The sequence below is a fragment of the Nipponia nippon genome, unplaced genomic scaffold (genome assembly GCF_047370975.1).
Source record: "Nipponia nippon isolate SJK-2023a ecotype South Korea unplaced genomic scaffold, ASM4737097v1 scaffold_20, whole genome shotgun sequence".
Lineage (NCBI taxonomy): Eukaryota > Metazoa > Chordata > Aves > Pelecaniformes > Threskiornithidae > Nipponia > Nipponia nippon.
In genome coordinates, this window is record NW_028262337.1 from 615,573 (window position 1) to 687,236 (window position 71,664).

General features: G+C 40.6%; 2 protein-coding genes across 4 annotated transcripts; both read right to left on the bottom strand.

The window, feature by feature from the left end:
• Positions 1–913: 913 nt before the first annotated feature.
• On the bottom strand, positions 914–23,751 carry C9 (complement C9). 2 transcript variants are annotated; one of them, XM_087759798.1, is made up of 12 exons: positions 21,739–23,751; positions 16,383–16,500; positions 15,557–15,704; positions 14,035–14,182; positions 12,192–12,330; positions 10,776–10,994; positions 8,099–8,339; positions 6,597–6,725; positions 4,404–4,582; positions 3,969–4,197; positions 2,951–3,130; positions 914–1,038 (listed from the first exon to the last, which is right to left on the bottom strand). In XM_087759798.1, exons 1-11 carry the CDS (start codon positions 21,822–21,824, stop codon positions 2,970–2,972), a joined length of 1,797 nt encoding a protein of 598 aa, XP_087615924.1. In that variant the 5' UTR covers positions 21,825–23,751; the 3' UTR covers positions 914–1,038; positions 2,951–2,969. The 2 variants fall into 2 exon arrangements, with proteins under 2 accessions (XP_087615924.1, XP_087615925.1); XM_087759799.1 differs by lacking the exon at positions 914–1,038 and having other exon boundaries at positions 3,056–3,178.
• A 139-nt stretch (positions 23,752–23,890) lies between these two features.
• DAB2 (DAB adaptor protein 2) lies at positions 23,891–51,429 on the bottom strand. Of its 2 annotated transcripts, XM_087759797.1 has the most exons (16): positions 51,221–51,429; positions 44,621–44,780; positions 38,229–38,348; positions 36,379–36,518; positions 35,568–35,666; positions 35,122–35,253; positions 33,036–33,119; positions 32,765–32,788; positions 32,450–32,497; positions 32,205–32,267; positions 29,701–30,336; positions 28,697–28,850; positions 27,576–28,103; positions 26,963–27,054; positions 26,078–26,145; positions 23,891–25,356 (listed from the first exon to the last, which is right to left on the bottom strand). In XM_087759797.1, exons 3-15 carry the CDS (start codon positions 38,320–38,322, stop codon positions 26,083–26,085), a joined length of 2,157 nt encoding a protein of 718 aa, XP_087615923.1. In that variant the 5' UTR covers positions 38,323–38,348; positions 44,621–44,780; positions 51,221–51,429; the 3' UTR covers positions 23,891–25,356; positions 26,078–26,082. The 2 variants fall into 2 exon arrangements, with proteins under 2 accessions (XP_087615923.1, XP_087615922.1); XM_087759796.1 differs by lacking the exon at positions 44,621–44,780 and having other exon boundaries at positions 51,221–51,428.
• Positions 51,430–71,664: the final 20,235 nt, after the last annotated feature.

Genomic DNA, 71,664 nt, shown 5'->3' on the forward strand with positions numbered 1-71,664 from the left:
TGGACTGCAAGTATGCAAGCGACTGATGTCATTGATCTGATGGCTTTTACCATTCCTGTGTTTCCAAACCACTCAGCCCTCATATACCTTTGTTCTTAACTTTTTAAAAGAAATCTGTTTACTTGCATCTTACTTCCATGTAGATCTTCTGATGTTTAGTAGAATAGCTAAATTAACATTAATACCTTTTCCTCAACAGGAACATTAATTTCTTTTTGTCTTCTCAAAGTTTTTAATGAAACTTCTTTGAGAACTATCCTTCCTTCCCACCCAAACAAATTTTCTGGTAATCATCCACTAGCTTAAAAAGTCACTGAGGAAGACTGACAGGTAGGTGCAATGACAGGACAACTGAGTCAGCCTTGTTTCCTTTGGAAGTTTTGCTAAAAATGTGGATGGTGGTATAACAACTCTTATATCCCTTTGTAATGTGCCTCTAATTTCATATAAAAATCTTTAACACATTGACATAGACAAGATACAATGTCAGGCTATTCAGCAAATGTTTGGAGGCACAAGAGTGATAACTCTAGTAAAGCTGCACGTCTTCATAAACATATTGGTGATTCAGGGCATGAATTAGATGTAAGATGTGGGGTTGGAAATAAATCCACAAGGGCATTTTGCTGAAGATAATGACTCTCCCAGGTTCTTTACTAACAATATACCATCAATCAGCTGATGTTATATACATTATTCCGATACTCATGCTGGATTTGAATTCTTGAAAATCAGTTTGAAAACATACCACAAAGAATTATGAAAAAAACCACTGACAAGGGAACACCATTATGCCATTGACTAACAAAGACAGATAATTCATGCCCTAATGACAGCCACAGACAAATAAAAGATGGACCATACCCACTGCATCAGCTTATCTCTGTTAAGATGTTTATTAGTGTATTACTTTGTTTTGATTAGCAATCATTTAAGCTGCAGGTGCTTTTAAATCAAGGCATTCCATTGCTCTTGGGTAGCTGGCTGGCCAGCAGAAACTGTGATTTGTAGAATTGGTTTGGAATCCATTATTGTTTTCTAAAAAAGAAGAAAAAATAATAAAGAAGTGATAGAAGATAGTAGCTACAATGTATATATTGGTCAAAATTTAAGTGAAACAGTACTTTCATGGCTCACCAAGAACATGATTTCACTATGCCTCAAATATGACTAATGTAAAATAATCCTAATGAAGAATGAATCAAAACACATACTGTGATTTTCAGAAGACTTAAGTATCTGAATTCTGCTGGAAGAGTGAGTATGCAGCATGTCTGATATATCAGGAGCCAAAGTTTGGTTAATTTTTTTAAAAGAGCTGCCATACCGGAGGAAACATATCTGAATATGTATATATCATGAATAATCACCATGATATTTGCTGTCATGGTTGAATAGAAACATGTCAATGGTATAGTGAAGGAATAAAATTAAGCTGCTGATGAGATTTTTTAAAATAAGACCAAATTCACTGGATCAAGCAAAGGCTAACTTGATACCCTGTTTTGAACAAGAAGGTAATAGCACTGACCTAGGCAATGTCCAGGAGTAGGGAAACACATAGAAATACTTCCACAGAATGCTTTCCCATCCTGTCAGAATTTATGCTTCAGAGATTTCTTGAGCAAGCATGATTGTCTACGTGTTTGAGAACCTTCAATTAGTTTGTGTTGAGGTTTTGAGGTTTTTAAAATGCATATTTACTTTTGATATGCCCACTGTGTGATGGACCAGTCATCAGTCTGTTTTGAATCTGCCACTTGCTGGCTTTATTTAATTTCCCCTACTTCTTATACTTGTCTTCCTCATATTACTCTCAATTTTCCAGCTCTGTATCATATTGTTCTCTCAATTTCTCTCTTCCATCTGTGGAAGAACTTATGGAATAAGCAGCTTTCATAGCCTGGAGATGCGGTGCTGTGGGAAGCAGTTTGTAATTCTCTGATGTAGGGCTAGATGGCCCAGGAGTGCTGTTATATATTGCTGGCCATGCTTTCTTCAGGTGCTTCACAAGTAGAATATTAGATGTAGCTGAACTCTACTGAAGCCAAGAGAGGGCAGGCATAGAAGAAATCTTCTGATACATATTTTTGGTGCAGGTAGAGGTCATTGCGACACTTACCATCATGGTGTTTCAGTGGGGAAACATTCTAAATCTTTTCCCTATCTTGCCACCTCTTTTCTTGTGGCCTCCCAGAAGAGGAGGAATTTATGGTAACATGTTAAGCATAAAACCCAAACACTTCCTCCTTGGCCTGAAAACTCTTACTGTCACATCCAAGTTGCATGCAAGCTTCTTGTTCTCAGCAGGTGAAGAAAGTTGAGAACACCTTGCCATTTTATGGACCAGAGCATCCGTCCTCAAAATCCAGTGGTTTGTTTTTTTTTGTTTTGTTTTGGTTTGGTTTTTTTTTGCTTTGCAGTATTATATTAAAAATAATTAAAAACCATGTAGCTAAACATTTTCTTAATCTGTTTTTTTCCAAGCTAAAAGTTTCAGAACTGCTGTAACAGTAGCTTTGTTGGATTTAAGAATTCTGCTTACCAAATGATAGAATTCGGACTCCCAAACTGTCTTTATATTTTGTTTCTGGAAAATACGTCTCTTTCCCTCTCCCTAAGACATAAGTTTTTTGATGGAGAGTCTGACTGGAGATGAAATCTGGATTTAAAAGCTGGATTTTTAGTCTGTTCTTATCCAGAACTCCATTTTACTCTTAAAGTTCTGTGATATAACATTACTTGTCAGGACCCTAAAATACAAATCTAAACATTCACAAATTTGAGCTACAAGGTCGCTGTTTTTAAAAGCTATATGAAGTCACAGATTTAAATGAAACATGTAAATGGACTTGCCTAGACTTCTTCAACTGTGTCTCTGAAATGCCCCAAATATCGGCTGACCATTTATTCTAAGCAGCAGTAACACATTAGTAGAGAGGCTGCTTACCTGTTTTTGAGCAGCATAACTATTTTGCTCCTCCACAAGACCGTTTTTCAATGCTTTCTCCCTGGCATGGTCTACCACCAGGTTCTGGTGTAGGATTATTACACTGGCGCATTCGAGTACTTTCTCCATTGATGCAGGTGGACCAGGCACTCCAACAGCTCCAGCCTCCATCAGTGACAACTAGTATTAAGGCATCATACTAGTATTAGTCCAACATCTCTCTGTCTTCTGTGCAGTGACAGAAGGATTAATCAGAGCTTTTTACTTGGTACTTTTGAGGGTGGAAAAGGTAGACCATGATTCAATTCTTACATTCTCAGTTATGGTGACTCTGCAGATCATCGCACCCTCCAGCATACATCTTGTTGCACAGATTTGGCTTTTGAAAATGCCCTTGTCAGTGGCACTGCTTAAGAGCCCAGAGATTTCAACATTTTTGTCACCCTAGGAAGCTGCCTGAATATCAAGTTCTAAGGCCCATTTTGGGCACCTGTGCTTTAAAAATCTGGCCACAGGGAATGAATTTACTGCATTATAAATTTTTACATCATCAGTTGTGGAACTACGTTCATCTCCCTCTTCCCCTTTGTGGACCAATCTAATATTAAGGTAGCACAGTAATTATGAAATGCGATCATGTGTTAGCAAACATGGTACTTTTGCAAGAAACTAAAGACAAAATAGCTTATGGTGTGGTGAGATTGCTTTTGCCTGAAATTAGCTTACCATTACTGCACGATTCTTCAGTAATGCTCCTGTTTACTTAAATGAACTTGGGGTATCATGCCAAGACACAATAATATCTGTGGGACAATGAACTCTAATTTAGAGTGCCCTCTTTATGGAAAGAATCCAGTAACTTGCACTAACTTCCACACCATATGCCCATGAGATTTGACAGCAGTAGGTATAAAGGAGTATTGTGACATCCTTCTATCCTTATGAAGGCTCATTTTGTCAGGATATTGTTCACAATAACAAATATGCTCATTTTAGTCTGTCTGGAGTATTTACTAACCTTTAATTAATGTAGATTTGGGAATCTGACAAGCAATTCCCTTAAAGTAGCTTGAGCACATGCATGTACAGACTCCATCTACCAGCACAAGTGTGCCTCCATTTTTGCAGGGTTCACATTTGCACACACTGTATTCGGTAATGTAGTCTTCAATTGCTCTTTCCAAATTTTGTTTCTTTAAATATGCATTTCTCATCTTAACTGGAACAAGTGTATGTATTGGAGAAGGCTGTAGAAGAAAAAAGCCCATGCATAACAGACTTTCCTGAAGTTCTGAATCTTTTTGATATACCCATCACTAGAGTAAGCATCTGAAGAAACTATCAAGATGAAGAAACTAGCTGAAAGTTCATGATAAACTTGGAGTCTCACCTCCATCTTAGAAAAAAAGATTTCAAACTCTAAGAGCCACAGCTTTAGAGAAGTTGTACTTACCCGTTGCTGTATCACTACTGGAGCATCAACCAAAGACTTAGCCCACTGTATGTAATCCTGTACATCAACCATTTTGGATCCTCGCAGTAACATTTCTTTTATTTTAACTGAAAAGTCAATCTTCCCTCCATCAACCAAGGAAATGACATCATCAATGATAGCGTCATCCTGAAGTTCTGCTGCAGAAAGAAAGAAAGAAGAGAGGATGAAGAAGAAAGTGTAACACCCATGCATCTTGAATAACTGTTGTCCTTTTAGGGCAACCAGTCCATCTGTATAAAATGACCGTAGAGAGAAGAACCCTTCATTCACTGGTTGTGGTGGAATACAGTCTTTCTTTGCTCATACCTCTTACGTGGGAGGAAATCTTCTATTTTGCAATTAAATTAGAAAACCTTATACCTGAAAGGAAAAGAAAGGGTAGGGCAAAATGAGAGACATTATGGAGATCATAGCCATTTGATAACAGGCCAAAGATAATATGAGTAATGCTACAGTATCACCTGAGCGGAACCCGAAAAGGGCAGAAATTGGAATAGTAGGAGCTTCTGCTTCCTAAATGAAACACAAGAACAGAGCACTGAAAATAATTCCCTCTTCTGTGCTCAGTAGTAAATCTCCTTGCCTTTTGCAATTTTTAGGTCATGTGATAAAAGACTCATCTCCAGACACACAAAGGAGCAGAGAGGAACAATGACAGGCAGGGTAACACAAGTAGCCTCATCAGAGAAGGGAGCCCCTGCCTTGACTCCTCCCAGGCCTGTCCAGGCAGAGTCATTAGCCCTACAGGATGGGTCTGAGGATGAGTCAACAGCAAGATGAGTCAATGGAAAGGCTCTCTGGATGCAAAAAAAAGGCATTTTGGGGTTGCACAAACTTAAATACTTAGAGCATATTTAGGGGAGTGCCATTGAAGAGGTAAGGCAGTATCACAGTGGCTTTGGGAGGAACAAGCGTGGGAAAATAGAGGGATAAAGGCAAAAAAGAGGGCTGATTACATAAAGGTGGCTGATCAGTGACCTTGTCTGCAATATACTGTCCTTGATCTTTGCAGTCTGTCCTGGCTTACTGTTAGATTCCATTTCTAACTATTTTCCTGGGTGAGAGGACTCTTTTTTGCATGCATGTGTATGGAGATCTGTGTGCCAGCAACTAGAGTTGGATAGTGGCTGATAGGGACCTGGTGTTTGTGCTGCCTGTAACTGGAGTGAGTGAGAATACCTATGTCAGTGTGTGATCACTAGCAAATATCAAGCCAGACTAGCAGGTGAATAGGGTAAGTATTAAAGTGGCTGTTAGTCGGGCCTAGATGTGTATGTGTCTCTAGAGTGAGACAACTGGAGGGGGTGGCTACTGGAGTGACCAGGGGTTCTATGCTAAGTACTGGAGAGACCCTAAAGTCCTGGGGTTGACTGAGACCTGTTTGCATGTGAGTGTGTTTCTGTGTGAGACAACTGGAGACAACAGGATCCAAGGGCAATTGCTGGGTAAACTGAGCACCTAAGGCCAGTTACTGGAAGCATCCATAGTGTGTGTGGGGATGTGTGTGTTGATATGCATCAGGGGGTCTGTACCAGCAATGGGAATGGAGCTGTGGCCCTTAGGGTGTTGTATATCCAGGTGTCAGCAACAGGGGAGACTAAGGACCCAGTTGCTGCTTCAATTGAATGTCTAAGGTCAGCTAAATATGTATACTGAGGAGTGACTGAAATACCTGAGAGTTGTGCTGCCTGCGGAGAACATCTGTTCTAGATGACCCTGCTTGAGCAGGGGGGCTGGACAAGATGGCCTCCAGAGGACCCTTCCAACCTCAGCTGTTCTGTGATTCTGTGATATTTCCCACTGACAGCCTTTCACACTGATCAAATGGAGAGGAGAACAGGATGAAGCCATTGGTGCTGTTTATGTTTGCCTGAGTGCTGTGCTTCTGTCTGTATTGATTTGTGTGGCCAGCCATGTGTGTATGTATGTATGTGTTATCTAAGTGCGTTTGTATGTGTGCCTACTGGGAACACATGTTCAGCCTGGCTTGCAGGAACCTGGGAGCATGGCAGTACGGTAGCCTCACTGCTACTGGTTTACCAGGTTTGCCCTTTCCCTAAGAGCAGTGACTGTATTGATTATAAAAGGAGAAGCAATTGGTATCATCTTTCCTTAAGCAAAAGATATAATTTAAAATAAGGATATACTTACAGTTCTCCTTCACTTTAATCTTTTCACATTTACCACCATCAATATTAACATTGGCATTTAAGTCTTTATATGCAATATTGGCATCTAAGTGATAGCCGAGGCATCTTTTCACATCTTCTACAGTGATACCTGGAAGTGGAAATAATTAGGCTATTAGACGGATTGAATGACCATAAATAATGGGATATGATTATTCTTGGAGAATAAATTTCAGGGCTATTAGAAATATTTATGGCTTTCTTCTTCCGATTTCTCTTCTGCTTTTTCCTCTTCCATGAAATGAATGTGAAGATGATTGTATTTGAAGTGTCTGCACAGAGGCAGGTGAGATCTACAGTGTTTAGGAAAATACCAAAGCCCTCAAAAAACTGATTTCTGTTTCTCTTGATCTATCTGAAAGCAGATGTCCCCCAAGGGACCACTCTTTCCATATATTCTGTTGGAATTTTGTCTTTCTCAGCTGCTTATCATTTACTCTTTCTATGTGCTAAATTAGTCAATCCTCTCAATCTCTCCCAACCTCAAACACGTTTCTCCACTCCTTTTCCTCATGAAGTTAATTAATGACACTAATCTCTTACCAGTACTCTGTTCCCATAAGTTCCAATCCTCCTCTGTCCTCTGCTGCCTCCAACACCTTCTTTCTGTTTATTAAACTCAAACATATCATCTGGAACTTCACTTTTGTGTTCAGAAAGAATTTGCTTAAGATTGGCACTTAAAAAAAAAAATCCAGCACTACAATCTCCAGGTTCTGAGCAGAGTACTACTGGTATATGTAAGTGACATCTTCGCCCCATGTCCCTTTGCATAGTCTGAACATCTGATAGTAATATTGTTGTTGGTGCTGCATGCAGCAGGTACTTATTTCTGAACTCCAAAATCAGCCTGAGAATTGTCTTTTCTAACTTTATTCCAGAATGATCACTTTAATCCTTCACAAACCCACATATATCTGAACTGCATATGAGGGAGGAATAAATTGCTACTTTCCTGTCTTATCCAGGGCAAAGAAAATTCCAGTGTGAATATCAAAGTGTATAAAAACAGTTTCAACACACTCAAGTGCACCATGTGATTTCTAGGAAGTTCTTCAATTTATTCCTTATTTTTTTGCCACCACCATACTTTTGGAGTGATTGTGCCACAAGAGGGTACCAATGAGCAAACTGGATTTAAGGTTTAGGCAGATTTTCTAGGCATTGGGGATCTCTTGTGAATCAGGTCACACCAATTAGTATTGCTAATATTTTGAAGAGATTTGTTTAAGATTTTTTTTTCTCAGCGACAGACATAAAATACAGACTTCAAATAATTCTGGAAGTTACAAAGACTGACTCTCATCTTTGTTGAACTCATGTAATTGTGTAATGTCACCAGTGTGCCACAAGCAGCACACACTGAACTGTGCTGTTCTCAGTAGTGGTTCATATGCACCTCTTTTCATGACTGGAGACTTGGTGATAATCTGCATACCATATCAAGGTTGACAGAATGCATACCTATTTGAGACATAGCGTAATTATCCAGCACGTACACAAGTTCATATTTTCCTCCTACAGTTCCAGAAACTGCATAGTGAGTTCCATAATCTTCTAGGAATTTAAAATATTCTCCCTTATCATATTCAGCAGGCAGGAAGTTTAGATCATCAAGGAAACTATCTGTGAGACGGACATCACGACTTCGCATTTGGAATCTTCCCAGCTGAATCTTTCCTTTTACATGCAGAAAGGTTTGGTTCTGAATGCAGGGAGAAGAAAACAGATGAGAGTGCCATTCTGGTATGCAGCACAGCAGGAAAATCTGTTCTATTTTACTTATAAAGAAACTGCAGCGCTTTTAAACATGGTATTCAATCTAGCATTTTGGAACAGGGACAAGCGTGCTTAATTCAAATTAAAAGTTCTCAAATTTAAACTGAGGAAGCAGCAAGAAATTTAGATAATTTCAGTTCTTCCAGTTTTGCAGAACTCTTCCCTTACTAATTACAGCAAGTCCTTTGTGATCTATTTGACAGCAAGGTCTTCTCTTTAAGTACTATATCTACTGAAAGTGCCTTTCTGACTTCCATAACATTGAAAAGTAATTGCATATAGCTCACCAGACAACAGAAGCTGCCCACTGAGGTCAGCTGGAGTTTTGTCTTTGTTTATAAGCAGAGCAGAACTAAGTTCTCTCTTTTTTTGGATCACTTCTCTGTTATTCTCAGACTGTCAGAAGGAAGGGCACAGCTCCAATTAAAAACAAAAAACCCCAAATAACATCATAAAATGAAAATTAATCAGGAAAAATCCCTTTGAGGCATTTGACCCATACATACATTCTAACTCTAGGCTTAATGATTAATATTTTCATAAATTACACTGTGGATGGTTTTATATCATAATCTGAACTAGGACCTAGCTGATGCCTGTAACACATAACGTCTTGTGAAATAGTTGCACTTAAGACTCTAAGGAAACACATGCCTTCCAAACCCCATTACTATCTACAGTTAAGAAAGTCCCCTAAGTACTGTAATGCCTAACAGGAGGTATGTAAAAGGGATTTAGCAACTGACCACCACATTAGCTGGCACCATTTAAAGGATCTTAAACGGCCAACTCAGATGCTGTTTAGGACTGGCAGAAATCTTCAGGCATCTAAATATCTGTGAGGAAATTTTTGTAGGTGCAAATATTCCTGCCATCCAGCATGTACAAAATCCCTTACTCTCCTGGTGTCTCTGGGCTGCTCCTGGCTTTTACTTGCAGGTGAGCCCTGGAGGGTTCTCGACCAGGGACTGCCACTCCACTAATCTGCAGCAACGCGAGTTTAGGGTCATAGACCTCTGCTGGTGACAAGTCACAACTCATTTTCTGAACTGATCTCCAAGCAAGAATTTGAGGCCAAAATTCCTATCACAAGCCTATGAGCAGTCTGTAATATACCCTGAGTTACAGAACTTGTTCTGTAACTTGTTCTACTTGGTCTGTAGAGATGAATGCTTTGAGATTTAAACGGTCCATTTCCATCCCAAGAAAACTCATACCAATACAAAGTCAGTGCTGTATGTCAATTTCTCTTTATAGTACAGACCTTTCTCTACAGCATTATTTTAATTAATCAGTTATAAAAGTTATCTTAGTTTTCCCTTTTATCCATTTGATCTCCAGAGCTCTGAAGGGGTCCTAGACAACAAGGCGGACAAGAAATTTGAAAGATTGAATTAGTAGAGGCAGATATATTCTTCTTTGCATGTGGTGCATTTCAGCACTATGGAGTTGATGTACCTTGTACATGATGGCATGTTGCGACCACAGACTTTGGCGTATATGGTGGGAAAGGGTATATGAACTGGTCAGTTAATTCCGCTGGTTGGAACTAGCACCCAGCTGCTGGATTAGGCCATAGTGTCTAGCATGTCTAGTATCACTTTTTGTGGTTTCTGTCTCTCTTTGACCTCAGTAGATGCTAAGGCTACTTCTTTACTAGTAAATAAAATGGGGTAGGGCCTTTGTCTGAAAGGGCAAGTAGAGTGGTATGGCTTGTATGCAACCCCAAAATAGGTTTGCTTTCTCCAGACTGCCTACTGGGAACATTCCTTTCAAACATGCTGCAGAGGACCACAGGATGGGCATTGCTTATGAGAGCACAAGAGTTGGTACAGACCAAAATCATGGCACTGTGCTAGTAAAACTATGGATTATTGTGTGACAGTGCCTTTTAGCCCAGGCTAGTTTATTAATACAGACATACCTGAATGGCTGAGATCTGACCTTTCAGTTATTCTACATGTCTATTTTGTGTTTACCTATATAGGCCTACTCAGTGGCAATATTTTTATCTCAGGACTTGACCTAATTTGCCCACACTACACTAGATCAGAGCTGCTCTCTAACTGAGATGAAATCGGAGATCTTCGGCTCTTTCTAACATCAAGCCCCTGTTGAAGATGAGGGTGGTTGCTAGTCAAGGGTAAAGAGTGGGAAAATGAGGCTACATTTGGTTACCATTTGGCCACATCTGAAATCTTAACCCTAGTATTGCCAGTATTTCATTTTTGTGAATAAATGACAGAAAAGCAGCAGGCAACTAGAATACTTGGAAAGATTAATATTGCGTTATTGTAACACTGTATAAATTTTACTGTTTGTAAAATAGTTACTTCAAACCCTTTAGCTTGATTAAACTTACCCTTTCTGTGGAGCTTTTCAGGATAGAACTTAAACTTGAATTCTTGCTATAGTGATATGTGAAATTTCCTTCTGAAGCATGTTTGTTACTTCCCTCAGTAGGTGTGTATTTCACAGACAGGTCAGCATTAAAGTGTTTTTGTTTTTCTATGTAAACCTCTCGTAACATTTTTACGCGATCATGGTACAACACAGATGTGAAGGTTTTGTCTGCTTTTGTCTTAGAAAAGATAATGAAAAGGTTATATGAAAAAAACAAAACAAGCAGTAATAGAAAAATCTAGCACTTTAAAGTTGTATGTTTTACATAGCTTAGCAATATATTTTCTTACAGCTCTTTTTTCTTTTAAAAGAAAACAAATGGAAATACAACCCCCTCCACAAACCACCTCATCTGGATCAGCTCAGTGGTTCAAAACTAAACAGAAAACTGCAGTGACAATATTTCAGTGAGTGTTAAATCTCAGCATGTAACACTATCAAAGTAATTTATGTGTGTCAACAGTTCCTTTACATGTAAGGAGTAGTAGTCTCCAGCTCCTTCCTAGAACGCAGGCAAGATTTGCTAATAGGTCTTGACATCTGAAATGAATCAGAATTATGATTTTGCTTTCTTTTCTTATAGCGGACAATAGCTAATTCAGATTACCTAGTTCAGTGTAGTTTATTTTTGTATACTTTAGCAGAACATAGAGTTTTAGTAACTGAGAATGGTTATGCATTAAAATCAAATATGAGCAATGATGTCTGGGTCAGATTTACTCATTTTGGGCAGGATCTGGTTCAAATTGTCATTGTTCTATGAAGTTCCTAATTACAGTGATAGGTAAAGCATTTGGTAAGCAAAATAGTGCTTTCATTTCTGAAATGCATCTGACATTGATGTTTCTAAGATCATCAACATTTTTGGAGTTCAAACCTCACTGGAAGTCATAGTCTGAATCTCAAAAGCCTATTAGGTATTTTTTCAGTGGTACAGAGAAAGTAATCACTGATTAGAAAACCCAAGCAGGAACAGAGTATCATAATATTATTCCTGCCTTTCTATCAGTGTCTTTTGTGTCTCCTTGAAAAAGTAGCTTGATTGCTGCTCTACCCAGTAAAAGATAGGGATCATATTCGTTTCTGTACATCTCCTGTTCATCTCATCCGCTCATATTGTAAACATTCCAGAAAGATAGTTTCATTTACTAGGCACAGGTGCAGCAACGAACGTGGGAATTTATCTGGCGCAACTGAGCTTAACTGCTAAAGCAAATGATAACATAACCTGCTTCCCTTTGGACTTTATCAAAAGCTTGATGCTAAAAAGCTGCTGCTGCCTGACTCAAGAGATATGCTGAGTCTTCCAAGAGGATGTCAAGATTCTTTATTCAATTAAACACATCCTAGTTTGCACAGAAGGACTTAGACTTACATCATAAGTGAGAACACCCACGTTCCATGGCTTGCGGTAGTATGTCCGTGTGTTTCCATCGCGCACCCTTTCACAAAGACCATTGAAAAAATCATTGTCAAATGGGCTGGCCATTGGTTGCATCCCTAAAACATTGATTCTACAAGAGAAATACAGAAGAGGTTACACTTCAAAAAAGGAGGTGTTAGCACCCATAGCCTCTAGACAATGGTATTGTGACTGGAAAAATCCGATTCTGTAAGAGATGGAAACTGCAGCTGTGGAACTGAATCTTGCTTCATCCACAGCAGCTTGTCTCATCTCTTGTGGTCCTCTCATCTGTGTAATAGAGATAACAGTACATCTTTTGTAAAGCACTTTAAGGGCAATGCATGAGAAATAAACAAATAGAAGATAGATGTTAAACATCAAACACAGTGAGAATCTTAAGAATAAAAGGAGGTAAAAACCATTTCTTCTTGACCAATGTATTTGTGAGGAAGCATCCTTATAGATTTAAAAGTGACATCTCAACAGCTACTTTTAATTTGTTTTTTTGTTTTGTTTTTTTTTTCATAACTTATAGTAGTTTGTTTGCTGGTAGGAACTTTGGTATCAAGTGTATACAAGATCCATCAAATCTGCAGAAAGGATATACAGCTACTCCTAGATTTGTCTTTTCTCCCAGAGTGTGACCTAGTAGAGTAATAGAATTCCCTGGAGCAGAGGAGAGGAAATCTGAACCTCTACAAATCCAGGGAAGTGGGCATATCAGCTGTACAGCTCTATGCATCTATGTACCAATGTACAAGAGATATACTTCCAAAAATAACTGCTCCTTGGAGAGTCTATATCGGGGTTTTTTTGCCTTTCTACATCTGTTTCATAGATTTGGATCTTTTCAGTATTTCCAATATTTATGTCTGATACATGTCCATATACTTATCTGAGTGTAGAAAGTGGTTATCAATTCATCGAAGTTGCCAGCATCACTACTGCACATCTCTACAACATGTTCTCATGGAAGATTTTTGGTAATGCATTATAACAGAAATAATAAAGGAGCTGCTTCTAAAAATTCCTAACTACTTGACTCATTTCCCCATGCTACAAGGGCAGCATTTTTGCTCTTGTGCAGTAACACTACTATCAAAATTAAATGAAAAGGATGCATCCTTTTCATTTAAACACAAGGTGGCGCTGTAGTATACTTTTATTTTAATTTCTTCCCGTTTGGGTAGTTACCTTCTAACTCGATTTGTAGATAAACAGTATGTCACACTTTTTTTTTTTTATTTATTTGAAAAGAAAGAAATCCAGCAGGGTCTGAGAATAGAAAGATTAATTTTTGACTTAGATTAATGGGGAAAACTCCTGTAAACAACAAAGATGTGGGAAGTGAAGAATGCAATACAGGAAAAAAGCTGCAGGCTGAGTGTTCTTGCAGTAAGGCACCCCATTGTATAAGTAAATAAGATACATTTTCTCCCTTTTAGACATGCATGTTAGTAAAGTAATTAGGAATGACTGATTTGTAACGAAACATATCTATATATCTGTAAGCTTTACATTTAAATAGTAAGTATTGTAAGTATATTCATATAACTTCTATATATGATTCTGTGTATTAACATAATGATTGATTTACACTGTCTATATAAATATTTCATCCTTCCCAAGTATATAAAATAAAACAGTAGTTAGCTGTTCTTCCGAAAGCTACATAGCATTTCTGAATACAAATATGAACACAATTCAGGTTCCACTTCTGGGAATGTCAGTGTGCCCCAGTGTTTTCAGCTGGCTTTGGAGACAGTCTTAGACTCTTCACAGCCCCAACAGTACTTTTTCCTTCATTACATACCCTTGCCCTGCAGTCCTGCCAACTTCAGACACATCAATATCATGGTTACGGCATGGTGATCGTGGGTCGGATTCACAGTTATCTTCATCAGAAAAGTCTCCACAGTCATTATCTACATTACACACAAGTCGTCGTTTTATACATCGACCTAATCAAAGAATAAAACATTGAACAAATGCATTTTTATTCCAAGATGGACTTTAAATGACACCCCCAGCTACTCTTCATTGAGATCTTCCTCTTTGTGTATTTCTATTATTGTCACAAGGAATTTGAGTCCTACACCCTGCCTCCTTCAAATGAAAAAAAACAACATACTACTATATTTACTTATGAGTTTACTAGGATGGCCAAGAAAAGTAAGTGACAGGAGAACTGCTGTCATTTGCAGAAAGTCGTTACTTTCTGTGATTGTTTCTGTATTAATCTTTGAATATTAATGGTTGGTTTTTTCCCAAATATGTATTAAGAGAATACAGGAAAATATTAATTCAATATTAACAAAGAATTATTTCTAAAGTGTTTAAATTGTTGTTATTTGAACTATATTATTTGGACACTGTAGTGTTCAAAACTATAATGATTTGCGTTCTAAAGCAACAGTGAATTAGTAATTCTCCTGAGGTTGCATATCACGTGTTTTACAATGACTGATTTTTTTTCTACAGGGTTTAAAGATGCAGGGTAAATTCAGCCCTAGCATAATGAAACAACATGTGTTGAAATTAACTGCCTTACCTCTAAGTGCCACACAGTGCCTGTGAAGTAGTAGTTGAACACATACTTTCTAATTTTGCTTTCTCTACTTACATTTCACAGTATTTTAGATAAAGAGAACACTGAGAACGTCTTGGGATCAAAAATTCTTTCCTTTTCTATTTTGACTATTTTTATTACCATTAACATTTCCTGTTTTATTTTGATTTATGTTGAATCTTAAACATTACATTCATTCATATGCCATGCATGTATCACTTTACAAATTTACATCTTACTTTGGATCTAGAGGCATTCTGGTCTTCAGCTGGCATCTATCATACCACCTTAGTCAGTAAACCTCCCTATCCATTTTGTTAAAATTCCTTCAGTCCTAGTTTTTCCCAGTGATTTTTCATAAAACATAGTGATTCTCTAGCAGATGGAGCAGTTATGCTAGAAGAAAGGACACTCAGTGTGTTCAGCTTTTAACCATGGAGTAGGAATTACAGGAGAAGAATTTAAACTAGACACAAATTATAATGGGAGATGAGGAATGCACCCCTTCTGAAGCATTGTTCATGCTGTGGTTTTGGCGTTGTGGCTTTGCAACCCACTTGTCTACACACTGGGGACTTGGTTTAACCCTAGCAATAAGGCACTGCTTCAGGAAATCATCCCCAACTAGAAAAGCACTGAAGCATATCTCTTTTTGTGTATGTATTTTCTCTTCAATGGAAACTGATTTAACTTCTTTACAGAAGTAAGAAAAACATGGTTTCCTGAGTTATTGCGTAACTCGCTATGGCACAAAACCAAAACCTACCAGAATTGCACTGAAAGTCAGTACCACAGTCTGCTTCTGGTTCTTCAGGACAAACTTGGCTGGTTTTACAGCTTTGTGTATCTCCTAAGGTCTCCAGGCATGGTGTTCCACCAAACTGTCCAAATCTTTCAATACGTCTAGAGCGAAACTTGAAGCATAAATATCACTATTAACATTGCTTAGAGAGAAAAGAAAGAGAACTACCAGAACTGAAAGATTTCCAGCTGAACTTAAAAATTCTCAAAATGAAGCATCTTTGGTAAAATTTGTGGTTGAAAATCCATAGGCACAGCTCATGGTGTATAAAACGTGTAGAGGAACATTGAATTAATAATAATGTCTTAGCAAGTACATAGAAATGCTTATTTTTTGCTATTTAGTTTATTTCACTGTTCTCATTATTTTCAATCCAGGGAGGAAATGCATCATATATATTTTGTATGCTTTCAAATATTTTATTTTTTTGAAATCTCATAAGAACTCCCCTAAGAAAACAAATATCTGCTTTTGCCAAAAAATTGCTTTTTATTTAAAAAGGGAAAATGTGTTGAAAAGTAATGTTCTTAATAAAAACATCCACATGGCCAAAACATATAATTTGTATCAACAAAACATTTTGAATGAGAACGCTTGACCACTTTTGTACATCTGGATGTAGTCTTCTCTTACTCTTATGGCTTCAGATCTGAAATGATGATGGGTTTCATCAAACCATAAACATACAATATTAAGAGTTGCAATCTGATATTTTCCTATAACCAAAAGGCAGAGAGATAATATCCCTTTTGTTGTGGCTTTGGAACAAAGACTTCCGACTATAGCTTACCCTTTGGTAGGTGCATGGGTCGCAGGGCCCCCACACACTCCAGCTGCTCAGTTTACAATCTATCGGAGATGGAGCATTCAGTTCCCTTGTTCCCCTGTGGAAAGCTTTTTCTGAAGAGCTGTCAAACAAAACATTCCAGTACAGTCCTGGGCAGTACACTAAAATGACATGTGAGTTTCCATAGACCAATATTTTGGAAGTATCTTCAAGCTTTTTTTAGCTTCACTTTCATAGCAGTACTTGGTACTTAGATGTATAAACAGCTGCCTAACCTTAAACTCTTCGGTCATTTAAAATTACATTAAGAAAAACTTAGTAAGCCAGCTCTTTTTCACTTTTTTAGATCTTTGTGCATACTCATGCTCTTCTGGTTGGTCACGTTATTGAAGAGAATCAAACAATAATAAACAGAGAACATTTGCAGTTCCCCTATTCAGACAATGCCTGTGTTCCCCATACTTGAAGCTGAAGACAAAGGCACAGCAGCACATCTCAAATAGACATAGCACTTCAATACATGTCTCTGTGATTTTTTAGCTTATTAACTTTAATGGGGTTGCCCTTAAGCCTAGATGAAAGTTTAAATGCTTTCCTGAGTTGAAAGAAGGCTCATAAATAAAGGTATTATTTGCCAATAGGCTAACTTATATAGTTGGAAAAAACAGACAAGTGTTTAGCTATCTAAGTATTGTTCAGCTTGCCAAGTTGAATACTTTGCCAGTTAGGCCTATATTTTCTAGAGTGACTCTTCATTTGGGTGCCCAGTTTAAAATACCATGAAACTTCTGGCTCTCAGTAAGTGAAAGGCTATCACTTTGTAGAAAGCAAATTTCTTTAAAGCACCCACAGTTAGACATTAAAAACTGATGCGCTATAGGAGGACTTGTTAATTTAAAAAACCAAGGCCAATAGTTTACCGATGACCTTACCTTTGCAGGTAACAATGCTGGAAAGCAGAGGAATGGAGGAGCATTGACGTCTAACTTGCCTAGTTTGCTCTCTGTAATTTATTCCTATTTGGCCTTACATGCTGAGTATTCATCCACCGTGAAGCAATTCTTCCTCTGCACCTCTTTGGGTTAATGCTATTGCTTCTGCTCTGCAACATGACCATCTTTGTTCAGCCCAGCTCGTTGGCAGATCTGCAGCTCCCGCAATGTGGGGTGTATGGGCTTTCATTGCAGGAGGGCCCTGCCCTCCACTCTTTGCCCCCCTTCCCTCATACAAATATGTCAGGAGTACCTGACGTATGCAACCTGATTCCACAAGACTGAGAAATCTGCAATTTGGACAAGGAAGATATACCAGTTGGTTCAGCTTTCTGGTGTCATTTATTGTTTGCTTAGATTACATACGTTGTAAGTTGTTATTGAAACACTAAATCAACCTATGTCTCTTTCCAGCTATTGAATCTTAAACTGCTCAGGGATCACAGGGTTGTTGTGAAACCTTTTATACATTCAGCTGACCCCAGCTGGCTCTGATGCCTCAGACTTTCCACTGTCACACACACCAGCAGCAAACATGCACCACAGCTGCTGCTGAAAGTATCTGTATCATGCACTCCCACTGTCTTGCCTGCTGCCCCTAAACTCTTTTTGCAGAAGTCTCCTGACCTCATGTTAGGGCCTGCAGTAAATGGATCCTTGGCTGAGGATGTTGCTTTTAACAGGTGGGATTCTAAAAAAAGGAAACAGCAAAAAGCACAAATATGCCTGATATCTACAGACAGTAGAAATGAGATAAAGAATTAAGAATTCTCTCCATACAATAGGGACCTCCCGAACTCTTAGCTGGTAGGGAACTGTCAAGCTTTGCTGTGTGCCTGGTACCATGAATTGGGGTACCTAGTACAGGATGCAGATCCAACCTTGTGAAAATTCCATTTTACACAGAAGTCTCTTTCACAAATTCTCTGGTGGACTCTGAACACCTAAATTAATAACCCACTGGTTGGCAGCTGAAAGTACTGGGAGCCTGGGAGATGGCATTGAATACCTGCCTTGTTCTTGCACATCTCCCTGAGCGTCCTTTACTGATCCCTATCAGGAACAGAGTAACGAATCGGCTGTCTCTCTGCTCTGACCCAGAAAGGCTGTGATTAGATTAATCATTGTACTTTTAATCTGAGCCTTTTCTTCTACTTTCATACACCAACTTAGGGACCAGCTGGCTTTCTTCGGTGCTCTTCAAGTTTACAGATCCCAAACCAGTCTGCAAGGTGGGTGTATTTCAAATATAGAGTAAGCAGGCATGCTTACATACATCAGAATGATACTTCAGCCTGGGAACAGATACAGATTTTTGAAATTATAATTCCATCTGAAGTTGCACTGCAGTCACGCTTACCCTATGTTATATTAAGGCTCATAACCCAAAAATAAGAAAGAAAAAGAAAGAAGCATACTGCACCTCTGCAAAACTTCTACAGAAAAGGCTAAGTCCTAGAAGGTAGTTAAATAGAAGATGAAGGCACCATGCAGAAGTTGCTTCAGGGGAAATGCCATCTGAATATAAAAAAATAAATTTTTACCATGAAAACAATTAAACATTGGAGTGGGTTACCCAGGGAAATGGTAGAATGTCCCTCACGAAATACTCGAGACTGATTGACAGGACCCCTAGAAAACCTAATCTAAGGCTCTGCTTTGAACAGAACATTGTACAAGATCTCCAGAGGTCCCTTCCAACCTAGACTTTTCAATGTATTCTACAGTTCTATGAAATTCTGGAATGTTGTCATGTATTTGAAGTTTGATGCAGCCTTCCAGCCTCTTTAAAAACAATTCCTTTATCTGTAATTAGCTCATCTTGCAAATACTTCAGCAATACTACAATTCACTGGAACTTCCTAATAAGCAGGCAATGCTTTGAAAAGTTGCTGTAAAGTATTCTATTAAATATTTTTCCACCACTCAGCATGACAGTAACATCAACAGAAGGAAGAAATGAAAATCTACTGGTCTGGCAAATGGATAAGAATCAGCTTGTTCTTTCCTGTATCTGCAAAGATGGCTGCATATATGACCTTTCTATCTCTTTACTAATGTAGGACTGTAAACCTCTGAGCAACAACATCTATTCTGACATCTTGGGTTGAAGACTGACAGGTTGTCCTTGAAGATAGTAGGAGTGGGAACCCTTAGACCCTAAACGTTAAGGATATATTGAGGCACCTAATAGGATTTCTAAAGGCAGATGGATATCTTATTCCTAGCAATTATCAGGTATTTAGGTACTGTACAAGTTTACATTGAAATGTATTCCTGAACTTGTAAATTATTACCTTAAAAATACAGCCAAAAGCCCTTGCAGGCAGTAACAACGAACCATGAAGAGCAGTGTCTAGAAGTGCCTAAAGAAGCGATCAGACTCAAGCTAGTCCAAATCCCAAAGAGTCTCCCAAAGGTTCCTATAAATAATTATTTTGAGTCTAAAATAAAAACCCCAGGCAGGAAAGGCTGAGTTGAACTTTTAAATGCAAATGGAAGTCTTGCCATCAACTGTCTGCAGACCTGAGCTGACGGTAGTCTTTGAGCTGACTTTCAGGTGGCACAGGTTTTCAGCAATCCCAACTGAGCAACTGCTGCAAGAACATTGAGTGATGTACATGCACCCCAGGCCTCCTCTAGGTTAGCGTACAAGGTTCATATAATTTGCTGCAGATCCAGCTTTAAGATTTTGGATTTACTTGAGGTTAGAGAATTAAAAAAAGATATCAGAAAAAGCTCATTGCAAATGAGTTTCCTGAACTCTGAAACACCAACAATGCATCCGCTATCCAGATTGATCTGGAAATGCAAAGGGACACATATGGAAAGATCATTTTATTCAACAACATTGTTTAGAAAAAACAAAGATATTTGGAAAATTGGCAGGCTTGTCACCTCCACATTAAACCTGGGGAGAAAGGGTTACTGAAAAACTGTGCTGAAACAGGGAATATTGTCACACAATTTAAATGTGAGAGGATGTAAAAACAGTTCAGCTACTGAAGAATGTCACTGAAGGCGACAGTTGGGAGCAAGAACTTCAGAGACAAACATGGAAATTGAAATAACTTCTCTGCTATCCATTATTGGGGAGGTCTGAGGGACCGAAGAGTGCTCTTCAGAAAGGAAAGTAATTTCACAATCAGTACACAAAATTGCTTGCACATTGTCTTGGATTGCACAATACACTCTGCACGCCCTCAGGCCATGCAGCTTTGGTGATTTGTTGTTGATCCATACTTCAAAATACAGACCTGTTCAGTTCATCAGTTACAAAACTGATGACTCAAGAAAAAAGTCTTGGTTTGACAATTAGCACTGACCAAGAGAGAAGACGTGGCTTTCTTCAATTTGGAGACATGATAGCATCACATGAGGGCACAATTTTGCCAGCTGTAGTTGCTAGCACCATCCTGAAGCTGCACACTCTTTGGTATGATGTCAAGTCAAGCTGCTGGCCCACATTGCCTGCTATAAACTACCTGTAATAATCATATCTTCTAGCTGGACTGTTTCTAACTGAATATATCAAACCTATGCTGTAATTGGATCTGAATGACAAAATAATAGCCACCATCAAAACATAAAAAGAGAGGGGAAGCAGCAATCCTTATAGTTTTGAAGGCTGCTCTTCAAAGTCTGTTCAGGTATTTCAAGCGATAATAGCAGCAGCCACCCTCAGGCCTAGACACGTTCACAAGAGGCAATACTTGGTTGTTCAGCTCGTATTCGCATGTCACCACAAAATGCTTCACATACTGCAATTTAAGTCTTAAAGCAGATGGATCCCAATTTATTCTTTACGTACATGTATCTGTTATGAGACTCACATTCTTTCACCGTTTAGTACTGACCATTCTCATAAATTACATATATACTAGGCAGCTCTATTTCTGTTTGTTTTCACATGATAGTTTTGTAGGGACTAAGCCTTTAGTTCTCCTTCCAGTGATACTTACAGTGAAAAAACAAAGGCTATATTTCCAAAGAATTAGAAATAGGTGGTCTAGGAGACTTTAAATAGAAGTACTGTCAGCATAAAATTGTGCATCTTCAGAAAGAAACAGATTGAGATTAATTATAATTCCATACATAGCATGCAATAGAAAACAGTTGCCTGAGCTTCTCCCTCCCTGCAAGAACATGGCTTCAACAGCTATCAGTCACCTTTGTTGTTTCACATACATCCAAAATAAATGGATAAACCATTTCTATTTGACTCCTTGAAATACAGCAGGAAGTAGTTTCCTTTTTTATTGGCTACCTGCTCAAGCTACCAGTAGAAATGTCTGCATTGGAGGTTTATGCTCTGTGTTAAAGAAACAAAAGAGTATAGACATCTGCAAAAGATCAAGGACACTTACCTTCTGCTTTCCCCCAAAAGTGAGGCAGCCACCTCTAAATTGCATAGTATGGATATAAGCTGCAGCATAACATGCATGCTTCTCATTTTGTAGCTGAATAGACAAGAACTGCCATGACTGAATTTGTAATTTCTTTATTTGTCCCTTTTGTTATTTATTACCAAGAGAACAAACAAAAAGCAGTGCTTACTGAAGAATGTCAGTTACTGGCCAAAACTGACTTACGGTAAGTGCTCTAAAGTCCACTTTTCAGAAAATTCCACTTTTTCCTGCGTGGAGACTGGGAAATAGTGTAAAGTAGTTTCAAAATTAAAAACAAACCATTTTTATTTACTAGTACCTTTTAAAGATGGGAAAGACATTTTCTATTTAATTAGAGAACAGTTAACTGCCTAGTAAAAAGCTATCATAGCAGTGACTCATGTAAGGAACAAATAGTTTCTAAAGCAGAGCTGTTTACAAGAACAAGTTCAGCATCTAACATCTTTGGAATCCTCATTTGGAGTATTGAAGGAATAAAGTCCCAAGATTCCTTTTTCTTCCTCCCCCAGCCAATATAAAAGAACAACACACAATTTTTTGTTGTTTGGAAGGCGCCTAAAACTCTTCCGGCTTTTACTCTGTCACCAAAACCCAAACCACAAGCTAGCTCTTAGAAGGGCATTCCTATTCAGTAGTTTGCTGTAATCCAGATTTAAGGTATTATGTGTTAGACACAGTCACAGGACAGAAGTTACTCGTAAATAACCTGCTGTTTAGCAGTGAAGAATTAAGTATCTGGATGCAAGCTTAAAATAATCTAATATAAGGATATTCCAAACTACCATGGATAAGTAAAAAAAAAACAAAACTTACTTTTAATATTTTTCTCCTCCTCCCTTTTTGTGGCAGGGAGGGGGGAAGGGTGTGGAATAGGACCAGCAATTTTTTTCCCTATTCAACCCTTAATCTCTAGGAATCCTCTAGTTCGTTTAGAGGAACTTAAATCTGATGCATCCTCAGTCTAGCTTGGTACACCCAGTTGCATTAAACTCATTTCTTAAGCAAGAATGCAAGACACAAACACTTGTGATATTGTATTGTTTCATCATACCTGCTTCAAATGATGCTATATACAACACTACAGTTCATGATTCTTTAAGACAGAGACTAAATCAGAGTAAACAGCTATTTAAACTAAGCTAGCAGATCAGCAAGCATCTTTGGCAAACTTGTAACTTGTCCTGCTAATTAGCTCTTCGTGATCATCCCCATAGCTATTTCAAAACTCCAGCATAGTAGGCCTGTTAATTTTAGCTTGACCAGCATATGGTCATTTAGATGCTTAACTCAAATGCTGGTAAACATATTCTATTCCTTCATTCAAGCACCAAGACAGTAAATTTTTTTTTTTTTTTTTTAGTTCCAATGGTATCTCTGGGTACTAAATTACATGTTGCTGCACAGCCAAAAAAAAGTCCAAAAAATCCCCAGTGATTCTCTATGAAGCACCATAAGACCTATATTTCAAGCTGGATACCAACTACCTTTCAATGAGTTGTTTTCAATCCCTTAACCATACCAATCAAATGATATTAAAAGTAAGCAAGAACCCACTCTATTTATTCAGTGATATATCAGGCTGACAGTTACAGGTCTGTCTCCAGTACTAAAGGCTAGTCTGAAGCAGTAACTTTCTAATGGATTTATTTTTTTTAGCCATTTGCATTACAGGAGTTGTAAGATTTGTTCTGAACATGAGCTAAGTGTTCTAATTTAGTTTTCCCAGCATCAGTTTAGACCTCCTGCAAAGCAGGAATAGACAATTTGAATGAATCAAACTTCTGAATGCAATTTAAGCACCCAGCTTCCATGGTCCTGCAGAAGGGAGCAAGAAAGCATCTTTAGTAGTAGCAAACTCAGGCTGAGCAGCTAATGGGACAAGCTTCTAGCAGCAGTTTTACTGAGTCAGCTGGGGATTTCATTTTTTACTGTGGGACAGCATTTGTTGAACAGGCCTGATGCAAGAAGCTACAGAAAGACTTATGACCTTGCTATTAGACAGTTATAATAAGAGCCTGTGTGAAACAATTCTTAGCAGACTCTGAACTCCTAGTGTCAAGTAGACCACAAGATTGATTTATGGAGGACAGAATCAACAGCCACACTGATGTTCATTTGGTATGAAGAGTTGCTTCTTTTTAATGCCATTAGGTAACATTACTTGGGATACTACAGTTTTATATAACAGTGTAACATCCATAAGTTTCTACATTTCCAGTTTGAGACAAATACTTAAATTCATAGCTTTTTTTGCATTACAGAAAGTGCAAGAGAGGTTTATATACAAGAGTAATTGCATGACTGGCTGAATTGGGTACTAAGGCTGTATTCAAGATGACTTTCTTAGCTCTCCAGTTCAGCAATTGCTTAGGCATTTGATTTAACAACACGATTTCAAGTTTATACTTCGCATTAACAGAAAAACCTCTGACACATCAGCCATCACCACTGGCCAAGAATGTAGCTGTTATAGTCAGTTATAACCAACTCATTTAGATATCTGTTAGTAAAGAGGTTCTTTAGAAAAGGCACAGTTTTCAAGAGACTGAGAACTACCTCACATTAATGGCACAGAGGTGGTGCATCTGTTCACAAGGAATCTAGGCATGGAGTGAAGCCATGATTGTCTTTTTGCTTTTTAAGATACTGGAAACACGCCACACTACACCACGTGACAACTCAAACTGAGCAACATCAGGGACATTCACTGAGATATATGAAAGAAGCCTATCTGCTTGTTCCATTTGTCTGCCAAGCCACCTTAATAAAAAAGTAATCCTAGTAGATTTCCCTCCCTGAAAAGTCATATTAGCACCAAGACAACAGTTAGTGTCCATGACTACCTCAATGTTCTGCAAGAAGTGTTTCAGCTGACCCTACAGGGTAGACCTCTAGTACTCAGGACTCCAGCAGTTCTGTTACAGGCCCCACAGTTAGTCCCTTTATTACACATTTATGGCAGAATGATACTTTTACCATTAGTTACATAGACAAGTATTGGAATTTTTTTCCCCTACCATACAGCTTACATCTTTGTGGCTCAGAGACCAAGTCATATGTCCAGTCACCAATTAGAACTGAGTAATGTCCACTTAACTTTACAACTGACTGCTGCTGTGATAACAGGCAACTGACCTAGTTGTTTAAGATGTGGAGTTTTAGCTACTAATTAAATTCCCTTATGTGAAGGCAACACTTCTTCCCCAGGTACATTCAGTTCCTATATTTTAGGATAGTAAGTGCTACAGAAAGGAATTGTGGTGACCATGTTCACAAGACGCATGACTTAGTGTGCTAAGCTCTTCTGTGGAAGACTGCAAAGAACTAAAGTAAAGTTAACATCCACCAACTTAAATTTGTGTCTCCAGCATAAGTCCAACTCTCCATTTGCTTTCCCCTGAATTATCATCTTCACAGTATGTTCTTTGAGGGTTCGCGTTTCAATCCACCTGGACATGTTTTAGATTACAGACATCATGGAACGGCAGCAAAAGTGGCAGACAGCAAAGTGAAACAAGTAGAAAAATCATGTTGAGAAGATGTCCAGTTATTCCATTTGTATTTTTCTGGTTATGCCTAGTATGATGAAAAGGACTTAGGGTTAGGATAGCTATAAGTTATAGTTTTATTGCTTAAACTAGCTTAGAGCCACTGAGAAAAAAACTAAAGCAATAAATAGCAACACTTTTCTGTTAGAAGCAAGACAGTATTTCAGGGGAAGACTTAGAGGTGTGGCAGAGGAATAGATTTGCTAGTTTAACAGTTCATGTTCTCTAGTCAATGGTACGGAAGTTTGAGTTACGTTAGTTTCTAGTGATAGAAGCTCTCAAAACAGCCCATATTCTGTTTTTACTCCAATTCACCCAGAGTACAAGCCCACAATTATTTAGGGGATTAAATGTCAAAAAGCTGTATGGGGCACTGTGTGCTAACACTCTCCTAAAGGGATATCTGAAGGAGTTTAGTCAGCCCCTCTGAGTTTTGCAGCACATATTTACTCACTAACTTTCCTCAAGGAAAGGACATCTAGATCTATTGTGGCCTTGAGACTCAAGTCCATGGAAGAATAAAATCTTTACTTCTAAGAAAATGAAACTGGCTAGGATTAGCCAGAATGCAGCTACATACAAGTCTGAGTAGAGGTACTCTAGCAGAAACGTTCTTCTAGGAACTGTTTGCTAGACTTCAGAGAAGCATTAGAGTAAAGCTAGTGTAGTTTTTAGCCAGCTCTTTACCAAAGGTTTTCAGAAACCATTTCAGAGAATGAAGTAGGTTGTCTTATTAGTGGAAGACCTACCTGATCTATGCAAATGGATTGCCAAAAGGATCACCAAAAGGATCAGAAGGTGGTTTCTGAGATTCCTTCTAAGGAAAGAGAGAACATAAGCTGTTAGTGGATTTCCAGGTTTCATGAGGTTTACTCTGCATGGCTGTTTCAGCTAGCTCCTGTTCCAAACACCTTCTGGAAAGAATACTGCAAAGGCCCTGTTGAATATGCATTAATTGTACTGCTTCAACAAGAGAAGAGGGCTCTAAAGCTGCGTTAGCAGTTATCCTAGTCTGAGGCAAGGTATCTTTCAAAAAAGCCATGTGTGCTTACTGAACACTCATTTGGAGCTGAGCCAGTGTACTCATGATGAGGTCTGCTTCAGCCAAATGGTAGCTGTCTTAAATCCGCATTCTGGAATTGATGCAGAGTTTCCACCAAGGGCTTCAAGTGCTGCGTCCCAAATGGAGTGATGTGGCTAAGGCATTTCCTCCCCCAGGGGGTACTGAACATGGGAGCCTCCCATTTGTTCAGCAGGAGAGCTGCACAGTCCACATTGCTCGGTATACTCCAGAGAGGTAAGTATAACCAAAGTGGAAGACTTCTGCAGCTATGTTATTTTACAGTCTCTTGTAGAAGCTCCCACTACTGAAGAACTTTCTGCTAGGTCTTGCAGCTTGGGGAACTGGTTATGGACCCAAGCCAAATGGAATCATATTTTGTTAGCCTTCTTGCAACAAATGCCCTCTGTTAGATTAAATATTAGCCTCACACATGCAAGAAGTTTTGTTCCATGGCCTCTAAAGCCAGAACTAAGCCAGTGCTCAAACACAGGCACCCCTGTTAAGGAAAAAGGTCAGGGTTTTTTGTTTGGTTGGTTTTTTTGGGTCTTGTTTTTTTTTCTTTATTACTTACAGATGAGGCACTGAAAAGGTCTGTTTTAGCTTGACTTTCAAACAGGCCATCAGCTGGCAGCACACTTTGTCGGGGAACAGGCTTTGGTGGTTCTAAGGAAAAGAGACATACTGCTATAATCACTTAACAGCTTTAACAAGTACTCAGCTCTGCCTGTATAGCAGCACCAAAGCTTATCTAATTAGATACACGAAAGCACCCACACAGAAATTGCTTTGAGTGACATCACAATTTTATCTCCTGCTTGTCCCTCACTACACTTAAATTAGATGGGACTTCTAACATTGAGGTAAACTAGGTCCGTACATTCTAGTCAAGTAGTTCAGGCACTAGGTATCAGTGTTTAGCCACTGACATTGATCAATTCTGTAACATTATTAGGGGAGACAGTTCTTCAATCATCTGTTTCAGTAATAATTATATCAAATTTTTAGTTCTATCAGAAGAGACTAGTGACCAGCCATCCCAATCCCTGAGCAGCTATCCAAGCACAAGGAGAAAAAAAAAAAATCCCAGTCATTTTGGCAAACAGCTTGCTAACTTCTATGTCATCATGATCTGTACTATCTTGAGGAATGCCTACTAAAATAATTGCTGAAAGCTCCAGAAGCACCTGAAAGGCTTTGCTGCTCTCCTCTCCTTGCTGGTACTGCAGGTGGCTTTGTCAGCTGGAAGTCTTTAAACATTTCCTTGACATCCTTCATCTCTTTATCACCAAGTGGATCCAGAGCAATAAAAGCATCACTCTCTTTCTTGGACAGCTCTTTCTGAGGTGCAGTTCTAGGTGGTGGCTGAGGTGGGCTAGTTGTTGTTGACATGGAGGGCAGTACAGATGGCATCTGAGCAGGTAGTGTTGAAGGTGGGAACACACTACTCTGGAAGGGATTTACAGAACTGGATGGCTGTGCCCATGAACTAGATGGAACTTGTGCTGCCTGTGCCCAGAGACCAGAGGGCTGAGGGGCTGCTGGACCAAAAGATGCAGGCTGGTTCCAGCTTGGCACTGCTTGAGTACCAAAGGCAAGTGGTTGAGTAAATCCTGTAGTCTGAGCAGGCATCATAGATCCAGGAAAGACCGATGCAGCCTGAGTGAAGGCAGGTGTCTGCGCACTCCATGGTGATGAAGTTACCGGCAAGCCACCTGGGGGGAGATTGTTGTTACACAGCACTTCAGTGATCTGAAGACGTCAAGCAGAAGCGTATCAATTCCACTGAGGGTACCAGCAAAACATTTTTCATGTGCTGTTTGCAAAAAATCTGTTGATTTACACCTAAAAAATTAAGTCATTTGGAGGGAGGGGAGAAGGGGTTTAACATTTTTTACTTTGCTCCATTTCAGTCCCGGAAGAACAGAACTGAGATTGACATAACAAGGAGGAACATACTTTGTCCTAGTACAGAAGTGATAGATGCATTTGCCATACAGTTACTTCTGTGTAAATGATTATTAAGACTCTGCAGCAGTGTTAATCCTAGCCTCCCAGGTTGTGCTTGGCTAACTTGAACCTTGTGTACCTGAAGAAGCAATCTGCTGACAAAGTTTAAGCAAAAAACCCTGTTCCGGTTAAGGATGCAGAGTTTAGGCCTCTATTCACAGAACTTTATAGTTCAGGGCAGACAGCACATGGATTAAAGGGCATGGCATTACACATGAAGTAAAAGAAAACTACAATGCCTGTTTTGGTGTTAGAAGATATCTTGGAATAGAGCAAGACCTTCACTTTGTGAACTCACCTAGACCAGCCAAGGGAGGTGCTGTGGTAGAACTTGGTTTGAAGAGGTCCAGTGGATTAGTTGGCACAGGTCCTGTTTGTGCCACTGAGGTCAAGCTAAGGCTCTCTGTAATCGGCACAAAGAAGTCTGAGCTAAATAAGTCATTCGATGCAGTCTAGAAAGAAAAAAAGCTTTGTGAGATGGCATGGCAGAACACATGCTAGAATGATCAAGACTCCCTAGGCCAGAGCTACAAGTTTTCATTTCAGCTAGAGCAAAGCAGGGAGCTTTGATGTACCCTTTAGAGACCAAGTATAAGAGTTTCAAACTTCACTGTTTTGATCATGCCTACTGAGATGCATGGCTTTAAGTAGGTACAATATATAGTAGTCGCAAGTCAACAGCAGAAGAATACGACTTAGCAAATAATTTGGTCACTTTATCTATCATAATGAGCTTGCTTCTGCCCCCCATCCCTCTAAACATTCCTGCTCAGTCTGCAGTGACCCCCCGCAGTTGTGGCAAGATCAGCAACAGAGTTTTGCATCATTTGAGTGCAAGGCAAATGCAGCTGACCCAGAACCACCTAATCAGACAAGTCACTGAGATTGCCCTCAGTAGGCAGGTACTGAGAAACTACATAGGTTTCTGTAAGCTAGTACTAGTACCTCAGTGTTATGAAACCACAGGCTGATGGGCTTACAGCTATCGTAACAGGTTCTGGCATTGTATCAAGTATTGTATCAATATACATAGCAGCATACTTACCAGACCTTTACAGAAGTATGGCAGCATTAAGGAAGAGAGCATATAATTTAGTGACCATAGCTATTATGAAATTCATGAATTTTAGAATGTACCATGGCTACAGGGAGATTAGAGTAAGTACAGCAGGTAGAAGAGAAGTAGATGTGTTGTGAAGCTGTTTAGCCAGTTACACATTAGGAATAAAGAAAAGCTTCCTTCACCCAGCTTCTCTAAGTAAAAGCATGCATATCACCATTAATTTCTTGAACATTGTTCACCTTGACAGACCTCCTTCCTCTTCCTGGCTTGGTACTTTGTGGTGGTGGGCTAATTGTTATAGATTCATGTGACATGAGCTGGATACTACTTTCAGAATCCAGCTTTACTCCATTCTGCAGAGATACTCCTTTGGAAGGACCTTCCACAAACAGGTTTGACGGGGCTTTAAGAAAGCCATTCTGTTCTCTCTCTGGTACCCCATTTGGAGTTCTTGCTGCAGATGACTTACTCTCAAGTGGCCACTGGCTTGCTAGTGCTTCTCGTTTGCCAGTTCTATTAGAAATCTGGTCAAACTGTTTACCAAAGTAGTCAATATCACCATTTGAAGCACCGTTACCCACTGGTGCCAAGGTACTCAGACCTTCCTTCTTCTGATCAGCAGATTTTAAAGAATCAAATGAAGACAGTGCAGATTGGTCTGGCTGTGCAAAAGGATCATCGCTGAAAGGGTCTGGATTAGGTGTGGGAAAGAAGCTGAGATTGGTAGAGAAAGAACTCTCAGGCAAGAAGGGTGGCTGTGGCTTTGGTTGTGGAAGAGAGGTTGTGATGCCATTCAAGAAGAGATCCTCTTTTGTAAAAGTCTGTTTGGTCTCAATTTCAGAATTTAGATCCACTAACAGAATCTCTTTAGCTTCCTATTTGTTCAGAAAGAAAAATAAAGTTAGTTTTACATAGGACTTGCTGCATAGTACACAAGCTCAAGGAAAACAGCTGCAAAAGAAGAGACCTTAGTATCCAATACATTACACTAATGTCACAGTGTCAATGTCACAGTGAAGTTGCACTAGAACTTCATCTTATAAGTAGCTAAAGCAAGCACTGCTGGCTATGGTCAAATCACAGCTACTCAGCTTCAGAAACTCAATGTTAAAAGCTCCTGTTTTAAGATACCTTAGTTAAATATCAAATGTTGTTCTACAGCCTAGAGACTGTAGAGTCATTAAGCACTAATTACACCCAGACTTTCACTTGAGTCAAGAACCCCTGTTTGCATTCTAGTCCTTTGTTTTGACAAGTTGTGAAATCACACTGCCTTAGCATGACTTCAGGTTGCAGTCTCAGCTTCAGAGAAAGATTAGAGAGCTATTTGCTGGTGGCAAATGTTAACATGCCATCTCTCCACCAAACAGGCAGTAGAAGGGTAAGACTTGGTCACTAGCTGGATTGACAGCACCAGTTGTCTCATGGCTGATGGTGGCTTACAGTGTCAGAATAAACTGGTAGCATTTTTGAGGTCATACTGAGCTACAACAAGGTTTATGCACACTTTTGTGGAGTTAGGCCACATCTTGAGCTAGGGCTACTTATCTAGAATGGCCAGGAGTCCACTCTGTGGGACTTACTTAAGGATTCACTTGTCTATATAATAAGCTTCAGCTTTAAGTGTCTTTAGCAGAGTTTCTGTAATAGCTTTCATAGCAGCAGAGGCATCTACTGCTAGTACATATTTTTAAGACATCTGACTAGAGGTGGGCCTGTGCAAATCTCATGAAGTTCAACAAGGCCAAGTGCAAGGTCCTGCACCTGGATCAGGGCAAATCCCAAACACAGATACAGGCTGGGTGATGAGTGGTTTAAGAGCAGCCCTGTGAATAAGCACCTGGGGGTATTGGTGGATGGCAAACTGAATATGAGCTGGTAACATGCGCTCACAGCCCAGGAAGCCAACTGCATCCTGGGCTGCATCAAAAGCAGCATGGCCAGCAGATTGAGGGATGTGATTCTGCCCCTCTCCTCTGCTCTGGTGAGACCCCACCTGGAGTACTGCCTCCAGTTCTGGGGTCCCCAGCATAAGGAAGACATGGACCTGTTGGAGTGAGTCCAGAGGAGGGCCACAAAGATGATCAGGGGGCTGAAGCACCTCTCCTATGAGGATGGGCTGAGGCTTGGGGTTGTTTAGCATAAAGAGAAGAGAAAGCTCCAGGGAGACCTTCTAGTATTTAAAGGGGGCTTATAAGAAAGATGGGGAGGGACTCTTACCAGACAGTGTAGTGACAGGGCAAGGGGTAATGGTTTTAAACTGAAAGAGGGTAGATTTAGATTAGCTATTAGGAAGAAATTCTTTACTGTGAGGGTGGTGAGACACCGGAACAGGTTGCCCAGAGAAGTTGTGGATGCCCCATCCCTGGAAGTATTCAAGGCCAGGCTGGATGGGGCTTTGAGCAACCTGACCTAGTGGAAGGTGTCCCTGCCCATGGCAGGGGGGTTGGAACAAGATGATCTTTAAGGTCACTTCCAACCCAAACCCATTCCATGATTCTATGACTAACAATACAGGATTATCTCTGTCACACAGTCTCAAGTGACCTCTGCTGGATAAGAATGATATTAGCTACTCTAGTTATTAAGTACATACTATTATAGCCTTAAGACACTAGTACACTGATAGGTAGACAGATGTCTCAGTGAAACCAGAACTAACAAAGTAAAACCAGGTCTTATTACTGGGACTAAGTTTGCTCTCAAAGCAAGAACCAAGACAGCTAAGCCAGATTCTACTTACTGTGGGACTGCTCATATCAGGAGGTGTTGACATATCCCCAAACAAATCCATCTGGTCAACTCCCTTGAAGCCAGAAATATTGAAAGAATTGGTATCTGTTAGAGTTCTCGCAAGAGCAAGAATCAAGCATTATGCAGATCTACTGTAAACACATCTATAAATACTGCATTTCCCACACAATGTGGAGACAGTCAGTTATGAACTCCTTAATGGCATCAGCATAAAAGTTCTAAAATTTAACATACCAGTTTCATTTTGTCAGCTTGATCAGCAGGTAGTGCTTCACTACCATTCTGTAATAGATGGATAACAGTGTCAGCAATAATTGGAATACCAAAACTTGCCTTAAGCAAGGAGCTTGCAGGCTTCAAAGCGCAAGTGATGGAAAGAGGAAGTATGAGGGAGACCACTACTCAATTCTGTAGGCCCCTTTTAATCCCATTTCAATGTAACTGGGGATCTGACATTGCGTCCATAATGCTGGCAGTGTAAAGAAAGTGAAAGCTAGTTGTGTTGCAGCAGCATACCTAGTGAAGTGGGGCTGAGTTGGAGTGACTTACCTCAGTCTTACTTGCTTCTTCACTCTAAAGAAGAAAAGAAGGCTTTTAGTACCTAGACATCATGTAGAATATCCAAAGCCTCTCGCTTTGGAGAGCTTACCAGATCTAGGAGGTAATCAAACTGCTGGTACAACTACCAACCAACAGCTTCAAGTGATCCTGGATTTAAACAGACTTAAGTTCAAGTCTTACAAGAGCCCAAAAGCCAAGCCAAAGCTGAAACAAGCTTTATTTCTGTGCTGATTAGTGCAGTTTCTATAATTTTACTCACCTTTTTCTTGTCTTCTTCATCCTTCTTCTTCATATTATATATTAGTTGGAATAGGTCCTTAAGATCAACAACTAGAGGCTCAGCCTGAAAAAGAACGTAGATTTTAGGCCATGTACTACTCGTAGCTTGCTTCAGTAGAAGTCTGGGGAACAGCAAGTGAAACTTTCCTAAATAGTGCAAGAGTAAGGCTGAGATGACAGGAAAAGCAAGAGTTTAAAGGACTGTCTAGTCTCCACACAAGAGAGCATATGCAGAATCCAAGGGTAATGGGGCACAACTTGCTGAGAACTGTTGTTAACTCCACAGGGCAAGTTGCTGTATTTGTGCTAAGCCTGCTATTTTTTGCTAAAAAGCTTGCAGTGCAAGATTTCATAAGTGCATGGCAAGTCTAATCATATTTCCTCAAAAGTGCAAAGTTTATCCAAGCTGTCTGGTAGTCCCATGAGAGGAAAACATTTTGCATCCATCTGTTTTCTACCAACTCCAACATTGAACCTGGAGAAAGCTTCTATAGTCAATACATTTACTTTAAACAGGATGCAAATAGTAAATCAGCAAGGCAAGCATAAGGTAAGATTATCATCACCTCAAATGTGCATAGCAGATACCAGCTTTAAGTGGTATCTGTATCAGGATGAAAGTTTAGTGCGAGTTAGAAAGGCACTGCATTCCCTGCACATTAACAAGAATGTTTTAAGTGGTTGCTGAGATGGTGGCAAGTTCAGCTATGCTGATTTGGAACTTTTGCTCGAGGCATATACAGCTCTGTCAGTGTCTAGAGTCAGCCACTGCCTTTGGCTCAAGCAGAGAATGTGTTGAACAGATCTCACTGTTGACATCTGAGCATCATCTTCTCCTAATCAAGACTTTTAGACATGCAACTGCAGGAACAGCCATTTCAAGAATTATCAACTTTGACAAACAGTACAGCTGCAGCAGTCTAGAGTTGCAGAAATCCTTCTCATCTAGACAAGTTTGTGTTAAAAACAACTAGCAGCAAGTCAAGAGCTGTCTACAGCTTGGCTAAGCTTATAGGCTGGCAAGCAGCACCCCACAGTGAAAAGCTCAGAGAACAGACTCCACTCCAGAGCACACACAGAAAGCTTTTGTACTTAATCTACAATTCCAGTGAAGCCAATACAACACAGGACTCTGATAAATTAATAAAACAGGCTTAGGAGAGGGTGTTACAGCTGTTAATATAGTAGTAACAGGCTCCAACAAGTAGTCCCTCAGTCCCACCTGTAGTGGGTCTGAAGCTGCCAACAGGTTCTTCAGGAGGGTAGGCAGTGATGTGTATGAAGAAACTACTAGCTTTGAAGTCTTGGCTTGTCAAGTCATTATAGTAACTATTATCATTTAACAGCTTGTCATTATGTCTTTATAAATAACTAACTAAAGTTCAGGTCATTTAGGAAGCTGCATAATACTCAGCAGTAATTCCAAGTAGCTTGTTTCCAATACTTCTTATATACAGGTTCTCTTCAGAGAGACAAACTCTGTGTACAGGACTTCTGCAAGGGGAAAACCTATCACAGAAGGATCAGAATTCCTCCCAGAATTAACTCTAGGAGGACCAGACCTGCCATTCACTAGCCCCAGAAACACTATTGCAATTGAGTAAGTCTGTTTCCACTGCTGCACAAGACAAAGCTTCATGAGAACTAGACTGGTGGAGTTCTAACACCATTCCTGTTAATTCTGAGTGAAGCTCTGGCTATTTGACTCAAGAATTAGCATTCTCACTGACAGTAACAGGCCACTGTACAGGAAAGCCTATGATAACAGCTCCATTCATCTCACTAATGACTTCCATGGTGCATGGACATGTTAAGCAAGGTTAATCATAGTAAGCAAGGCTACTTGAGTGGTTTTATTCTGGACAGAGAAGCTGAACAAGACAAAAGCCATTGGTGATACAGTCAATTCCTACTGCCTTCCTCTAGGAAAAGAGCCTATGCATCTGTGCTGGTATTCCCCTATACTTCACAGGGCTACGAGCAAAACACTACACCCTTAATCACATGTTAAGTGTTTACATAATAGCATTATTCATAGCAAGTGGAGAAGGGTGTCTGATCCATACCTGTTGTGCTGTTTTTATGGCAAAAAATTGGTGCTGGCCTTCTCCTCCACAAATATAGCCAAAGGCACGATTGTCTGTTACATCCCGAGCAATAAAGGAGATCTTGTTTACTGGATGCTCATGCTCTATGACCTAGAATTGGGAAAAAAATAACTACTGGTTTAAATTGCTGGAGACATAAGAGCTGCTCTTCTCTGTAGCTAGAATGTTGGAGACTGTTAGAAGGCTTCAGTTCAAGACTCAGATTTGTCAGCATTTGACTAACCACAATATGATGTAGCTATCTTCCTGGCAGGAGGCTTCACCATTACAACCCATTTCACAAGCCAATTTTTATACATGGAAGGGGGGCACAATGCCATTAAGGAAACTAGTTCAGATTGGTCTAACTTACAAGCACCTCAGTTGCTTTAAGAATCATATTAAGAGAGTAAGTCACATCTTACCCCAGTTTTCTCATCTATTATCTTGATACCAGAGAGGGAGATGTTCACCCATATCTTCTGTTTGTGTTGACCCTGAGAACGGGCTGCCACTGCCATTCCCTGAAAAGAATGAATATCAAAGTATTGGTGATAATTCTGGTAGATTGAGCTTTAACTTGTTTCCTTACATTCCTCATGAGCCCATGGCTGTGACTGTACTAGTGGTAATCTAGTTATTCCTATGCAACTACAGTTAGAGCAGCATTCCTCTTGCAAAGTATGTCTAAGTAGGTTTAAAGTGATACCTCAGAACTAGATTGTGTCTCCTCTGTAAGAAGTTTTAAAGCTCCAAAATACTTATCTTAGTTCACAAAGCAGGATCTTTACCAGCTTTCCTGGCCTGATTAAAGCTATGTGAGTGTTCTGCACTCCAGAAGTAATCATCTTTGTTGCTACATTTATTCTTTGGCTTATCTATATCTCTTGGTGTCACTATTGCCACAGGATGCCAACTGTGCTTTCAGCTCAGTGTTAAATTGCAGACTTCCACCCTCCCCATCCAAAATTCAAGCTCACTATTTGTGATCAAGTTCATATTATTAGCATCCATACTGGATGCCCATGAGAGACCCAAAGGAGCATTCCCAAGCTATGAGAGAAACACTGTCCTTTGAGCAAAGGGTTACAGCTTTAGAAGTAACACCCATCTAGGATGGTGCTGTTATTACTATGTCACAATTAAGCCATATTAGAAGTTGCGTCAAGTGACTATTTGGTCTCCTTTCTGAAGGCTACCAGAAGTTTTTCCTTATATGCCAGCTCAAGCCCTTACCTTCAGCTTCATCATTGAATCCTGACTCATTTTGTCTCCTCTTGCCTCTGGGACATCATCAATGCCAATCAGTTTAGCTTTGTATCTTACACCATCACCTTTGAATCTGGCCAAGAGAGATTCATCTGTCTTTTCTGGTCCTAGAGACAGAGAAAAGGTTGGTTAGTTGTTTTAAGAGAAAAATCTGTGTTGTGGCTTTGAGATCTTTTAAAAAAAAATATATATGTAGATATGTGCTGGTTTTGGCTGGAGAAGAATTAGTTTTCTTCATTGTAGTATGGGGCTATGTTTTGGATTTGTGCTGGAAACAGTGTTGACAACACAGGGATGTTTTTGCTATTGCTGAGCAGTGCTTACACAGAGCCAAGGCCTGTTCTGCTCCTCACCCCACCCCCCCAGCGAGGAGGCTGGGGGTGCACAAGAAATTGGGAGGGGACACAGCTGGGACAGCTGACCCCAACTGACCAAAAGGGATATTCCATACTATACAATGTCATGCTCAGCATATAAAGCTGGGGAAGAAGGAAGGGGGGACGTTTGGAGTGATGGCATTTGTCTGCCCAAGTAACCGTTACGTGTGATGGAGCCCTGCTCTCCTGGAGATGGCTGAACACCTGCCTGCCCATGGGAATGAGTGAATTAATTCCTTGTTTTGCTTTGCTTGTGTGCACGGCTTCTGCTTTACCTATTAAACTGCCTTTATCAACCCATGAGTTTTCTCACTTTTACTATTCTGATTCTCTCCCCCATCCCACTGTGGGGGAGAGAGTGAGTGGCTGTGTGGGGCTCAGTTACCAGCTGGGGTTAAACCACAACACCATATAAGTACATATTAAAACTCTCCCTTGAGTATAGCTGACTAACAACCCCTAGTCCTTCCAGTACTGTGTGCACTGCAAGATAGTTACTCCTTTAAGGTCACAGTGCTCTTGCAGGATCTGGCCTCAGTTCAAAGAGTGGAGCCCAGTGCTTAATATTTGAGGACTTCAGAACAAAGTTGCCACATAAAAGACTGAAATATTTATAGGCAACAGCCAAGTAGATATAAGTGCTAAGCAACACCACCAAGCAGAAATGGTACTTCCCATGGCCATACAGGATGTTCAGTAAGCCTTTCAGATGTTAGCCCCTAGTTCTGGTGTAGTCAGATCTCTTCTTGGTGTGCAAGAGTCTCCTAGTTTCTGTGCTACAACTTCCTATTAGCACCATCATTTCGACAAGTCCTGGTACTCCCACCCCTGTAATCACCTGGTATTTTAGCTATATTTGTTATTTTTGCTGCTCCCACTACTTCTCAGAACTGCTTGGTTTTCTTCTCTGCATGCTCAACATACTCTGAGTGTGTACCTAGATGTGTATTTCTATACGAGGTAATTATATTTGCATGATGTAATGTATCACTGACCTACAATAATTCTCATTTAATGAGTTTTCTAGCTTCTCTGGACTAGAATCTGTATCTGTGTCAAGCACACGACTCCCTCTCTGGAGGGAGAGGAAGAAGCAAGTTCAGGTTCAGACGAGCAGCTACCTGGACGGTCCTGGGTCTGGTCACTTCCTCAGGAGGCTTTCACTTCTCTGGGCTTTTGGTGTCTTGTCAGGCTCAGCAAATGAGTCACTTCACAAGTGGAACCGAGAGCTTTAGAATGTAGAGCTAGAAAAAACCTTTCAAGCTAAAAGCCTACCTTCTGGTGAGATTTATTTTACTAGCTTATTTACTTACTTTTCCAGTCACCTTGAAACCTTGGAGTTATTTTAACTATGCTGTGGGAGTGATTGTAGTTTTAGGCAAGTGGAAGATATTAACGATGCTGACTAGAGGAGGTGTTTAAGAGGTAAGCATTTCTTACCTTTCTTTTTTTCCTTCTTTGAAGGTTGTGCTTTTGGTGGAGCCTGTTGCTCAGGCTGGCTGTTGACAGTAGTAGTTTCAGCTTCAGTAGACATGATGAGACGGTGGTCAGCTATGCTTGCTGTAGTTTTTAAAAAAAATCCAAATAACAATCAGTAGGCAGGCATAATATTTTACCTTAAAGAAGAAATATTCTTATTACACCTGTTAGTCCAGTTTTGTTCTGCTGAATGCCTGAAAGTTTTAGCAGTGATCATACAGGAAGTCTGACTCACTGTTTATCTCAGGCTACAGAAGTTATGGCCACTAGGTGATGAACCCTCACCTCAGTAATACCTAATCAGTAGGTCACACTGACCTACATCTACAGGCTGTACTTGCATCACTCTGTTTTAACCTGTCAGCCCTTAGCTTTTTACCGTTTAAAGCTATTTATAGAACCTCAGATATTTTGCTCTATTCTCCTTCAGCACTGCCAGCTGCATCTCTGTGGTAGGATAGGAAAGAATGCAAGAAACCTTTACTGCAATCTGTCATAAACACCCATGACGATGACACCGGAACACCCAAAAGAAGCCACTAGATCTTATTCCTGTTTCTATAACTACTGGAAGTCTGAGGGTATACCATCCAACAGGTAAAAGCAAATAATTTCCTTAGGCTGCAGACAGACTGTTCCAGGAAAGACTACAACAAAACAAAATCCAAAACCAAAACCCCACACGCCTGTCTTAACAGTAATCAGGTAACCTTAGGTTTAAAAAAAAAAAAAAACCTGCAAGTTAACAGAATTATGGACTAGTATGACTTAACTCTAAACTCTATGCCATGAGACCCTTTTGCCTCTAAAGTACAAGATCCATTAATAAGATAATCTGCAGTCACCGTGTTTTGTTCCTACATAGATGAAGCATTGATTTACACTTACCAAATAGAGGGACTCATTGTCTTTATGGAGTTCTGAAGATCATATATACCCAGTCAGAAAGAACTGGACATTCACATCTGCTATAGAAACTGTTCTATGAATCTTCTCTCTTGGGTATTGTAGTGGCTTCAGTTAGTCCCTTGAATTTTACAGTGACAAATGAAGCCAAGAGATTGTTTAGATGATTAAGTAGCTGGGTTACCCTCTACTAGTAATTTCCCCTATATCCAGGCAAGCAGCCACAGACCTAGCCAGCCCTTCTATCCAGCACACCATTTGAGACATACTATGTACCCAGAAAGAAGTGCTGAGGCACTGCATATCCTCTAGCATTAGAGGCTTGTAATTCTGAATAGCCTATTCCTCATTTGCCTTAGCTACAACTAATGTTTTATCTATTACTTGGAAGTTACTTTCAGGGTTTTGCTCTCACTCCTGCCTCCCTCTCTTCCCTCAATTCATTACTAAGTCAATAGCTACGGACTGACTCATCCAGCTCACCACTGACAGAGTAATGGATGTCAATGCTTAACTGATTCTTAATCTAGTAAGAACACAAATTCCTAGGTCTTTATGATTTAAGAGCGAATTTCACCCTGAAGGCCTCCATTTCATCAGGAGGGAGGCCTTTAGGGAACTCAGCTGTTAATATAAGCAAAGTGAGATCTAGCTGCTTACCAGATGGTTTGTGAATTGCATTTAGCATTGCTCAATTAAAACAACAGAAATAAAAGTGCTTATATGGGATAGATCTCTGTTCTCTATAAGCAACCTATCTGGCCACAGCTAGGGAACATTCAATGACAGGGAACAAAGGTATTGCTGTGAAAATTTCAAGTGGTTCTGAGTAGATAGATATTAGAGGATACAGATACATGATAGAGGATGTTAGTAGATAGATGTTAGAGGAAGAGTTGATATAGCAAGCCATGGTTATTTAGGAAGTGTTACCACTGCAAGAGTGGTTTTTGTGCCCACTCTGACAAAGGAGCAAGGGGGAAAGTATTACAGCCAACAGGGATTTTGCAGGATACTTGTGCCAGTGCTACAAAGGAATGTGCCCATTGAAAACCACATATTAAGCAGGTAAAATGAAACCAGCTGAATTCTACTCTAAAACTAGACTAGCTTGCTTAATCGTATAGTTTTGGGTGGATACAGTCTTTAGACTTCAGCATAATGAGCCTCTCCCTAGATTTATCAAGTCCTTCAGAAATAGAGAGGAAGGAAAGAGTTAAGGTTGAATCATTAGTTAACCACCCACCCCCCTCTGGAAGGTTACTGTTTAGAGAACAGAAGGAAGAGGCCTGGAGAAGAACAGAGCTAAGTCATGCCCTCTAGGAGCTCAGTCATAGCTTTAGGACATTTTGCCCAGATCCATGCTGGAAAGAAGAAATAGCAACCTTGAGGTGCTGAGTCCTGCCTGTCAGTGATCCTGCTTTATCAATTTAATTGGTAGACCTACACCCAGCTCTGGTGTTATACAACCACAGTAAGTATCTCACTCTGAAGTAATATTAAGAGGCAATAACCAGCAAATAACCTAGGGAGGAGCAAATATGCACAAGCAAGACCTCAGTTTGGCAACTGTAAAGTGGTAGAAATCCAGATGGGCAGCTGCCATCTTTAAACTCTAGTTATCCCTCAATTATTGCCATCTGCCTCCATCCTATGGAAGCCAGACCATTTATTTGCATAGAGCCTGACAGTACAAAACCCCAAGGTGGAAGAAGATGGGCAGGGATGCTCATAGGTCTGGCTGAATCCTTACAAATAACCCATCTTACTGTGGAGAAGCTCATTCTCAGTGTTAGCAATGCAATTTGAGAAGGTTAGTGAGGGCTTTCTAGGCAGTTTACAGGATAGTCCTTCTATTTGGGTCTGGTACAGCTCATATCACCTGGTGAGAGTTCACAGTGCATGACAGTTATTTATCATACCTTTGGAGAACTCAATATCTTTGAGAATCATATCTGGAAGAAGAGAATTAGCAAAACTAAGAATGCAAGAATGGACAAAGACTGCCTTAATACTGTTCACGTTGTAAATAACTACTTCTTGATATCTTAGTTAAGCTACAGGACTAGCACAAAATTGCCTCAGGCTTTACCTTAAAATTTCACTGTGGTGGGGAGCAACATTATGTAGCTTTATCATAGAATCATTAAGGTTGGAAAAGACCCTTAAGATCATCAAGTCCAACTGTTAACCTATCACTGCCAAGTCCACCACTAAACCATGTCCTCAAGCACCACATCTACCTGTCTTTTAAATACGTCCAGGGATGGGGACTCAACCACTGCCCTGGGCAGCCTGGTCCAGTGCCTGACTACCCTTTCGGTGAAGAAGTTTTTCCTAATATCCAACCTAAACTTCCCCTGGAGCAGCTTGAGGCCGTTTCCTCTTGTCCTATTTAACTAGCAGTAATCTAGTCTGCTTAGGGTATGAGTCTCAGCCACAACTAAATTTGGATTCTATGCTTTAGACCCAAGTTAAAGCTGTGCAAGGTCTTTGTCACACTTAAGTTTGGCTTATCTTAATAGAAAGTGCTGGTGTGCTCTACATGCAAGTAACTAAAACGAAGTTAAAATCTTCTGGTTTTAGTTCTTGCTTGGAGGTTTCCTTTCACAGTACTCAGTCCCTTAGTATTTCTTTACTCAGACTGCAGGAGTAAGGCAACAAGAGACTAGAACTGTTCTATTACACGTGAATTCTGAGTTCATCTGAACAGAGCCAGCCAGCAGTATGGCAGGGTTAGAGATGCATGTGCTTTTATGCAAAGACAGTCATGCCTTCAGTTATACTGACATAGTGAAGAACAAAATCATTCCCACAGCAACTATGTCAGCAGACTGTTAAGTGATGCCTTTTGAATCTTCTCCATGTAGGCAAGTCCATTGCTATCACCACAGCTTAGTTACTTGCTGTGCAATTGTATGGCCCATTTTAACTACTGTGCTAAATGCACTATTTCAAAAGTCTTAGACTGCAGATTTATGGATGTTGCTACCCTGGGAGAAGTGCCCCAAACTCCTGCATGTATCAGAGGATATGCACCACATTTTGCTCACCCACTTTTCAATTTACTCCAGAAAGGGCACATTAAGAGACCATTAGTCTTCCTCCTTTCCTATAGGGACTATCCTGTGAAGAGCAAGCACTGATCACTCCTTAGGGAAAGCCCATTTCAGGCCCTCAACACGTAGGCCTTGAAGTATGAGCTGTTACCTACTGTCTGAAGTCAGGTAACTCTCCATTCAAGCATTGTACTTAATTTCTACACATCTACCCTGGGAAGGTCAGTCTTAAGACCTGGAGCATACTGTGCTCTTGGTGTCTTATCTGAACTCTCTACAGGGAGGGCTGTTGGCAGTGACAAGTCATCCTTGAAATACCTGTTTCCTACCAAGACTTGACTCACATGCTGAACAATTTTGTTGAGCAACATTTAGTTTCCCTTAAGAGATGCTTTCACAATTATCCCTTATTTGAGCAAGGGGTGGCAACACAGTAGTTACCCTTAATGATTATATTTTTGTCCTGTGCACAGCGGATTGAGAATCTTCATTATGGCTGTAGTCTGTCATGGGATTTAAAGACTGGACAATAATCGTCACCCAGGCTTCTTCCCCTCAGCAGACAAAAGTAATTGCCTCAGTGTTGATGAAGGCTTGTCTGAGAAGACATTAGGGACACTGAAAGTCAGAAGCAAGGCAGATAAACTAAACATCTGCTCAGCAGTCTAATACTTTGTCCTTTTCACAGCCTGTGCTTCTTTGTCCCTTGATACTGCAAGTACATGATTCAGCTTAAAGAGTTATTGCATGTAAATATTAACCTCAAATTAGAATCTGAGAGGCCAGGAGAGGACAAGAGAAGCTTTTACTGCAAGTGCAATATAGCCTGTTAGGATGAAGCAGTAACCGGAAGCACAGCAATAGCTGAAGTGCTGAATATGCTTCCAAGGCAGGTTGTTCCCTCCCCCCAGCCTTCTTGAAGAGTTAGTCAAGTTCTTCTGGTTAGAAGGTTGTATCAGAACCTGCACAATGTATCCTTAGAAGTACCTCTAGCTATCAAGTTCTTGACAGAAGAGCTGTTTTCAGAAGGCTGGTAAACAAGCTGTCCACTTGAGCGAATTCAAAACTTCAGTTTTGCAGGCTGAGGAAATAGACCAAAGGCTAAACAGCAATACATACAACAACTAGCAAGAGTCAAAGCTGTAAAGCCAGATACATTTGCTAATAAAGGACTATCTTGACTAGCAGCATTCTACCCACATTAGAAGTAGAATAGTGTATTTGTGTGAGCCCGTGTGACTGACTGACATTTGCATCTACAAATCCCTATGTGCATAACTGACTGTCACATTTTCTGCCTAGTTCCTGCTGCAATGGTAGTGCCCCAAGTAGCCTTGAGAAGCACTAGGCATGCATTAATAAATCAGAAACATGAATGTCCTATTCAGACTTTTGCCTTTTAAACAGGGTCATTCATGCTCAGGAGTCAAATAAAATATCATCTTAAGTGTCTTGTTTCATTACTAGAACACCCATTGCTCTAGCATCTGACAGTGTCTAAGAGTTCAAGTTGAATAAACCTTCTGTAACATGACACAGGATTACCGTGATTTAGATGGAAAATTCCATCTGCTTGTTCTGATGCAAGCACCACCATTAGTTTGTTTCCTCTATTAAAACAATCAAACTAGTCTGCTAGGAACTAGCATAGCCAGTGACTAATATACATGAAAGATACTTGCCTTACCTACAGGTAGGTTACACCTGATAAGTATTGTTCACATTTATACATAACAAGTATCCACCTGAAGACAAGTGGTGGAAGACAGTTCATAGACAGCTTGGGAACTGTTCTCCTCCAGTTTATGCATGTCTGGAATGCAAGGGCAGCATCACTTGCCAGAAAGATGACTGAATACAGGGTCTTATATTGCTAAGTCTGACCCAAACACCTGTGGTTAGACTTGTAAGAGAGACAACTGAAAAGGATGTTGACCTACCTTGCTTGACAAGTGAAGCTACCTGTCATTTCCTCAATCAGTAAAGTTGAGATTTGTCATGCCCCCACCACTCAGCTTCTCCCGTGATTCCTTGATAGCAGGGAAATCAAGACCAGTGTTTTCAGTCTAAGTGCAAAAAGCCTGTTTAACTGTCCTGTTTAGGCCATAGGTACTTGGAAACATGATTTGTGGTGAGGAGATCGTTCGCTTGCTATCATGGCCTCAGTTAAGCCAGGCACTTGGCCTGTTGGCCAGAATATTTCCAGATTAACAGGATTTTACTTCAGGGAGCATCTCTGATACAACTTGCTTTAAGTCCTGTTCAATGTTCTGGCCCCTCACCTAAGAGGTGGATCAATACTTTGCTGAGGTATTAAGGCAGCCTTATGCCAACGGCTTCCTCTGCCAACAGGAATACCCTTTTGGAATAAGCTCCAACTGTACTTACATATTGCAGGATATGGCACATAGTCCAGCTGTCTTGATCATACACAACCAGTAATGAGAAACAGGGAAAGGTGACATTCATCTAGTTAGTGGGATAGAAGTGTGGTAATGGACACATCAGGGAATACCTCCTTCATGCTGCTCCCTTCCCCCAGTACCAACTGCAAAGTAGATAAAGATCTTAGTACTCTAATTAGTCATGTCAGCTACAAATGTTGGCATGTACCATTGCTGGTGCAGGATCATGCCTGTGAAACTACCCAGACATCTTACCATTTCGGTCAATTTGCCAACTACTATTTCATCAGCTGAACAGAACAGTCTGTTCTCACTGTATCAGTGCATCAGTCTCCTCTGAGTTGCTTGGATATTAGCAAGAACATAGAAATTCAAACTAAGTTCCCAAAAGTGTTTTCTGCACACTTGAATCACTGGAATCACAGCCAAGTGAACATCACTAAGTTAGCAGCTGGAACTGAACAGGTTGCTCAGTTCAAGTGGTGCAATTGGACCAGTACTTTTTGCCATTATACTCTGCTTTTGAGCACATTTCTGATGAGGTAATTAGTTACTTCTTAACCTAGCTACCACAGTAGCTCTATTTTGGATTTTTCATCCACTTGTCATGGGAATAAATACAGCTGTTGCAGGAATATTAGAACAGAGGGCTCAGGAGAAGTCATGACCAGTTTAAAGAAGCTGTACCTGACTAACAACTTGGAAAGATAAATTAGCAACTATTGCCTTCTGCTTACTTTAAAGGAAGAAAGTGAAATGCTTTTCATGAGCTAGTGCTCTGGTTCCCTGAAGACTTCATCTCAAACTGAAGGGAACTAGCACTGTCATAGTCTGTTTGATAGAGTTATTCTTCAGCCAGGAACTTGTGTCCAAAGGTAGTGTCCAGACGCCTTGCTAGTCCATCTCAAATTATGAGTTGTTCAGGAGTAATGCAGCATCTTGCAACAAGCCTTGGTAGCAGCCTTTCCAACCTCTGTACAGCATTTAGCATTCCAACCTATTAGTTCATTTCTTAGATTAAGAAACCCCTTCACTCAGTACTAGCAACACCAGCATCTGAACTCCAGATTCTTCTTTTAGGAAGAGACTGATAGATATCCCAGTATGCTCTCTCCTGATAGAGAGCTATTCAGTCGGTAACACAGGCTTCTTATTACATTATATACTTAAATTATCCACAAGAAGTTTCTTCTTATAAGTCTTCCATAAAAACAGCATGCTTTGCAGCCTGCTAAGGGGCCACTCCTCCATACCCCTCTCCCCAGTTTCTAGTGCTGAAGCCCCACAAATCAGTGGCTCCTGAGACAGAGTTCAGTTGTCTGTTGTAGCTATTGCTCAGGAAAGCATCACCTGCCTACTCACAGTTATGAGGAATCTCAGGCCATGTGCCTGCAGTGAATACGACTCAGTCCTCTGTCAATACTACTTGTTGAGACTCACTGGATATACCAAACAATGTGGAAGCAAAGCAGTTGTTAATCAAGGAAGCTAGTGTTTACTTAGATGCAAACTAGTTTGAACTAGACAACAGCTCAAACACTTCATTTCCAACTGTACTGCTAACTCCCTCCTGCCTGGAAGGACTGTTTCTGATCTTCTTGCTAGTTAGTATAGCGAAGGACTCTTGCCAATAACCATGCTTTTCACCCCCTTCCTCAAAGCAGGAACTTGACACATGTTGAAGCTGTTATCATAGGTTATTTCAGCTGCATGCTGTTAACTGTCCAGTGCTGGCAGAGTTATCACTCTTTACAGTTTGGGTGTGTGCAAGCTGTACCGACAGAGATTGGATATGTTCTGCATAGCCTATGCTGAACTGTAAGTGTTCTCTACCTGTTCACAAATGCGTCTGTATGAGCAACAGGATTTTGCTGTATTATTCTTGCATTCACCCAACCTAAAACCATGTAGTCATGGCCACAGTGTCAGGTACTGCAGCTCACTTATCCAGCCTAATGATCCCGTGAGCAGCCAAAACCTGTCCTTAAACATCCATTTCATCAGTATTTGAAGAATCCTCCACCTAGCCCACAGCTACTCTGCCTCTCATTACATAAACTGTTGTAGCAGTCATTGTCACAAGAGTCACTCCATACTGTCTCTTGTAACAGACGCAAGTTATGCTCATGATGTGTTATTAGAAGACTGCTGACAATTCTGTTTACACCTAATGAGGGCAGGTTGTCCTACAGCAGTTTCAGTCCTCAGTTAGGTATTTAGGTATTATGAAGCATACTGCTTAACAAAAGGGCTACTCTTGCCTTCAAGATTAGTCATTACCAAGGGCCACAGCTCTCCCTTGTATATGCAGCAAGACAGACAATGAATAACTAAACAAGACACAGATCTAAAAAGGTGGTACAGAAAGATCTATACCAGAGGTAAAAAATTATTAACGAGGATTTTCAGAGCTCCACTGCAGCTCCTTCAGTAGCTGTCCTACTAAACAGCTAGTCAAGTTTCACAGATTACTATTCTGCAGTAAGTTTCCCTATTAGTAACTGTAGTTACATGTTTATTATGTACACTAGAGGAAGCTTACATCATTGCTCTCAAATCCAGACTCTAAAGTAATCCTGACTAGGTTCTCCCTAATTTTCCATCTCTATGATGGTCTTGATATCATATTACGGCTAGCAACTCTTTGCAGATAGATGTGCTATCTAAGCCTGTTCTTACTCATATAGTGCCCTCCCTTAAAGCACCAATAACACTGTACTGAGAGAGCACAGACATCTGTAAGGTAGAAACACAGGTTACAATATTAACACTACATCCTTAGTGTTCCCAAGTTGTCTTATCCCTTCCTAGGAAAAAAGTCTCATCGATAGGCATTTTAGCCATAGGGCAGGTGTACGAGAGTTCTCATAGGAGGAGACTTACTGTTGTGTGACACATCAGCATCAAGAGTTGAGTCCACTTTGCTGGAAGAGCTAATTCCTACTTGACATTGTCATGAAGCCTCCTGACTGCCAAGATAAAGGTCTATTATCCTGTCTCTCAGACCTACTTGTTCTGTTCAACAGATAATCCTCATCAAGTATTTAACCTCTCATCTTATTGCTTAAGGATGCAACATGAACTGACAGAGCAGCAGGAAATTTAGCTCTAAGGCCAATAGTCTGTCCTTAACTGCCCCTGTAATGTCTGAGCTTTGAGACTTAAGGGGACATGCACCAGCTATGAAGCTTTCTAAGAAGCTTTTAAAAAAAAAAATCCCACAGGTAGTTGGGAGTAAAGGTCTGCAGGGCACTTCAGCAGAGACACTTCATCCCCAAGCACTCCATAGCATATGGAAGGCACCTCCTTTCAGAAGATGGGAAACTGGAATGGTCTATGGCCCCATCAACGAGGGCTGACAAGAGTTAGATGGAGAAGATGCTTTGTTCAGCACTCAGCTGCCCAGCTTGTATGAACAAGCTAATCCTGTTGAAACTTGTACCTCTTGTTTATTGACTAGGCCTTCCACTATGCTTCGTCCAGCTTCTTTATAACCCTGAGACCCTTGAACCCAGATACAGCCACAAAACCAGGTTTTAAGTCAGTTTGTTTTGTCAGTTTTGGTACTTAGACACCGTATCCTATTTGATCCTTCTAACACAACCCCAAGCTGTATCTCTGTGGAGTCTGTGCTGAGGTGGAGGAGTACTGGCTTATGCTTGGTTATCTTTAACAGCAGAAGCTCATTAAGACCTCTTAGCATTCCTCCTCCCCTCCTCAGGAAGTAGAGTCTTGATTCTACTAGTAATCCCTTAGTCTACATACACGATCTAGTTTTTTTGCCCAAATCCTTGCAGATTACAAGTTACCTTCATGCTATCTCTTCATCATTTCTTGTCACAGAATCTAGCCAGCAAGCAGGATCTCCACTATCAGTACTGTTTCCAGAACAAGCTGGCTTTCTCTGGATATGGAATTTATTGCTTCATTGTCCAAGCAAATTCATGCTTCTGTAGTGCTCACATATTGCTAGCCTTGCTGAAAAAAGTCCACAAACATTCCCAAGAACTGGGTTAACCCAGCAGGTCACACAAATGTCCCAGCAGTATAGAGTTCACCAGGAGAGAAAAGCATCAATAGGAGAGAAAAAAACTGTAGGTTTGGCAACAGTACTCAATGACTACAGCATATTATGCACTTTCATTTACTTCATATCTCAAGCTATGGTTTTTATCCTAAACATCCTGTCCAGACACCAGCCCTGTATTTCCTCCTTCTTTGACACTAAGTGCATTTATTTGGTTTCCCATGGGGGGGGAGGGGGGGAATCTAAGAGCTCTTTTTGCCCCCTTTGCATATATTATATTCACCTGTTTAGAGTGCTTCTTTCCATATCTGCTTGTGATATGAACGCCTTAAACAAGTAGTATATCCATAGCAGCTACTAGTCTGCAGTGTCCAATAATAGGGTTATGCAGACACTTTGACAATACTCTTCTCAATGAGAAAGTGGGTTGTGTCCTGCACATGTATAGAGATACTTAGGAACACAGCAGAAGGCACATGTTAGAATGGATAACCATCTCTACCTTCACAAAAGGAAACTGATGTCAGATTTTTGGCATTTGGCCCATCCTTCCAACTGACAGTGCTGAGCACAGCCTCTGGTGCTCAGCCAATAGCTTTGTTTGAAGTAAGAGCACAAGAGAAGTATCATAAGTCACAGGACTATCAGAGTAATGCTCATCATTCTCCAAGTCTCCTGTCTACAGTGACAAGCACACAAGACCATGTTAGATTCCCCACAGCAGAACCGTGTCTTCATTTAAGACTTGGAGCACCTGGCATCCACTCCACTTTACCCTGAGCCTTCCTATACTCCAAGTCATGAGTTTTGCTAGTTAAGATCCCATTCTGATGGTTCATCTGACATTCATTTAGCACTCATCCTCTTACCATTTCTAACACTTGGTTCTCCTCCTCCAAATGCAAACTCTAGTGGGTTACTATTAATGGAAATTTCTGCTTTAGACTTGACCACATCCTCAGACCATTCGGAGAATTTTGGAAACCTGATTATGCCTCAAGAATCATTGTGTTGGATGCAACTGCAGTGATTTTCTGAACAGACATGGTGGATGACTCTCTCAGACAATCCCCTTCTCAGCTGAAGGGATTGTCTTTGCATTCTGATTCACCTCTCCAATTACCCGCCTACTTCTCACCCACCTCCTGGAAGGTCCTAATAGAAGCTGACCTGAAGACCTGCTAGCATTATAACTGCCTAACAGGTCACTGTCAAACACAAGGATGTATTTTCAATTTACCAATGCCTGGTAAGTCTGCACAGCCAGATAGAATACATAGCTCATAATTACATTCCTCTAACTGAATCCACATCTCTGTTTTGCCTTTCTACACAGGTGTTCCCATCCCTAAGCATACTTATGCCCATTGCTTAGCATACAATGGGCAAATCTAAGCCTAAGTGCTCTGAGATTTGGTCTATTTTGGGCAGCTTTGTTTATGGAAGTTACAGAAGACTTCTGAGGCAAAAATGCAGCATTTTAAGGCAAATTACCTTCATTAAGAGAAGATTAAAACAATTCCTCCTCCCCCCCCCCAAAGAAAAAAAAAAGATCAAGTTAATCCTACCTTACCAATGGATTTGCATGCTTGCCTGGTAAGTGGTCAAGAAACCAGCCTCAGCTTATCTGAGAGGTAGAAGCTCTGCTACAGAGAAGTCCAGCTGTATTGGCAACACCTGCATTTATCTCATTGCTCAGAGCACAGGCACTGCCTCAATGTAAGTGTCATCATACAGTGATCATTATACTTTAAGGCTCACCAGCTGAGAAGTCAGTTTCTCTGACAAGGTAGAAGACTCATTCCAGTTAATCCTGGACATCTTTGATTATACCCATTCACCACAGACACAAGCAGCATCCTGAGATTCACCAGCAGACAGAGGGGTGCCCAGCAAGGATGCGCCATCCAAAAGCAAAACAAACTCACCCCTGCTTCACAGCATCCTAACCCTCTCCTCCTCTCTGCTACTAGAGAGATTCTTTCATATCAGTTATTTATGCGAAATTTAGTGTTTATATATCTTTTTTCCCCCGTAATTCGCTCTTCTCCACACACAAAAATGAAAATGCGCGGTTATTTATTTTGCTTTGCGCCCAGGCTTCCTCAGGGCGCCGGCCCTGCCGGAGCAGGATGCAGACGGCTTCCACCCCGTCCCCGGCGGGACGGGCTCCCCGCAGCCCCCTCGGGCAGCCCCGGGCTCCCCCCACCGCCCCCGCGGCGCGGCCCAGACCCCTCTGGGGGGCCGGGGCCGCCCCCACCGCTGCCGGCGCCCGGCCAGTGCCGCCACCTCGCCGGCTTTCGGCGGCGAAGCGCAGCCCCAGCGGCGCCTTCTGCCCGGGGCTGCGGGGAGATGCGAGCCGCCGAGGCGGGCTGAGCCCGGGCCCGGCGGCGGCTGGAGCACGCCCTCCCCCGGCGCCCCATCTTAGTTAGCCCCCACCGCAGCCACCGACTGTCACGTCCTCGGGGGAGAAGCACCCCCTCCTTAGCCCCGGTGACAGCCCCTTCCCCCCCGCAGGCTTTGCAAGAGCCGAGCCCGGCTCGCAAAGCTACTTACAGGCTAGATCCGTGCCGCTCCGTGCATGATCCGACGACTGCAGTCGGTAGCCTGGCTGGGACCGGGGCCCCGGTTAAATATTCAGTTGTACCCTCGCCTTCAGATTAGTTAGCCACTCACAGCGAGAGATATGGTTTTAATCAGATGCTGGCAGCTGAGGACTACCCAGGAATGTGCTATGATGTTTTTGCTGCTTGGTCTTGGCTACTCCCCCTCAACGTGTCGGTGCTCACAAGCTTAACCCCTTGCGAGCCACCGCGCCGGCCCCCTGCTGCGGGTGGGGGGAGCTGGGGCCCGGGACAGCCCCTTCCCAGGAGGGGGTCGGAGCCCCCCAGGAGGACACGACGGGAGGGGAGGGGAGTGGGAGACCGGGCGATCCTGCGGGGACCGGGAAACCTGTGGCGCCCACAGCCCGCAGGGCACAGGTATCTATGCTTCTCGGGCAGCAATGGGCCTGAAACACTCTTCTAGAAAATGAGTCCCCTTTTGTGTCTGCATAAACGTGGGGTCGGTGATGGTGTTAAAAAATCCAAGTCCAAAACAACGTATCTTCTTTTTTTTTTTTTTCCTCCAAAAACACCAAAACCAAAATACCACCTTCTCCCCCCCCAAATCTGTGGCTAGCTGAACCAAAATATTGGGTCAGTGCAATTCAGTTTCTGGGTCACATCCAGACCTGACCTTTGTACTTCCCACTCATCTTTATTCAAACATCTACGATGTTTTGTTTCCCAGTGCAGTACAGCTGTTTTCCAACTCGTATGAAAGAGCCTCTGATAAAAAATCACATTTTTGTCCTTGTAGCAGAACTCATGTTTTTTTTTCTCAAGGCTGTAAACTTAGCCCAACATTTATTTTCTCAAGACCATGCAAAATATTTCCATTCAAAACTGTGATATTGCCCTCTACAGCAATACCCAATTTAAAAAGAGAAAGAAGACTACCACTTTTCCTGCAGTTTTAATACATTTGATAGATATTGCTAAGTGTTTTGGAAGAGGGAAACGTTTAATACCAAATGATTTTACCACGGAGGAATTCAGGGTTCAAAAGTCGTGGATGCATTTGGTCATCATCCACATCCAATGCTACCAAATGATACGATACTTTCCTTGCTATGGTGTGGACTTTTTCCATGAATAGCAAAAGTGGAAGGAGACCTGTGTCTGAGGTGACTAAAAGCTGATAGTTGCATCTCACTTGTCTGTATGTGTCTTTCATTTCTGAAGTGCTAATTTTAACCAAAAAGGACACGAGGGATCTATTTTTATACTCTAGCCCAGTGTTCACGGAAGGAAGTGCATGCTACATAAGTAAGGAGGCATTTGCTACAATTAACAGGTTGCTGGCTACGCACATGTCTGTATTTGCGGGATTAGATCTGAATTCCTTGGGACAGGGTTGTATTCATGTTTAACAATCTTGGTTTTGTACAGCTTGCACTGCACTGTACATTGTTTTGAACACCTTGTGCTAGACGCCTACAGCAGGACTGGAGCTTCTTGGTCCTGGGGCGTATGTATTTTAAAGAATACTACTTTGATCAGAGTGCTTTGTGGGAGTTACACAGACTGCCTAACATGAAGGATGACATTGTGCCCCGTTTAAACGTGATGCAGTAACAAAGCAACTTCTATAAAGCAGCCCAGCCTGGTGCTGGTATAAGCAGGATTACCATTTGTGCTTTGCCCAACACAAAACCCAGGCACCTTTCACTGAAATACCTTGACTAGTTGCAGGAATGGTTACAAATATGATTTATGCTATTTGCTGTTGAATTTGGAAGAGATGAAAATGCCTTTCATTTGCCAATAGAAAGCAGTTTAAGAGCCCTTTTGAGGTGCAATGAAATTACATCTGCTACAGAAATGCCAAGAGGTCCTTCACTATCTACCAGCACTTAGGACATCACTAATAATCTCACGGAAGAACTTTTTTACTGATAAATAGTTAATAACTAACTGGAAAAAATTACAGTTTTCTTAGAGAATAAAGAATGTCTCAAGCCTTGAAGGACTGCACTATCTATTTTGTAATTCAACTTAGAACAGCTGCCCTGATGTCCCACATTGTTGAACTAAATGCTAAAATTCAGAACTGTTACATTAAACATATGTAATAGGATTGCCTTCTGAATGTGGGAGGAATCCAGGCAGAAAGCCCCACAGGAATTCAGTTATTTCGTCTATACTGCACTGCAGGACTTAAAGGGCATGTTTTACACTTTATGAAAAGTAAAAGGATTTTTATTTCTCTACAGTAAAAACAGAATCAAATGGACAATGGCTCTTATGACTCTAAGCCTGACTATTAAAAGATTATAGTAGAGAGAGAGTGCTATGTTTTCCAGGGTGATGACTTTTTTTCTCATATTTGTTGTGTCTGATCTTACTGTTGCTGGCATAGGTTCAGTCCCTACCCAAGGTTTTTTTGTTTTAAGTTAACCACTTATTGTACAGAACAGTATCAGCCTCAGCACTTCCCAAACATAAGCCATTTTTCAGCAGGTCTAAAATTATCTTGAAGTTGCAGCTGGAAACCTTCACCTCAGTGAGTTTTTCTATCTTTTTTCCGGACATTAACTCTGCCCAAACCACAGTCTGTCATTAGGATCACTGGGATTCCAGTCTAGGTGGAAAGTGGAGTAGCAGTGTGAATAAAAACACCGAAGTGCAGAGACCTTCGGAAGACATCAACTTTCATGAATGCCTTGAAAGTGGTATCAAAACAGTTTGTGAAAAATCTGCTTGCAGCAAAGCAGTGTGGTAGCTAATCCTGCGATGGCTTGCTCAGGAATGCATGGTTTATTATTAAAGTAATCTTTTAAGATTTTATTGGAATGTGCTTCCACAGTGCTGTTGCTGCCTTTGTGGGCTTTACTATGTGTGTGTCATCTCGTCCATAATTAAACTTTTCACTGACAGACCTGGGACTTTTTTTTCCTTAAGCCTCCCACTTTGAATGCTGGAATTTCATTTGAACTTTAAATACTGCCTTGGAATTTGCCATAAGGTAAACTGTCTGCTCTTGTATGCTTCCCTGTGCTGCTACAGATGTTGCAGACACACAATAAGTGACTGAATGTAAGACGAGTTGCAAACTTGTGTCTTAGTGTTAAAAAAAGGCTGACAGGGATGAAGTAGTTGTTTAGATGTTCAGGTTGTCCCTAGAGAATTCTCACTTTGGAATATATGAGAATAAAAATTAATAGAAAACTGGCCTAGAAAGTACATTTTCAGTGAAGCTTCACTGCTGTCAACTGGAGAAGGCGAAGTATGTCAAAGGAAACATGAAGGAAGAATTTGTACTTCAGCCTTTGGACTTCTCAGCCAAGTTTCTCATGTGACTTGGACTTGCTGACCACTTATTTTTATAAATTCAGTTAAAGATAAAGTCCACAGAATATCTGAAGCAAAAAGCATCCTTGCTATTTTAAAATCTTAAATTACAACCTATAGTTCATTTTAGTATGGCTCTAGGCATATCTCGGAAATGCAGTCCACACATTAACAGCCTCGGTACCCAAATGCTGGATCATCAACAGACCTCAAACTTGTCTTGGAAATAGTTTCTCCTGGAATCAAGAATAGACTTGAATAATTATTTAATTGAAGGCTTGTTTGTTGAGGCCCAAGTTTGGGTGTCTCAGGCTTAGATTGCCATAGGGATTTAAATTGGTAATATGTTCAGCCATTTAGAAGTGGTTGAGTAGAAGTGTAAGAGCTATCACCCCTCAGCTGAGGTACAACATCTCTCTCAGTCTGTGCCTTAACCAGCTGCAATGTGAGGTAAAGCCAATTACTGCCTTCTGTGTTATTTGCTAACAATTAAAGCTAACCTCTCTCTCAGCTGATGACTGCTAATATATGGCTGAGAAAGCATGACTGCCATGCTTCAGGCAGGGATACTTCAGGAGGAGATAATGAATTTTAGGACTGGAGGCTAATGCATTGCCATTATAGTACTGTGGCTCTCTGGCCCTGAGGTTCTACCTGTCTGACGTGGTCACCAGCCCAACACAGGCTTCCAAAACACGTGACACATTGTGGAGTTGTTCAGCAGTTTTTCATATCTCCTCTTGTCTGCAGCCATAGTTTGCCTCAGGCCTGTCTGCGCATGTGTGCCAGCATGGAGGGTAGGCACGCTTTTATGCCATACAACATGGTCATGGTGTGCAGCTTACATAGTGCCTCTGTTTGTAGCATGGCTGGGCTTGGCTCAACGGCCAGCAGGTTTTAGTTGAAGCAGAAATGACATTTCCATCACTGAAACCCAGTGCTTGGTCACTGGTATGGTCAACCAGGACCATGAATTCGTCTCAGCAAAAAATATCCTGGTAGGCAATATCATCTCATTTGAAAGAGTACACTGCTCCCCCACTCCCCCCACCCACCTCCCTGCCCCCTGCCATGTTAAATAAATAAACACAGTATTTTGTTTGGCAGCAGGCAAGATGAAGAAAGGCCAGTACCCAAGCCACATTTTCTGATTGTGAGGCTACTCTGTAAATAGTGGGAGGTGACCACTTTCTGTCTTGAAGGAAGGGTGGCCAGTATCTGTGGCCCGGATGACAGTGCATGTGCACATACATTCTTGCATACAGGAAGGGATTTTGGCCACTGTGTGATTCTTCCCTGGAGAGGTGCTATGTCCGGAAGAGAGGGAGAATTTCAGACCCATCCCTCTTGGCAGTGTTTCACCTTGGCTGGCTGTAGCTCCTTCTGTGTGTGCGTGTTATATAATCTGGCTCTGTTTTTTGAGTCCACAGCTGGTGCCTGACTTTTGGGCTTTGTAATATTTAGCACCCAAACATGTGAGCCTCTTCTGGGCTCTGACCCATCATTCCTAACCTGTACAAATTGTTAACTGGAGTATGACAGTTGACCTGCTTAGCTGTGTTTGCAAATTCTGCTAAAAATGCCTTGATTTTTAGGCATCAAAATAGTTTTATAAACCTAGTCTTATTCCTTCCAGTTAATTGAAACCTGTCTCTGGCGTGCTGCACAATTCCCTGTCTCTATGTGTCAACAGGAAAGCTTGTCCTTAACACTTGTGATATATGAAGTGAAATTGCATAAATTACACATTGTACACAATTTAGATCTAAGCAAATCCAGAAGAATGTATTAAACCCCACAGACTCTTATTTGATGTAGCATAATCAGGTGTAGACATCCTTGCCAATAGAGGTTCTATTGCATTTTCAAAGATTGTCTCTGTAGTTATAAAGTAGATAGATTGAGCAGAAGGGAATCTGAGATAATATAACTTTATCTGAAATTCTAAGAATGAAGCCTTGCCTTTGAATTCGGCCAAGGAAATGAGTACATAACTAAGGAGCCCAAACAAGTATAAACTAGTGCCCAAAAGTTGTCAGCTACATCTACGTGAGATTGTGACATAGCTCTGTGTTTAGCTCAGAAATAGTCAAAGCCAGAAAACAACACTGTTGGGATCAGTCATCCAGAAGAAGAAACACAGACAGTTCTTTCTTCTATTGTCTGTAAAGAAGCTGCTTTCATTACAGCTTTTCTGTGTTTATGTACTTTCAGAAATCTTCCTCAAATGGTGTTTACTATGTAGGTTAAGTCATCCTGATTCAATTAGTGCATCCTAGAGTAGTGTACTGCTCTGAAAGGCCAGACCTGGCATATTTATGTAACAATACCCAAAAGGTGGTACAAATACTTGCAAAAAACGTTTTTGGATGAAAATATACAATGCAGTCCTGTGGACAGTTTTGATTTAAACAGTTTTGTTTATCTGCTCATCATCTTTCTCTTAGCCCTTGTTCTTCTAAGTTAGAAACACGTATTATAATATAGTGGAATACATTTTGGGTATTATTTTCTGTGGAGCTCCAATTCCATCCAAACATAGAACATAACATTTGTATTTTGTATTCACAGAGCCCTTCATAACTAAATTGCTTTTATTGCCTGAACTTTAGATAGAGTGAGATTCAGAGGTGTAGTTTATGCTACAGAGCAACTTCACATTCAAAGTGGGCTTAGAGCTCAGGTATCCTATGCAAATACTGAAATTAATCTGCTTGAGCAAAGGCTTTCACTTGTTTGCTAACAGTGCCCTGGGTAAATTGTATTCTTACACACTCTTAATCCCATTAACACTCTTGAGGCAATAGAGGTGATAACTTGTAGAAAATTAATAATACATTTATGGTATTTAGATGTTGGTCATGTGATACATGCTCTAGGGAGAAGAATGAATCCTCTTTGTGCCCTTCACCTTTTGTTATGCTTTTCTTCTCATCAAATGTGAGCTTTGTACCAGCCCTCATGAGTAGACACATCTCCACATCAATGACAGGTGCACATTCAGAAACCATCTGCACTGACCCATCTCTTCCCATGTATGTCTCATTTCATTTATTCTAAAATTTAAAGAATTTGGCTAATAATATTTTGTTCAAGTTGACCCATCCCTATCGCCATCTAAAAATTTTTATATTTCATCCGGAGTTAATGTCTTTGGTTTTAGTTTACAGGAAGGAACATAGAAGATCATTATGAAACTCCTATTATATGCTGCTGACCTATACCAGAAAATGGACGCTCAGCTTTGTGATTCTTTGCCTATGAGGTAAAACCAGTGATCTTTGTTGTTCTTTTAATTAATATTAATTTTATGGGAGCCCATCTGAGCCTGAAGATCCAGGCTTGACAATAATGGGTACAGAAGACAAGAAATGGGCTATTTCAATAGGATTGCTGTCAAATATGCAGGCTCCACAGCCTCATTTCACTAGGTCACCTCATTCTCCCCATTTTGTAGGCTGAAAGTCTGAAAAGAACAATCTTTTATGACTTGTCTTTGGGTTACTGAGTTTTAACAGCCTAAGATGATTCCTGTTTCATCTGAAATGTTTTCATCTTAGACTCCTGAGGTCTTGGAGCTTTGACACTCTGTGGTTTTGACCATGTCAGTTTGCCTTTGCTTTACTCAGACTGGTAGGAAAGTTGGGGCAAAGCCATTTTCTGAGCACAGACTAAATAAAGTTTGCAGGGTACTTGTAAGATCAGCATCAGGATATGACGCTATTTCTCGTCCTTTGCTCATTCCTCTAGACTTCCTGTTTGCTAAAGGTTTTTTCATAAAAAGCTTCCTCTTGCTGCTTTTCAGAGTTTGATATTTTTACAAGACAAATTAGACTTTGTGCTTCCCTTTGTCATAACTGATGTAACACTGTTAAAAGACATTTGCAATGTCATAAAATGATTATGATTTAACAAATCTGAGAACATTCAAATTTGATCACCTCTCCCCAGCTGTAGCATTCCAAGCAGCCTGGAAAATAAGAACACACTGTTGTTATTATGAGACAAATGGTTTGTAAAATGGATTCAGGATTTTTCTAGTAAATGCAAGTTACTAGACTACTGCTTTATGGAATAAATTTGGATTTTTGATAAACAGTGTAAAATATTAGAGAAACATGGAACAAATTCATCTACATAAATCTGACTATAAAAATGTATGAGGTTTAACACAATTTGCTTCTGCTTGGGAAAATGATTGCTGCATATACTTTAGCTCATGCTGAGGAAGTGACGCTATAGACCATAAACTATTATATCAGTGATCTCTCTACAGTGAATGGCACTGAATACTCAGAAGACAGCTTTGTTTTCTGTAACTTGGCCTAGAGGTAAATACAAAGATCATGGTAGACTTATTTTCTGTACTAATAGCCACAGAATTCCTCATAAAAAAGTTTGCTGGCAAGAAGCCTTACTTTCCTTAACCCCCTTCCCATACTTGCTTCAATCGGAGCTGACAGAAGCTATATTTTTTAAGAGGGGGCATCTATCCAAGTTCTGTCACATCCCGTCATGCAGCAGAACATAAAACTGATTTGCTAGTATGAGAGGCCCTCTTTTTCTTTAGGTCGCCTTTGTTTAAAATATAAATTACTGAAATAGCCCAGGAACAATCCCTGTGTTATGAGTGTTTGGTAAAAATGTGGCTTCCTTTTATTTTAGTTTTCTGGTAGGAATGTTCCTTTAAGGGTTACTATAGCAATGCAAGCTGCTATTGAGACTGTAAACATTAATGATGACTTGGAAGTTGACACCCTGCAAAAACATTTCAGTCATTTTAAGCAAGACTTCCAACAGCACTGCCATAATATGCAACTCCTACTGAGAACAGCAGGATTCAGAGGTTTTTAAGAAGATATAGTCTATATACTAGACAGCAAAACTGCAATGAAGGGAAAATAATATACTCTAATTTTGCAACAAACCAAAATTCCCATTTCAGCATATTCTGATGCCATATTCGTTATATTTTGGGAGGTCTGTCAGGCCACTTTTAAAGCAACATTTGCCTGCCAAGTCCAAATTGGCTCTACATCTCTCTGGAATCAAACTTTTGTTGCTATTGTTGTTGCCTTTCTTTTGCAAATGCAATAAAAATATGTGCTGGGTTACATGTGACCATGGGTATCATTTATCATGTAGGAAGCACAGAAACAAACCAACCACCAACCCAACCAGATGCTCATAGGATATTTTGAGAGGGCAAAATCCAAATTTGGGCTTCATTCCAAATTTGGGAGCTCTAAAATAGAAAATGAAAATCACAGGTTTGTGTCTCAAACACATTTTCTGATTGGTTTTCACAAATACAGTTTGTAATGTAGACTGAAGAATGCTGTCGTCAGTTGCTACTTAGAGGGAAGGACACTTCAGTGTGGTATCAGTACATGTATCTGTATTTAATGTTTGTTAATGCACAGTGCCTTTGGGAAGCAACAGAGTAGTAGTTAACAAAGCTGAGACAAAAGGCAAATAGTTTTAGGGACTCATGGCTGTTTAATTTTCTCTTCCTAATGAAATATAATGTTTGGGCTTATTTTGCAGCTTATTTTAGGTATCTAGCACAAGTGGAAATTTTTTTAACTAACAATTGTCAAATCAAAAAGGCACAACCTAAGACAAATTCACAAAATATTCATCTCCCAGGAGCATTGCTTCTACAGAAGCCAAAGATGTTGGTGGTGAGCTGGATCTTTCCTGCCCTCTTCCTGTGGCACACTGGAGTCTGTGGCTTTTGGTCTTTCACACCATAGGTCGTAGGCTTGTTACAGGGTGTTGGGAAGTATTTTGTGGTTTGTGGGGACCCTTCTGAACTAAAGAACTCTTTTACATTGTTGTCTGTGACTGTAGGAGCCTGGACTTATAGTCCTCTCCAGCACTGTGATTCCAGAAGCTTTGTTTTCATTTGCAACAGGGTTGATCTCAAGGGTGGATTGTGTTCGCCTGCTGAGGTTGCTATGTGTGGACTCTTGTAAATACAGCAGCCATTAATTTTCTACCTTTTTCTAGTGTTGCACTGCCCTTTCACAAGACTCCACATAGAGCCTGTGCCACTTCAGCCTTCGAGAATCCCCAAATCTGGAAGGTACAAACTGTTTAGCCTTGGTTATGGGCTAAAAAATTGGACATTTTCAGATTTTGAATAACTCTGTTTTTAACCCCTTTTCAAGGACAAACCCATAATATTTAAAAATTCAAATTCCAAAAGTAAACAAATATAAAAATTTTGTAAAGAACAAATAAATGTTTGTCTTCCACTGATTTCTTACAATGAGCTGTCATCTGACATCAGGCCATGTGAGCCAAGAACAAATACCCATAGCCCCTGTTCTCAAGATCTCACAAAGCCAATAGCTTTGTGAATCAGAGCATGGGAGGTGACGAAGGGTCTCCTGTAACAGTGTCTCACGCAGAACACACCTTATTTTAGTGACAGGACAGACATTTTTAAGCATGTCCATCTTCTACAAGGATAGAATTTCTCCATAATTTGGATTTTCTCCATAATTTGGAGAAACCTGATAATCAGAATTTGTAATCTCAGAGGAAGGTAACTTGGAGTCTACTGATATGGCTCTTATAAGGAACACTGTTTAAGTATGTGGGCTGACACAGGAGTGATAATGCACATTAATGTTCCTAATGGTTGTTAGAAAGACCACTGTAGGAATGGCTCTGTTACCTCACTGATATGAGATATGTCTTCAGCTGATCCTATTAGTCCCCGTTTTGAACCTATATAGCCTGAGCTGGAGGGACATCTTCCCCTATTGCCCATGCACACCTTGTTGTGTACTGCTCCAAAGGAGGCAGCAATTGTATACCATAATGCACTGTCTTCATCTCTCCCATGTTTTTGCTTTCTCTTTCCAACCTTCTCTAAGTATGTCCTTAAATGTTTCACAAAACATTCAAACAATCTGGTTACAGGACAGCACTAGCTCTTAGAAGTTGTCTAGCTACTTGCCACTTAAATCTTTAGAGGCTATACTGACCACACGGTCTGTTTTGAGCTTGGAAAACACCTTCCATATCCGCTTCCATGGTCCTCTCATAAGTGTCACAGGTTTTGTGTATTATCCTGAACATAAAGCACTGGCAGGAAAAGATGTTTTGAAACACAAATTTTTTAATATTGCTATGTTTTTAATTTTTTGTATTGGTTGAGAGCTCTTCTCCTGTTGTTGTCTGGAAAATGAATGTAGCTTTTATAGGAAAAAAGTAGCCAGAGGACAGTAAACTAGTAATATAAATTATGAGAAATGTGTGCATCTACTTCCTTCTAGGAATTGAGTACTCTCTGAAAGACACCTGCCAAAAGCTAGCAGGTCTCTCTAGTGCAGTTGTGCATTGGTGTGTTAGACATTTTTCTGTAGATTGCCAGCATATGGAGGATATAATTTGGGATTCAGTGGGGACATTCCATGGTAATAGTCTCTGTACCTATTCACATTTCTACCTATTTACCAGTGAGCAGGCACTGTGCTGTTGATGTTGCAATTCCAAACTTCTGTAACATCAAACAACTATAAAATTATTGCAGCCTGGCAGGACCCCAGGGTCTAGTCCTGTTCCCTCATTGGTATCACCCTGCATGGCCCAGGCCAGCTGCAGAGTGAGGGGACCAATAGTGCAAAAAAGACAGCCCTCAGCAATAGCCACCAGAAACCTGCCAGGGTGCTGACTGCACCAACCGGTGCTGTAAATTTTTTCTCCCATCCTCGGAAGCTGTGTTCAAGGTCAGCTTTGATACGGCACAGCTGCGTAACCTTGGATTGAGCTGTTGTGAAAACAGTTGATAGTCAGAAGTCTCATCTGGGGCGGCTCTCGGCCTGGGAGCCGTGTTCAGGATCAGGCCCTTGCTGTTGGTCCTCGCTTGAGCTACACTGCAGGTGTGCTGGACTGGCCCTTGTGCTCTCCTGATCCTCACCTTGCCTCGCCAGCCTGATTTTTTGACTTGCCCTCAGACCTGCCTCATCCCTAACAGACATGTCCAGCAGTCAGTGGGCTGTGGCTGACTCTGGCTGCTGCCACTGGACCTGCTCTGTTCATCTTGTTTAGGCGCTGTGGGAATGGGCCCCTGCCATGAGGCCACGCTCCTGCCTGCCTTGCCATCCCCTTGGCTCCCCGCTTGCCCTCCCTCGCAGAGCAGCCCTGCTATCGTATCTCCCTGACAAAACAATAAGGATGTTTAAAACTGTTATGATATTTGGATTTGCATATGTGTATCATGATTCTTTTTGGCATTAGTTTCACTAACAATTCAAAATACAGCTCCCATTGCAGCTCCCTAGCTACCTACTTACTGTTTTATTTTGGAAGGGACTAGAGAGTTGAGCAAAGATAGGGACGTCTTGTTGTAGGTAGGATAAAATGTTTCAGAAAGGCCTGTCATTTGCTGCCATCCATCATTAGCAAAGTATCTCGGTATCCTGACAACAGGTCCTTAACAGTACAGCTAAGTGTGAGCACATCCAAGAGTAGGACTCCCAACATCTCAGTATGCAAAAGTGAATAGCACATGACCAGGCAGAATATGTGGTACAAATTATGGACAACAAAAATGGTATATGAATGTTGTTCAGACAGGAAAGAAAACTTTCAGTCAGTATAAGGCCAACAGCAGAGGAAAAATTAGAATTAGGAGGCACAGAAAAGGCTAAAATCCACAATACTTATGATGAGATTTGAAAAGCCATGGGAATGTGATGAGAGAGGACAATACACGGGTTGTCAGAGCTGCTAAGTGGTACAATAACCTAATTGTACCCTTCCAAACTAGAGATAAACTGCATCAATGTCATAGAATAGCTACATGAGCTCAAAATGGACCTGCAACTGAATTTGCCTGACATCCAAATTCAGCAAAAGTTGCAGCTTGCATGTATGCTTCCATTTGGAAAGTTTGTGGTGGCCAAGGATGCTGGGGCAAGCTGAACACTGAACCTGAACTACACTGCAGGTGTGCAAGCCAGCACACTGACTCAGCTGGTGAAAGGCCCTTTTTGAAAACTGCCATTGCTGCTGTCAGCTGTGGAGTCTGTATGTCAAACACTGTGACTGGTCTCAGTCTGATTCCTGGTAGATATTCCCCAAATTTCTATCAGAATTAGCACTAGTGAGCTGTAGTTCCAGAAGAGACGACACCACTGGAGGACCATGATGACAGCATAGCTCTCCCTGGTGAGGAGTGATGTACACTTGCAAGTTGTGCTAAAGGAGCTCAATGTATCTGCTCTGTAGATAATGCACTCTTTGCTGCTTGCTGTTATCATCTTGGCACTTACAGAAGCATGAAGTACAAGCAAAAAATTGTGTTTCAGAGAGTATTGGAAGACTTAATTTTATTTGTTGCCTTCTTGCATGAGGTAACAAAACCATACCAGTTCCCTTCCAGCTTTCTGAAAAGAGCATCTAAGTTCAGTATAGTAAAAATGTCCTGGAACCCAATTACCAACCTCTGAAAACAGGAGTTTGTAACTGAAATGGGGAAGTGGGAATAGAAGTTAACAGGGGCTCCTCTGTTTTATACATACAGCACAAAGTCCAAAAGCATAAAGACTAAGAGAGGGAAGTGTGTTATTTGTCTAGATTGCAATCTTAAACAGTGGAACTGCCTCAGGAGCAGCCCATCTCTTGCACCCTTACCTGTTCTGCTTGGATGTCAGGGTGGAAAAGCAAGGTCTTTCACTACATGGGGTAGGTGATTTTGCAGCTGGTCTAGCCCATGTCAGAAGTAAAGGGAAAAGAGGAACGGTGAGTAAAGTGGCCTTCCATTTACTACCTGTACCTGTTTTTTTCCAGTCTACTGACTTGAGAGAAGCATTTCCACTCCTCCGCTTCTGTGCAAGTCTCTAATAATTAATTCCACCAAGGGTACAAGTCAAACTCTGGGGCCCCATGGCTTGTCTGCGTGGAGAAGTGGAAGTTAAGTAAGACTCTGTACCTTGATTTTCTGCTAAATCATTACATAGTCGTGATGAGTGATATACTTGAATTCTTTTCAAAATCAACACCAAAAAAGTATTGCAATACCACAAAGAATTGTGAAACCATTAAACTAGCTATAAATGGGGTGAGGGGAGGCTGTGGGTAGGGGTAAAGATTTTTTTTTCCATTATTTCACTTATTCCACATTATTTCCATGTTCTCAAGTCATCTTATTTTGTTGTGGGACCAGAATTTGTTTCGTGGGACCCCACTACATGTTTCCCTGATTTCTGGGGCCTCCACCCAGACCTCCTTAGCACACCTCACTCCTTGTCCTACCCCTTCTTCTGGGGACCATGTATGGTATGTGCATGGCAGAATTTCTCTGTTGGGGAGCTGGAGAACCTCTACCAGATAAGGTAACGGAGATGCGTTACCCACTGCTAGACCTTTCCCACCAGATTGCTAGAGCGGAGGAGCCACATTCAAGGTCCTTCTTTTGAGGACAGACCTCAGAATTTGGTCCAAGCTAGTTAGATCCCACTCTTACATGTGCAGCTTTATGAATGTGACTAGCCCTGGGAAGTGCAGAGTGACTCATGCACCACTTCTGGGACTGAGACTAAAGTTGGTTCACGGAGAAGTGAAAATTGTGTAAGATAACTATGACACAGGGATATTTTTTCATTAACAGTTCAGCGTTACAGCTGTGGCAGTATGGGGAACTGAGTGTTCCGAATTTCTGAACGACCTAGCTCATGAATATTTTCCTTTTCTTTCGAGAATTGACTTAGACAATATTGATTGTAGATTGGCTATTTTCAGTGTGTTGCAACTCCCGTTTCTGCTGTTTTTCTGTTTGTCAAAAAGTGCATTCCTACCAGGAAAAAGGGCCCAAAGGATGTAACTATATGCTTGGAAACTCATTACTGAAGTGATGTGATTAAGTGCAAGTATGCATGTGTTCACGTGTATGTAGAGAACTACAGTGCACCTCCACAGATAAAGAAGACAAATCAGTATAGATATACGAGGAAGATGTATTTGATAGTCAGTAGAATTTAAATAAGAATCAGTGATCTCAAATGGAAACTTGCATTCACATAATAAGAAAGCAATTCTTCTAATGTATATAATTAGTGACTGAAATTCAATAGCTAAAGAGATGAAGTAGATTAACTTTTTTTTGTAACAAACCAAGATACATTGTAATCAGTGTGTTTCATTTAATTGCATCAATAGCCATAGTTATGACTTTTAATTTGGTATTTTATACTAATTTGTTAACTGTGTTATTCATCCTACGCATCGTCTATCAAGGTGATCTTTTATTTTTATGGTGATGAAGATCTAATCTGCATTCAGTTAATAATACATACAGAGAAACAATTGACATACTGTGAGGAAATCCTGCTATAATCTGTGGTTATCCATTTGTGTCTAACTATGGTAGTTGTCAGGGCAAAAAAAATCTCCACTTCTTTGCCAGCATGATGGTGACCCTCAATGTTTAAGCACAAGTTCCTGCATCTACAGCTTCTGTTGTTCAGAGATAAGGTTTAACTGCTTAAGTGTCTCCCTACAAAATCTTTTTAATTAAAGATCAAAGAAAAATTGGCACACATTTTGGTAAAGGAAGGGTTAAAGCCATCTGCAGCCTGGGAAGAAGGGGACCTATTGCATTCTGTGGCAGGTCTGACTCAGCTGGAGGGTGTGCCTAAATGAGCTGTATTCCCTAGAGTAAGGGTGGACCTGACGGGTTTACCCATCATGAGTGCAATAAAGCAGTGTTAGCAGGGTTGCCTGCTTACCTGTGGCTGCTTATGCTGGGCTCTGTGTGCCTGTGGGAGCTGCTGGAGCCTTCTGCGCAGCTTGTGGTGCTTTGCAGCAGATGTTGCTATGATAGGAAGGCTGCAAATCTTTGGCTTTTATTGGAAAGTTGGAGATCTTTTGGAGATTTCCTCGTTTCTCTCTGTATAGGATGATAAATCCAGCTGCTTAGACTAGACACTGCAGCAAATCCACCTGCTTTTGCAGAGGGGGATCTATGGATACAATATAAAAGGCCTCTGTCTTGTGTAGCAGAGCTGTAGGGATGTTGCTACGTCGTGGGCTTCAGTTTGCAAAATTTAGGCTTAATCTCCCTGTGGCAGAGAACTCTGTAGCTGGTCTGCAGTTATGTCAGTGCCCATGCAGCACCCCTCTGTGGGCAATGACAGGTAGGAAAATGTCTCATATAACAGGAGCACGGTGGGTACCTGCAGCTGCACCCCGTCCTACATGTCTCAGTTGATGTCAGGCCTATTTTGAAAAAGACAGTAATTAGTATTTTTAAGACTGTCTTTATTTCTACTGTATAAGGAGGCAGGTATCACGTGGCACAGATGGCATTCTCCTTGCAGGCATCTCTGAAGTGCCATCAAAAATTTATCTGTAAGTGTCATGCAGCCAGGATCGTGCCAGTCATCAGCTGAGTGGCACTCAAAAGTAGGTGAGAGAAAGTCTTTGTAAGATAAGTGTAGAAATAAATCTTGTTGAATGCAACTCGGTGGATCAGATAATACTTGGGATTATTCCAAAGCTTTCAGTTATGCATCTCTACAGCTAGATAAAATGCGTCATCTGGTACAAATGGAACAGATAATTCTGTTCTTGCCATGAATCTGGGTTAATTAGACTACTACATGCAATTGCTTAGCTTACTAAAAGACAATATGATACGACTCAATTTTGCAACTCAGTATTTACTGATGCTAAAAATCTTTTTGCCTGAGGAGGTGTTGGCAAGAGCAGCTGAAGGAGTGGTGTGGAGTCCAGTTTGCTCTCTGCAGGCAGGAAGAGTCAGATTCAGCCCTTCTATATTTGGGTGTAGCTCTCCTTGACTTTGACCAGAACAACAACTACTTGTCCAGGACAGAAATTTTGTCCTCAGTCAAAATGTTATTTGTGAAGCTGTAATGATGTAAGTGGGTATTAATTTTCTATATTGCATCAAATTAATCTGCCTGTGCATATGAGAAACTGCTCATTGTGAATTCATGTCGATCCTGAGTGATACTCTTGGATGTCATCTTGGAAATTGTTGGTGGATTTGTTACTCTTTAATCCTTAAAGTCTTCATTGTAAATGAAGTTAATTAACACTGAAACCACAGAACAGAGATTCTGTTTGCCTACTACAAAACTGTAAGTATATTTATTATTCAGTAAGGCTTTAGAAGCAAACACAGATATTTATAGATCAATTCTAAGAATGTACATTGGGTCAAGGAAGTTGAATATAAATACGATGGAGTCAGAAGGCAGAAGTGATGAGCTTCCACAGGTAGGTGAGAAGCATTTACATTCAGGGACAGACTCCATTCCCAGACATGTAGGCTGCTCAATATTTAAAAGTGTGCATCTCTTGCCATAAAAATACGGGAATTTCTTAGTAATCCAGCATTCTTTGGTGTAGAAAAGAGATGGCTGGGGAGATACGCTAGTGGTCTATAAAATTGCAAAAGGCATGGGAAGGGTGGAAAGGGCCCACTCTTTCTTTCAGTAAAAGAACAAGAGAATTTCAAGTGAGGCTGATAGCAAGTAGGCTCAGATAAGAGAAGGTAGTTCTTTACGCCACAGAGCTCCTCACCAAAGGATGATATGGTAGGTAGGAACTCACCTGGGCTCAAGTGATGACTGGACAAGTTCAGTGTGGAAGAAGCCAGTAAGAATTACTAATTATGTAGAAACCACATCCAGCTCAGGAAGATCCTGAGGTGAAAAGTATGGGAAGCTAGGAGGGTAGTAATGGGAAATACTGTACACTTGCCTTTCTATTAAACTCTTCCTCAGTCATCCACTTATGGCTACTTTTGGAGATAGGCTAGCAAGGCCTTTGGGCTCATTCAGAACTGTGATTCTTCTTCTGATGATGACAATGATGGGCTAAGTGGTTTGTGGAGTGGCCAATACAGTGGTAAAAAGAATCCTGGGAGTCTGATAAGTCATTTAGAGCACTGTACAATAGAAATAAAAATATAATGAAAAGTAATTTTTCCTCGAGTTGTAAAATGTAGGTAAATGTAAAACAGTCTGTGATTTTGAAACCACTGGAAGGAAAGAAGGGTTTTCTTTTTTTTTTTTTTCAGGAGGCAGTTGGAGAGTGCATCTTTGCATGATTTATGAAGATGGTCTGAAACTTTGGAGTATTTGTTTTGTTTTGAAAGCTATTTGATTTTTGCATATGAAAAATGCAGTGGTGTCTCTAGAAGTGTCTGATAGCAGACTGCAGAACTGGTGCAGCTTTGGTGTCTCCTAAGTCAAACAAGTGAGAGAGGAAGGAATTTTAGTGAGAGTATTCAAAAATCCTTTCTGAAAAGAGAGGGTTGGCAGAAAATTTAGGAGAACCAACGGAAGACACGATTTCTCATTTCAAGTATTTAAAAAGAATAAGCAAGAAATAAGGAGAGCAAACTCAGAAACACAGACATTCCTGAGACATCACTGTGAACAGTAAAACAGTACAAACTCTGCAAGCCAGGCTTCTTAAATTAATCTCAAATTACCCCAATTTGTCATTTGAAAACTGAATTGACAGGATATGAAAGATCTGGACTTGAGTAAAGACAGAGTAATCTATCTGTTGATTTCAGGTGCACTTGTGTGTTTCCTAGAAAACATCAAATGTTAAATTGCTGTAGTTCAAAGAGAAAAACTAAAAGGCAGCCAGGGCTTAATCAAGAAAAATATTCAAAGCCGTGTCACTGTGCAAAAAATTATAGTCAGAGTTGAAGGTGAACAGAATGAGGTCCCAGCAACTCAGCTCCGGGAGGAAGCCTTTGCACTGCTGCGGGTGATGCAGCTAAAAGAAGGATACGCAAAACAGAGCAAAACAACAAAAAGCCTTCTGGGTTGCAAGGGAAAAATCAGCTGTTGTGAGATTGTCACAGGGGAATTGAGGTGCGGCTCTAACCATCTATCCACACGACAAGGATACTTTCAGCATGTGGGCAGATACGTACCACAAAGAGATGACACAGGCTGCAGCACAGCTATTTGTCTTTCTTACTAAAGAGTAAGAGAGTAGCAGTGAGAAATGAAATAGATAAAGGGAGAAGCAAATACATTTTGCAAAGTGGAAATACATTGGAAACCATGTAAGCCTTGGCTTATATTTTGCTTCTCCTTTTGTCACAGTTTCCCATCATTCTTCTCTTACTCGTCTACTTTTATTGTTTACACAGCTTTTCTGTCTCATGTGCTATGCCTCTTCAGGTTGTGCAAGTACTTTGTGCACTACTCATTTCCTTTCTTGTATATTTAAAGAGAGTAACTTTTATTTTTATAGTAGTAGTTGTAGTAAAGGAAGTAAAAATATTTCATGAAGAAACACAAGGCTGTGTAGCAAAAAGTCGTCTCTTTGTCTATGGGAGACGGAAGCTGGATTGTATGTGCTCCTCTTTTACAAATGCCTGTGCTGATAAATTTGTTATTGGGATATTGCAATAAAAAGTAACAGGGAAATGAGAACACTGTAGGATAACTTGAAATGGAAGAATTACTGCTTGCCAGGTATGACCGGTATTGGAGCAGTTACCAAGGAAGATGTATTGCACAGATTCTGTGGGACACAATGATAAAATTCTTCCTGTGAAAAATGTATTTAACTGAGTCTCTACTGTTGACCTTTTGTGTCATCCCAATCACTGCATCAGAGAAATCTTCTCAAAATGTATTGACTAGCTCAACAGACAATACTGCAGTTTTGAGAAGACTCCAGCTCTTTCCCTTCCTTTGCTGAAGATGTCTTTGCGTAAGATATATCTGTTTGCTCTTTTCCTTCTTACTGTGTATCATCTGCAACGGTTCTGTTAGACTGAAACATTTGGCAAAGTGGATTGAATTTAGGCAGGATTAAAATGACCTTTAATTGCTATCCGAGTCCTCTCTGTATCTCATACTCTCATCCAAACGGTGACGTTGTAGTGCTGAAAAATTGTCTTTTCTATAATAAGTGCAAATAAATACTAACATGCTGCCACTTGTTGAGTCCTCTAGAGAGCAGCTCTCCCTAAAAAGGGAAAGGAATGGGTCCGAAGAGAGAAATGTGTCATTGCCTTAACACAGATGTTTATTGCACATGTGCAGAAATGGAGGGGGCGGGAATGGAAGGGAAAGAAATTGCTGAACTCATCCAAGAATAGCTTGTCCAATATCAGAGGAAGATGATAACATGAGACAGATTTCTCACATTTCCTTATTCGCTATTGTGCAAAAATAACCAAGTGTGATAATCGCCTTTGTACTGACCTCACAGCGAAATTCCTTCAAAAAAATTTCCATTCACTCTCCACTCCACACAGTGTTTGGAAAATAGATATTGTTTGGATCCAACATCTCTGGGCTATGTTCAAAATGCCTTAGGCTTTTACTTAATTAATGCTGTTGTTTTCCAAGGAAGTGAGGTCCGTGTGGGTAATTAGGCCATGGAATAGTTATGTGAGAGGTAAAAGCATTCTATTGAAAGTCAAATTTAGCTCCACAATGTAAATATTACAAAGTAAATGAGTTTAGCTGAGGGCAACATTTCTTTAATATACCCATGGGCCAAATTCTTTGCTGAGTCATAGTGCAACTACGATACATTTAAAATCAAAGCAAATTACAAGCTGGAATGAAAATGTCTGTGGATACTAAATCTTAGATTTGACTTGGACTGTGTTATTATATGACAAGGAGTTTATCCAAGCTTAATTCCACCTTTGTAAAGTAGGCATGACCTGATGCAGATCCAGATTCAGTATTTAATGGACTGTCCAGTACTCAGCACTTCCAGCAGTACTTCTCTTTTTTTTTGTAAGGATTTTAATGCATTTTCTGTAAATTGCTTTATGATTTCATACCATTTCATGATTTTATTTTTGGTTTGGAATGTTAAGTGGCTGTGTGTATTGTCTGTGTTTGGAATAAAACAGAAACAAACCAAAAATGGTTTGGGGACCACAGCAGAGGGATTTGTGTTCAACACTACGATGCATAAAAATTGACATAAAGACTCTTTCTGCCTTTGGTGCCATGGGATTTAAAGGAAATAGCTCTAATGGGCAGCTGCAAACAATTACTAAACTTTTTAATGGAACTCTACAATGTTATGAATCTGTTCTTCTTCTTCGAAAGTGCTGATTTTTATGCT

What these genes read in the sequence shown, in the direction of transcription:
- DAB2 (XM_087759797.1), bottom strand. Translation starts at nt 38,322, where the DNA reads ATGTCTACTGAAGCTGAAACTACTACTGTCAACAGCCAGCCTGAGCAA. An exon ending in ATTCAATGATGAAGCTGAAG is followed by an intron (nt 35,667 to 36,378) that starts GTAAGGGCTTGA and finishes CATTCTTTTCAG; the next exon opens with GGAATGGCAGTGGCAGCCCG. An exon ending in ACCTTTTCAGTGCCTCATCT is followed by an intron (nt 26,146 to 26,962) that starts GTAAGTAATAAA and finishes CTCTTTCCTTAG; the next exon opens with AAGGAATCTCAGAAACCACC.
- C9 (XM_087759798.1), bottom strand. Translation starts at nt 21,824, where the DNA reads ATGAGAAGCATGCATGTTATGCTGCAGCTTATATCCATACTATGCAAT. An exon ending in TGACTTTCAGTGCAATTCTG is followed by an intron (nt 14,183 to 15,556) that starts GTAGGTTTTGGT and finishes TTCTTTGATTAG; the next exon opens with GTCGATGTATAAAACGACGA. An exon ending in GATTAAAGTGAAGGAGAACT is followed by an intron (nt 4,583 to 6,596) that starts GTAAGTATATCC and finishes TTCTTTCTGCAG; the next exon opens with CAGAACTTCAGGATGACGCT.